Consider the following 71,790-nt stretch of genomic DNA (forward strand, 5'->3'; position numbering starts at 1 on the left):
ACCCCTCCTGATCCCAAAGCCCAGCTCGGGTCCAAATCCCCGACTGTCCAGCGCCTTGGGACGTCCCCCTGACGCAAAAGGCGCTGTGTAAACGTAACTTGTTGCCGTTGTAGTAAAATATGATACCTGGTTTAGTTAGCATTCGTGGTTTCACCTCAAGTCCGTGAGCGAAAGTCTTGAGTCTTCAGTCGAAGCCCTCGCCACATCTGAGAGCGCGAAAGAGAGAGAGAGAGAGAGATTGGGAAATCTTGAATAAACTGGGACCAGATGGCGAATGGTGTGAAAAACATGCGTGACTCTATTGTTAAACTTCTATAACGGGCTCAGGGATCCGTACTGCCGGCTAAGTCTTAAATAACTCTCAGGTTCCGGTCTCTCAACTGTGGAACAAGTACCTGAAATAAACTGCACAGTTGCTGCCTCCTGCAATGTGGATTTCCAACGATATTTACACAACACAATCTCCCTTACTGGAAGCCGACTGCATTCCATTCTCAACGAAAAGTCAAGTCTTTCTTACTTCAACTCACCCATTAAGTGTTCACTTTAGCTTGGCTCCCACCGTCCCAAGTCACAGGAAGTGTGCGTGTGTGCGTGTGTAGGGGGAATAAAGCTTGTGTTACTACGAGGCTAACTTCATAATAAACCTCCTGTCAGATTTTCTGAGCTGAGACCAAAGCTCAAGTGGTTTTATTGTGAGCTTAGCTGGAGGGGTGCGAGCTTCAAACATCCGTGGTATGTGTCTGCTCAGACTCGGACTGTTCCTGGCACCTACTGGCTCTGTGTGTGTGTGTGTGTGAGTGTGTGTCTGCCCAGAGCAGGCAGTCGCTCTCTCTCACGCACACAGACACAGGCACACACAGACACAGAGATAGATGCACACACATATACATACACACATACACACACACAACAACAAATTATATTTGCATAACGTTTTTCACGTCTGGAGGACGTCCCAAGTCACCGAAACACACAGACACACACAGAGATATATACACACACACGCAGACACGCAAACAGACACACAGAGACGGACAGACACACACACACACACAGACGCACAGGCACACACACACACAGACACACACATTCACACACACAGAGAGGCACGGACAACAACAATAACCTGCATTTATATGGCACCCTTCACGCTGGACGGCGTCTCGGAGCGCAGAAAAACAGGCACAGACCATAGCAGGAGCAGTTAGCACAGGTATCTGCTTGGAGTAGCCATGAGGGAATGATGCTGCAGTGTGAGTGTAACCAGGGTGACGCACTGTCCCTCAGCCATGACATAAATCACACCATCCTGTCTTCATCCCTCTCACAGCTACACTCCTACATCTCCTAACAAACACATCCACACTCTGGGTCCCCCCCACCGACCCGCACCTTGGCTGGTCCCCTCTGCGCCTAATACTTCCGGAATTCGGTAAGCAGGTTACAGCCCTCCAGGGAGAGAGAGAGAGAGAGAGAGAGAGGAGACATTCCATTCGAACAACCTAACTTTGGGATTTCCATGTGTGGATGGGATGCAAGGAATTCTTAGTACAGTTTGGATTCTCTTAAGCACCGTGATAGGTTTCCACATGTGTCAGACACCCGGCTGGCCAAATAAAATCATACAATACACAACTGATAGGATGTTTCAAAGTTTTTTTTCCCCCTGTAAGTTCCCCCCTCCGCCGCTCCCCCCATCCCCCAACACTCACCTCAGCGCTCTGAGACATTGCCCTGCGTGAGGGCTGCTTTGTGAATGCAAGCTGATGTTCTTCTTGTCTTGGATTTTGCTTCAAACCCCGTTTGAGTTAATGGAATTGCACATTCCAACAGCCCTCTGTGCAATCTCCCCATGGTTTTACTCTGATGTTAATCGCTGGCTCTCAGCACAAGGGGCAATAAACTGCAGTGCACGAAATGCAACTTTGACTTTTATGACAAAAACTAATTACATTTACACAGTGCCTTCACGTCGTGAGGGACGTCCCAAGGCACTGGACAGTCAGAGGTTTGCAACCGAGCTGGGGATTGTGATCAGGAGGTGTGGAGGATAGGAGAGTGACCGAAGGCACGGTCAAAGAAGGAGGTCTTGAGATGGACCTTGAAGGAGGCAAGGGAGGGAGTGAGGTGAAGGGACTGTGGGGGTAGAGAGGCTGATGGACCGACCACCAGCGGTAGCCAAACGCCCCCAATTTACCCACTAGTTGATCACTCCATGGCTGTTTGCGGGAACGTCACTGTGCATTAATTAACTGTGTGTTCAATTGCTTTACAATATACCTTGTGAAGCGCTTTGAGACGTCCTCCCAATGTGAAAGGTGTTGTGTCAAATGTAACACAATTGTCGAGGAGGGGAGTATGGAGGAGAGAGAGACAGAGGGTCAAAATCACTCCCCCCACACATGAAGAAAAAAAAATTGGTGCAGGGAGAATGAATTCCAAGTGTTTCTAAAATCTCCCCAATTACAGATAGATTCTGCCCAGATCCACGGACGAAAAGTTACGAAAGATAGAATTAAATAATTTTTTTTAATGATGTAAAATAAGTGACTGTGTACAGGCATTGCGATAGAGCACTCGACTCTACTCCACTCCATACTCTGATCAAAACTTTCTCACCTCCTAAGTACAGCGTCTCATCTCAGATCAGCTAAACTGGGACGTGTTCATTTCAGGGTGTCTCGTGGAGATATCTGTTTCCGTGTTCCTGGGTCCAAGACACCACCAAGTGGTTTGGATGTTCAAGGCAGCTTGGAGATCCATCAACCCGGCTCCTAGCAGGAGATCGCATCTCTCTCTCTCTCTCTCTCTCTCTGAGCTCTCTCTGTTCTGTTCCCAGAGTCAAGGAGATATTTATTCAGTGACGCTCATTCACACATCCACTCCTACAGCTCACTCATTTCATGTCTGGTTGCCATCAAGAAGGAGGGAGGGAAAGGGAATAGGAAAGAGAGAGAGAAAAGAGAGAGTTGGGGGTTGGAGGTGATGACTGTAAAACAATTCTTGCATTTAATGCAGAGACACTCTTCCCAAAAGGCTTCATTAATTACTATCCAGTGTAATAATAATCCTTGTATTTGATATAGCATCTTATCACGTCATCCAGACATCTCAAAGCGATTCACAGGACATACTGTAAAGTGAATTGACTGTATTTGGTGGTCAAAACACAGCACCCAGTTGCACACAGCGGAGACTCACAAACAGTCGTAGATTGAGTAAACAGATTTTTTTTGCAGGGATTATCACCTCCGGAAAAGCAACTTGCCATTCGATTAACGACCGGATTTCTACTTACTGCTAGGCAAACAGAGGCTTGCGGAGTAAGGAAACTTGCCTGAGGTTTCGCCCGGCCCGGGAATTAAACCCAGGTCCTCTCGCTAACAAGACAAGCGCGCTAACCACTATGCTATGGGACTCCACCGAAAGTTTAGTGACTTTGAAAAGCAGCCAATTTACACACCCTGCAAAGTCCACAAACACAGCCTCTTATGTGCGTAGAGGATTGTTGCTCAGGACACCAGGAGAGCGCTGAAGATTCCAAAACACTATTGGAAAAAAAGTAGAAAGCTTCCCCTGCTCTCTCCTCATCGTGTCTGTACTGGTGCTCGCTTCCCCCACTGGAGCTCTCTGCTCTCTCTCTATTATTCTAATCTGTTTTGTCATTGCACTGAAATTTCCTATAATTTTATTTTTCCAGGTTTCAGTCCAGCACTCCCTGTCTGTCCCCTGTTACAGGAGGAATCGTCAATGGTGACAAATGATCTCTGAGCTCTACTTTATTTCCTCCTGAATTAAAGAACCGCATAAAACCTCAAAACCCCTATTATTTTAAAAGCAACCCATTATGGTGCCCTCAGCACAGCCCATCCCTTGCCTTTCCCTAGTGCACGTTAAAGTCAACTCTTGTGATGGCTTTTGGTTTGTGGATGAGTTTAGAGAAAAGGGAAGTGAGCTCTGTGTTATGTTGTTTATCTACAGCTGTCGAAAACGGGTGCTGAGTGGCAGAACTGATGGCTTTCCTTCATTAAAGACCCCCAGAGCGAGTTACAGAGGTTTAATGGATCTAAGAAGAGGGCACGATAGCTTTTAACACACACCGAGGCAAAGCTTGTTTCATGTATAAATAATACCCACTAAATTGGAGTGTGGCTGTAATTCAAATTGGATCTTTAATGTCACTTGAACAGTAGAGAGCTCCAAGAGAGCTCAAAACCCCCCAAAAAATAAAAATTGGTCATTTTCAATCCACAACTGTTTGTGGGACATTGCTGTGTGCAATTGGCTGCCGCGTTCGCCCACAAATATACAGTCAATTCACTTTACAGTGTGTTCTGTGAAGCGCTTTGGGACGTCCTCCCGACGTGAAAAGCGCTATATCAAATGTAAGGATTATTATTATTATTATTATAAGTGGGGGAGCGAGCACCAGCACAGACACGATGGGGAGAGGTCAGGGAATGGGATTTGAGGAGAAAGCTCCAGTGGGGGAGCGAGCACCAGCATAGGCAACAACAACAAAATGACATTTGTAAAGCGCCTTTCATGTCGGGAGGACATCCCAAGGGGCTGAACAGTTGAGGATCAGGACCCGAGGGTTGGGAAGGGCTGGGTAGGGATGAGAAAGGGCAGAGAGGTAGCAGGGCAGCTAAAGGCACGGTCAAAAAGTAGGGTCTTGAGTGGTGCCTTGAAGCAGGCAAGAGAGGGAACAAGGCGCAGGGATTGTGGGATGGAGTTCCAAAGAATGGAGACAGAGAGGCTGAAAGCCTGGCCACCGATGGTAGGACGGGTCGGGCGGGAGACCTGGAGCAGGCCGGAGCCTGCTGAGCAGAGGGAGTACAGGTTGATAGGGGATCAGCAAATCAGAGATGTAGGAGGTGGCGAGGCCATGGAGGGCCTTGAAAGTGAGGACGAGGATTCTGAATTCTATCTTCTGAGGGATGGGGAGCCAGTGGAGCCGGGCGAAGGTGAGGGTGATGGGTGTCATCTGCGTACATGTAGAAGCTGACCTCATGGTTGCGGATGATATCATGAAGGGGAGCATGTAGAGGTTGAAGATTTGGGGACTGAGGACAGAGCCCCGAGGAACACCACACAAAACTGTGTGGGGGCTGGAAGAGAAACCATTGGCAGAGATAAATAGGAGATGGTGTGAGAGATAAGACCTGAACCATTCAAGGACAGAACCTTGAAGATTGAGGTGAGACAAGAGGTGATGGAGGAGGACGGAGGTGGTCCACGGTATCGAAAGCAGCAGAGAGGTCGAGGGGGAACGAGGAGACAAAGGGAGCCCTGGTCACAGATGGACAAAATATTGTTTGTCACCTTGACCAGAGCAGATTCGGTGCTGTGAGCAGCATGGAAACCCAATTAGAGGGGCTTGTGTATAGAGCGGTAGGAGATGAATGAGCGAAGCTGGGAAGCAACAACTCTTTCAAGGACCTTCAAAAGAAAAGGGAGGTTGGAGATGGGCTGGTTGATAGGAGGCAGGGATGGATCCAGGGAAGGTTTTTTCATGATGGGGGTGATTGCGGTTGTTTTGGGAGGATGAGAATGGTGCCAAATGAAAGGGAGAGATTGGTGGTGTCGGAGAGTAGAGGGGCAAGGAGGTGGAGCTGGGAGGTAAGGAGAGGGATGGGGAGAGAGCAGGGGTTGGGATTAGAGTAGAGAGCTCCAGTGGGGGGAGACAGCACCAGCACATTCACAATGGGACACAATGAGATCAGGAAATGGGATCAGAGTAGAGATCTCCAGTGGGGGAGCGAGCACCAGCACAGACACGGATGGGGGAAGAGAGCAGTGTGTCAAGCATAAATGGGAAGAGGTTTTGAGTGTAATGGGGTTGGGTGGACAAACAGGTTAAAGTGAATGTGTTCTGACTGATGATATTCATCTTGTGACTCAATCTGATAACCTTCTGGCAGAGAAATCATTCAATAAATATAAGCAACTGAGCTGACGCAATAAAGGCCCAGTTAATGATATAAACACATGGACTAATTAAAATATAGCATCCAATTCTGAGACTGAGGGAGAAGAAACGGAAATCACACACAGAGTGCACAATAATGTGATCAGCGGTGTTCAAAAACCAGCCGTGTCTATATAGGGCTCCAATTTGCTGGTGAATCTCTGAGGAAATCTAATATGGAATATGTGAGAATTTCATTCCTAATTTTGAAATAAAGCCTCCCACTGACTTCACTAACAGGTGAAGTTACTCAGTGAGCGAGTGATCAAGCTCAGATCAACAACAACAAATTACATTTGTTTAGCGCCTATCGCATCAGGAGGACGTCCCAAGGCGCTGGACAGTCAGGAGGGGTGGAGGGCGGATAGGGGTAGAAGGGTGACTGAAGGTACAATCGAAAAGGAGGGTCTTGAGCCCGGGTCTTGAAGGAGGCAAGGGAGGGGATGAGGCGGAGGGATTCTGGGATGGAGTTCCAGAGGGTGGGGGCAGAGAGCCGAATGACCGCCTGCCAGTGATGGTGCATTACTGTAAAGTAACCCGTTCCTGTAAAGCGCTCTGAGACGCCGTCCGGCGTGGAGGGCGCTATATAAATCCAAGTTGTTGTTGTTGTTGTTGTTGGGGCGGGCAAGGCCGGGGAAGTGAAACAAGCCGGAGCCTACTGAGAGGCCAGGGTTGCAGTGTGTCACCGTGAGGTCCCAGCAGCCCACATACTGACCTCAAGCACACTGAGGGGCTAAAACCTCCCCTGGCTCTAGGTTTACCCCCATTAATCCAGCGTTTCAGAGCTCACTCGCCTACACAACACAGTCACTACACTTTACAGTAAATCCTGTGAAGCGCTTTCAGCTGTCCTCCTGAAGTGAAAGGTGCTGGAGCAGATACGGGGAGTCCTGTAGCATAGTGGTCAGGGCGCTCTCCTCGCAAGCGAGAGGACCTGGGTTCAATTCCCGGGCTGGGCGGTAGCTTGGGCAAGTTTCCTTACTCCACGCGCCTTTGTTTACCCAACAGTAAGTAGGAACCCGGTTGTTAGCTGATTGGCGGATCGCTTTCCGGGGAGGAAAAAAATCCCTTCGTAAATTAATAATAATTTGGTCACTCAATCCATGACTGTTTGTGGGATGCTGCTGTGCGCAATTGGCTGCCGTGGTTCACCCACAAAACACAGTCACTGCCCTTCACGGTTTATTCTGTGAAGCGCTTTTAGACATTTCGAAGACGTGATAAGGCGCTATATCAAATGCAAGGATTATTATGATAATTCCGTGTCGAGGGTTACATTTTAAACGGAGGTTTTGAGGAAAAGACCACGTTGTCTGGTTTCTGGGGCACCGATTGTAGCAACGTAGCCAGTCACCAGGACGAGAATAACCAGCTTTTCACTTTACCTCTCACCCCAGACTTTGTGTGTGAAGCCCAGATAACACAATGTCAAAATTCACCATTGCCCAATCGCTGAGGGATTTGGTCAGGCTCTGGTTCGCACGACATTCCTGTAAGAAAGAGCGATGCTTATACGATGGAATACCTGGCTTTACCTAAGGTGTTTAACACACAGGACAGGGATATTTGCATCCTTCCGATTAGTGGAGGTGTGTAGGTGAATCAATACACTACGCTGTGTGCATCGGGTGGTTCTTTTCAACAGGGGAGTGCTATGGAGACCTGTAGCGTAGTGGTAAGAGCACTCACCTCACAACCGAGAGGTCCTGGGTTCGATTCCCGTACGGGGCGAAGCCTTAGGCAAGTTTCCTTATTCCACACGTTTACCTAGCAGCAAGTAAGAACTCGGTTGTTAAGTTGATTGGCGGATTGCTTTCTGGGGGTAATAGTCACTCAATCCACGATGGTTTGTTGGACACTGCTGTGCGCAATTGGCTACCAAGTTTTTCCCACAAAATACACAGTCACTACACTTTACAATATATTCTGTGAAGCGTTTTGACATGTCTCAATGACACAAATGCAATGATTATTAATATTACATCTAATTATTTTATTAATACATTTAATGGAGTTTTTTTTTAAACCAGCCACTCGCTACATTGGTGACGCAGAATTCCACCCGATCTCAGGCTGCGGGTGTAAACCTTTACAACGACATAAGAACTGATAAATTTTCCAGTCCGGTCTCACTTTGGAAGCCGGCTTTCTTTGTTAAGAATTGCACGGAATAAACAGCTTCGAATACAATGGCTGCATTTGAGAATTTTTCAATCTCCTTAAAACCAAAGTCGAAACAGATTTGAAGGCTGAGACTGTTTGGAATCTCGGCTCTCTGGAGAGGAGTAAGCGTTGATTCCTCCTGCCAGTTTTATAACATATCCTTTTTTTTTGTTTGTTTGGTTCATCAACACCTCAGCCCTCCGCGTCACAAATCACTTTTAGCTAAACATCCTTTAGAATCATAGGATTATACAGTACCGAAGGAGGTCATTCGGCCCATCGTGTCTGTGGCCGCTCTTTGAAAAGAGCTACCCAAATCAATCCCATTCCCCCCGCGCTCTCCCTATAGCGCTGCAAACTTGTCCTCCCCCAAATAATTATCTACTTCTCTCTTAAAAGTTATCGAATCGACTTCCACCACCCTTTCAGGCAATGCAATACAGATCCAAACAACTCGCTGTGTGAAAAAAATTTCTCCTCACCTCCCGTTTCTTTTAACAACCATTTTAAATCGGTGTCCTCGGGTTACCGACCCACCTACCGGTGGGAATAGTTTCTCCTTGTTAACCCTATCGAATACCCTCATAATTCTGAAAACTTCTATTAAGTCTCCTCTCAACCTTCTCTGCTCCAAGGAGAATAATTGCAGCTTCTCGAGCCTCTCCTGATAACCGAAGTCCCTCAAACTTGGAAATTGTGCTCCGTATACCCAAGTCAAGGTCATTTATATAGATCGAAAAGATTATATTTATGTAATCAAAAATAAGAATTATTGTACCTTCCCACAGAGTCTTCTTATAGGAACGAACAGCCTCTCAAGCCATTCTATTAGATCACGGCTGATCTGTACCCCAACTCCAATTGCCTGCCCTTGCCACATATGCCTTGATACTCTGACCTAACAAACATTTGTGGAGTCCTGTAGCTCAGTGGTCAGAGCACTCGCTTTGCCAGTGAGAGACCTGAGTTCAATCCCAGGCAGAGGGCGAAACCTTGGGCAAGTTTCCTTACTCCACACAGAGCCTAATAATAATCCCTCCAAAACCAAAAACAATAATAAATTGGTCATTTTTAATCTACGACTGTTTGTGGGACATTGCTGTGCGCAATTGGCTGCCGCATTCTCCCACAAATATACAGTCAATTCACTTTACAGTGTGTTCTGTGAAGCGCTTTGGGACGTCCTCCGACGTGAAAAGCGCTATATCAAATGCAAGGATTATTATCCACCTCAGTCTTCAAAACTTGAAGGAATTCAACATCAACAGTATTTTGAGGAGATAGTTCCAGATTTCCACCACCCTTTGGGTGAAAAACTGGCTCCTAATTTCACTCCTAAATGGCCTCGTTCTTAATTTTAAGATGATGCCCACTTATTCTAGTTTCCCCAACCAAGGGAAATGGTTTCTCTGTATCTACCCTATCGAATTCCTTTATCATTTTAAACATTTCAATCAGATCATCCCTCAACCTGCTAAACTCAAGGGAATACAGACCAACAAGTCTTCTTCAGGGGAATGATGTGTTGTCCTGCTACTCATATGCGAGGAGATGCCTTGGGACCTGTGAAAGTCCTGACAAATATATAGCCATTTTATTACAATCCAGATTGATTTAGGAAGGCAGATAACCTGTTTTGCCATGTAATGTTTTACATCTTCAATCCAATTTTCCCTGCTTTCAAAACACACAGTCACTACACTTTACAGGAGATTCTGAGATGCCCTATTATTATACATTATTATGCACGCAAGGCTATTAGATAAGTATTACAACAACAACATTATATTTATATAGCGCATTTCATGTCATTTGCCCTGGACAGTTAATGGTGTGCACCCGAGCTGGGGTTGGGATAAAGAAGGGGAGGGTTGGAGGTGGGAGGATGGCTGAAGGCATAATGAAAAAGGAAGGTCATGAGATGAGCCTTGAAGGAGGCAATGGCTGAGGTGGAGGAACTTCGGGATGGACTTCCAGCAATTAGTATTAAGATTATTACCTTAGTATCAAATAAAATCTACATTGTCAGAAGCATCAAACTTCGGATGAGAGGACGTTAAACCGAGGCCCAGTCTCTGCCTATTCGGGTGGATATTAAAGAGTGCTAGTACCAAAGTGCTATTTGAAGAGAGAAGGGAGTTTCTACCAGTGCCTTGGCTAATAATACTCATTTAAGTGCTTTGCGACACTACTATGCGTGAGGGGTGCTATAGAAATGCAAGTTGTTGTTGTTGTATTTGAGAAATTAGCCATTCACTTCATTGCTGTGCTCGGGACGGTACTGTGTAAAAATTGTTTGCCACATTTACCCGGAAACACACAGTCAATTGTATTGACTATAAAAAGGAATTCCCTGTGAAGCACTTTGAAATATATTGACGTTAAAGCGGCTGCAAGGGGAGGGAGAAAGGTAGTCGAGGCTGGGGGGAGGGGGATGAAGTTACATCAATAATATATAATCAGATTATTATACACTAAATCAAAACAGTCTTAGGCTAAGGCAGGTAGGATTTCAGGCCTCTGAAGTTCTCAGACTATGCTTTAGTTTGAAAACAACCACAACAAATTACATTCACACAGCGCTATTCATGTCGGGAGGAAGTCCCAAGGGCTGGACAGTCAGACTGGTGGTTGGGATCAGGAGGGGTGAAGGGCGGGGAGGGTAGAGGGAGGAGGGTAACCGAAGGTGTGGTCGAAGAGGAGGGTATTGAGGCTGGACTTGAAGGAGTCAAGGGAGGGAGCGAGGCGAAGAGTCTGTCGGCTGGAGTTGCAAAGGGTGAAGGCTCGACTCCGATGGTGGGACGGGCCGGGTGGAGGCCGTGGAACAGGCCAGCGCTTGCAGAGTGGAGAGGTTGATATGGCGTTAGCAGGTCACAGAAGTAGGAAGGATCAAGGCCGCGGAGGGCTTTTAAAGCAAAAATTGGGAGAAGGATCAATAAACAACTTCCCTTACACATGGAAGGTTGTGGTTTCGCCCCTGAACCGCCTACACAATGTACGTGGGTGTCATAGCTTTGTAACTGCATAGCTGACTGGTCAGCAATTAGCTGTGAAGCTGTGTTACAATTATATCAACACCTCCCGGGGAGTGCAGAACTCAGAGACAACAGCCGCGAAAGAAAGTTCGTCAACACTTCAGGTTCACGGAGAGCAGGCCAAGAGGGGGAGGGAGAGATGGACAGAGAGTCAGTGAAGCAGAGAGCCAGAGAGAGAGAGAGAGAGACCGGGGGGAAAGAGACAGAGAGAAAAGAGATGGGGAGACAGAGACAAAGAGAGACACAGATAGAGAGAGAGAGACACATACGCTCAGAGAATAAGGAGTCAGATAGAGAAAGGGACGGGGAGACAGAGACAAAGAGAGAGAAACACACACAGAATATGAAGGAGGCAGGAAAAGGAGTGAGGAAAGAGTCACAAGATGAGAAAAGAGGACATAAAACAGCAAACATAGTCAGGGAGCAGAGTTAGTCAGACCATTGGAATGTTTTGTGTGTGAGTGCGATGTGGGAATGAAGGTGTGGGATTATACATTGTCAGAGTTACTGAAAGAGAAGAGAATTATGGCAGGCGCTGACTCAGCCAGTGTTCACTCTGCTCTCGAGGTTATAGTCTCTAAATCATTTTGAGTTTCATCTGCCCAGAGGAGTCCTGTCTTCAACGCCTAATACCCAAATACCTCGAGAAACATAAAAACTATCAGCCCTTGGGATGTTCTTCCGACGTGAAAGGCGCTATACAAATGTAATTTTGTCGTTGTTGCTGCTTGTGTCACTGCTCCCCGTAATAATAATAATCCTTGTATTTGATATAGCGCCTTATCACTTCGTTGAGATATCTAAGGTGCTTCACAGGATATAACACACTCAACAGTTTTATATGAAGAGCTTTGAGAAGTTTTGAAGAGGTAATAAGGCGCTACATCAAATACACGCATTATTATTATAATGTAAAGTGAATTGACAGTGTATTTTGTGGGTGGAACGCAGCAGCCAATTTCGCACAGCAGTGCCCCACAAACAGTCGACGATTGAGTAACCAAGTCATTATTATTTCGTTTTTGAAGGATTATTACCCCCGGAAAGCAATCCGTCAATCGGTTCCTACTTACTGCTAGATAACAGAGGCTTATGGAGTAAGGAAACTTACCTAAGGTTTTGTCCCGTCCGGGAATCAGATTTATGTTCTTTTCTTTTCAAATTCCTGGCTCCATTTCCCTCTTCCCATACTGCTTTCCTTTGCAAAGGATTTCCTTTAGAACCTTTGGAAAATGCCAAAATAAATATTGTAAAAACAAGCGTATTGCTTGTAACAAAGCAGATAATTGATTCCGGCTTTTGAAAACAACAAGTGTGGGCAGTGGGTTAAAAATCTGCGCTAACATTCCTCTCATTTCTTTCGGCCACAAAAAAACGTTCAATTCACTTTACAGTATATTCCCGGAAGGGCTTTGAGACGCCTCGAAGACGTGATAAGGCGCTATATCCAATGCAAGGATTATTATTATTATTATTATCCCACCTGTCAGAGACTGAATTAAAATTGAAGAAAATTAAGAGAAAATAAGCAGAGAAATAACTGTGGAAAATTAACAGGTGAGAAATCCTTCTAATTCATTCGTAATCTTTACTTCTGATACAGTATCAAAATGCTTCACACAGCGCTTCGCAAGGATTGCTGTCAAGTGTGGTGACTGTGTATTTGTACAAATTTTTCCATCCTCCCCCTCAACTTTCAAAACTCTTCTAAACACCTACCTCTTCAATCTCACCCTCAGTCAATTCCCTTTCTCCTCCTCCATTGTTTTTTTCCTCCCGACCTCTACTACTTACTAAAAACCTTACCAACCTGTCTGCTCCCTCCACTCGGTGGGCACTGGCCTGTTCCACCATCGGTGTTTGAGCCTTCAGCCTCTCTGCTCCCACCCTCTGGAACTCCATCCCGGAGTCCCTCCGCCTCATCCCTTGCCTCCTTCAAGGCTCGTCTCAAGACCTTCCTCTTTGACCGTGCCTTCGGTCATCCTCCCACCCCCGTCCTCCTGATGCCAATCCTCAGCTTGGTTGAATCAATGGTGGAACAGGTCAGTGCCAACCAATTTGGACCCTATTAGTTTTGCATTTGATATTATATATAATGTAAATTGGATTTATCCCATAGGTGAAAGAGGTAGAAAGTCTGTGAAATCCTGACTGAAATGTACACTGAAATGCACCTGTAAAGTGTGGGGGCTCCAGAGTTCACACGTTTTCTCTCCTGTTCAGAATACAGACCAGACATACCACGTCCGGCAAGCATCTGGAGGAACGAGCACCACTTATAGGCAATGTTTTCTACACTGGTCGCAATCTGGTTTGCATGGCTCGCCTCTAAACCTGTAGGTGATGGATGAACGGACGACTGAAGGTAACACGTTTGCCAGTCGAGTATTCGCTTAAAGCAAACAAAGTGGGGAATGTTTGACTGATCGGCCCCCTGGCCCAGAGAATTGTCAGACGGGAGGAATGTTCTCATGCAAAGCACTGTTTGGGCAAGTGCATTGAGGGCATGGCAATTACCTTTGGGTTAGAGACAGAGAGAGAGAAAGATGCAGTTTCTATGGAACTCAAACACATAATCTGGCCTTGAGTCCATTGTTTTAAGACAATGCTGCTTTACCAGGTGATGGGACAAAGAGTTGACGCCTCAGATCACAGGAGGATGCTACGCTAATGGCACTGAGTCAGTGGGTTCATGAGCACTTTCTGTTAAAAGCTATCTAGTTTCCAGGGTAACCCTTTGCTCCCGAGTGCCAGGACAATGCACTCTATCTGGGTCGCTGTTGGGGGAATGATGGCTGATCATCATTCCCTAGGCGATGTACACTGGGCTAGATCACTGGCCATTAGAAAACAATTGGTATAAAATACCCATTCAAATGATCAGAAGTCACACACACAGGTAATCGGAAATCTGTCATACCAAGTCCGTTTCCGATACAATCTAATAATAATACTAAGAAAATATAGTCAATTCACTTTACAGTATATTCTGTGAAGCTCTTTGAGACGTCTCAACGACGTGATAATGCGCTGTATCAAATGCAACGATTTTTATTAGCATTATTATTAACCCCTCAAGTCAAAACTCAAATGGATCGTAGCTGGATAAGTAGTGGAAAGCTCGGCAAAAAGAACTCTCAATGACAAGCTCTGCGGGTTTCGCTGGTTAAACTTCAGTAGTTACCCCAGTGAACACTCTCACCAACCTACACCTAATACTCCAGGATTAGGTTAGTGGGATGCATCCCTCCTGGGACCCAGAGAGAGAGAGGGTACGCAATTCATTGCACACCCACAGGAACATTTCCATGCCTAGGTCAGTCTGGTTTTGGATGAAGGTGGGTTTCTGCGTGTGTAAGGCACCCAGCTAGCCAAAAGCCAAAATTCCTCGCTTTCACAGACGAATAAAGCGAATGTTTTAAGAACATTCAAGTCCTACTTAAGCAAGGAGTACAGCATAATACGACCTTCGACATCGGTGCTAACTGCTACAACAACAACTTGCGTTTATATAGCACTCCTCACCAACGTTGCTTGGTTTGGGAGAAGTATTTCTGAGCTCTGACACACAAAGCCCAGTGATGTGCTAACACTTGGGGACTACAACTATCAGGAGATTAACCAAGCGGTGCCAATATAGCAGAGAGACGTGAAGGCAGAAAAAGGTTAATGGATATCATATCTATTCAAGAATTAATGCTGTTGTAAATGTCACAATGATTAGACTACAGCCAGGATTAATCCTGAACTTCATTCACACTGTCTTTATAACAAAAGCTAATCCTTGGTCATGCGATGAAACGTCTCAAAAGTGTTTTGTATGTGTACGGAAACGCAGTAAACAATTTGTGGACTCCACGACCCCATACTCACTGCTACGAAGCGAAAATGGACAGACTCTCTTCACTCTTCCCATTGCATCACAGGATTGTCAAAGTGCAGCTGACAGTCACATACTCTAGATATGATAGTAATAATACTCCAGATATTACAGTAATAATACACAGGATATTACAGTAATAACACTCCCGATGCAGGAACATAAGAATTGCTAGAATTGCTGATCGCATGCACACTATATATTGTACTCTTGAGATATTATTTCCTAAAAGAAATCTATCACATTTGATCTTGAAAGAATCAGCACTTTCTGCTTCCACCATCTCCTTAGGGTATTATTACGGTAATAATACCGCCACTGTCAAGTGCTCTGGGACGCTATCCAGTGCGAGGGGTGCCAAATGCAAGTTGTTGTTGTTACGCAGGATTTTCTCTGCCTGTTTAAGTCAGTTTTAAAGAAGTGTTTACATCGCACTCGTGAAAGTGGCGGATACCCAAGAGACAGTAGCTGTGGAAGTGAATCCCCACCCCCTCCACACACACACACACACACACACATACACACTCAGAGCTGACTCATCGCCTTCGCTTTGACCCTGGCACTGTGACTGAGCCTTGGACGAAGCCGAATGGCAGCTCGCAGCTTCAGTAACTCCCCTGCTCCCCAGCCTCAGTGTCACAGCTCAGTGCCCGAGTGCGCTTAAAAGCCCGACAACCAATTAACAAGGGCAGTAACTCAACAATTAGCTCATTTACGAAGAAAAGGATCCAGATGGTGAGATGCTCTTCAAATCATTGCAAAAAAAACAGAGGTGATGACAGCAGCTCAGTGCTGGACTCTGCCATAATAATAACAACTTGCATTTGATACAGCGCCTTACCACGTCTTCGAGACGTCTCAAAGCGCTTCGCAGAATATACTGTGAAGTGTAGTGACTGCGTAGCTGCAAAACACAGCAGCCAATTTGTGGATTGAGGCATCACATTTTAATTTTTTTTTACCTTTTTTTAAGAGATTATTACCCCAGAAAAGCAATCCGCCAATCAATTAATAACCTACTTACTGCTAGGGGGAGTAAGCAAACTTGCCCAACTTTTCACCCCAACCTGGGAATCGAACCCTGATCCTCTCGCTTGCGAGGTGACCGCTCTCACCGCTACGCTACAGGACTCCACAGCCCAGTTTATTTCTTTTCCACACAGGCGCCTTCGCTGACTCCACAAAGTATTAATGGGATTCTCGAAGGGTCCAGCTCGCTGCCGATAAAGCCTCTCAGCTATCCCAACAGCTCAGCTGTTACAGACACCGCCCGCTATTTTCCTTGGCTCGAGGTCAGGTCTTGTTGAACAGTGCACGGTCTGTTCATTAACAGGCAAAAGGTACCCATGTCACACATGTTTTCCAATCCATCAATCATGATGGCTATTTTACCTTCAGAAGAACCTTGTTGAACTGAGCAAAGTTTTTGTGTTCAGAAAACTCGATGTTCCATTTCACCTCCCCAACAGCCAAAATGAGATACTTACCCTCACCTCTGGGTCAGAACATTCATTTTGTGTTTGGGTCTTGAATTCCTTATTCCAAGCTGACACTCCAGGGCAGTAGTAATAATAATCCTTGAATTTGATGTAGTGGAAAGCGATCCACCAATCGACTAACAACCGGGTTCCTACTTACCGCCAGGGAACCAGGCGTGTGCGTGGAGAAAGGAAACTTGCCTAAGGTTTCGCCCTGCCCGGGAATAAAACCGGGTCCTCTCTCTTGCAAGGTGAGCGTGCTAATCACTACACTACAGTTCCTTAGTTCATTCATTATTATTATATATTATTATTCATTCACTGGACCAATTGTGACCATTGGAACCCTCATTGTAATATATGGTACATGTGGCTGCGGAGTGAGTGAGGCGCAGCCAGTAACACATCCCAATGATAACAAGCTCCCGGCCCAAACCTTCCTGGCGGCCCAAGCAGAGCTGCTTCCCGCCTGAGGACAACATCCCACATGGAAAACGCATGTTGAAGTTGTTTGGGCTTCAAGCGGCCTGGAACTTTCCGGAGCCTTTTCAGATGGTTAAGAAGCAGCCGAGCGCAAGTTTCCATGCTGGAACACTAACACATTGACAGTTCACTCTGCTCTCCCATCTCAGCATAGTCTCAGCCATCGCGGGCCTTTACTAAGCCAACGTCAACTTGACTTATTGATCTAATCATTCCACTCAGTTACTAATCCAAGTCTTGATCCTGAGCTTGGAAAGTCAAAAAACTATTTATATAGAGCCTCACACGCAGTGGGGAGGTGACCCTAAGCAGTCGAAGAGGAAAGTCTTCAGCCACGACCTGAAGATGAGGAAGGAAGGCACAAGGCGGAGGGATTTAGGGAGAGTGTAGCAGAGTTTTGGGGTGTAATGACTGTTATTATATTGCCGATGGTGGAACGGAGGCACGTGGGACATGCAGGAGGCCGGAGCCAGGGGTTAGTGGAGTGGGGAGTAAGCAAGTCGGCGAGGTAGGGAGGTGACAGGGCACAAAGGCATTTGAAACTGAGTGTGAGGATCTTGAAATCGATCTGTCTCATAGTGCTTCACGTGAAATCGCTGTCAAGTGTAGTGACTGTAGGCCAAAGCGGCAGCCAGTTTATAGAGCAGATATTTTTGTGCGCCTCCTTATGGCTAACTGAGCAACTGTGTGCGTTGGAAGCGAGCCAGCAAATAGTGAGAGATAATGCAGGAGAGAGAGAGAGAGACATCAATAATATTTATACCTTTTCCTCACAACTCTTCCTTTTATCTGACAGAAAATTACATTTCCCACTAACAATGCCAAGCAAGTCAGACCTGCCAAAGCATAAAGGTTGTGTGTAAATGTCACATTTCAATAGGGCGTTACACAGTACTGACAAGAGTATGAAAACTTGTTGCGTTAGAACAAAAAGGCGCATTGTATTTGTACGTGACTCACAGTGACACTGACAGCAATGGTTGGATAAACAATGGCACAGCAGGAGGGCCTTGATCTTTCTGCTCTCTCACTCATCTCCTTCTTTTACTGAAGTTTCCTTCTGAAGTGGCGCTGGGCGAACAGTTACAGCCAGAACCTCACTCCAAGTGCCACCAGCAAGCTATAAAAACACACGCCTCTCTCGCTTTCTCTCGCTCGCTTTGGGGAAATATTTTTGCTGCCTTGGAATTTCTGCAATTAGTTCTAGGATCAGAAAAACAAGCGTAAAAGATTAGGTCGTTTTTGCACCACACACACACACACACATTCACACATTACCGAGGTTGAGACGCAAATTAAAATGCAGACTGCGTTTGTTTTCCAATGTAATTGAATCCTCACTGACTCAGATGCTGGTTTGCCAACGTTTTGTTTGATTCAGAGTTCCATTTGGCAGGCGCTGGGATTAAAAGTGACCGACTACTTGCAATGCACGTGTCAGGACATTTTCACTTTCTCTCCCTCTCCCAGCCATTGTTGGCCTGCAGCTTAGAGCACTCGCCTCGCAAGCTAGAGGACCTGTGTTTGATTCCCTTACTGCACACACCTCTGTTTACCTAGCAGTAAGTAGGAACCGTGTTGTTTGTCGATTGGCGGATCAATTTTAATCCCTTCCAACAAAAATTACAATGAATTGGTCACGCAATCCACGATTGTTTGTGGGACTCTGCTGTGCGCAATTGGCTCCACACTTAGCCCACAAAATATACAGTCAATTCACTTTACAGTATGTTCTGTGAAGCGCTTTGAGACGTCTAAAGATGTGATAAAGCGCTGTATCAAATGCAAGGATTATTATTATTATCACAGACTGTACATGACCAAACTGCTGTCTGCAGCCCCAGACAGAAGTAAAGTCCCCTCTCCCTCGCACACACAATTCTTGCCCGGATCCACTGACCCCGGGAATCCCTGCGTCATTATCTGCGCATCGCTTCACTGTCTTTCGCCCCCCACTCCCTTGCTCTACAATCTCCCCACCATTCCCACTGCTCCTCACTTCTCGTCTACTGCTCGTTCTTCACTCTCTCTGTTCCACATCGATGTCCGTGCCTTTGGTCGCTCCACCCCACTCTCTGGAACTCTCCCCAAATCAGTTCCGCTTGTTCATTCCCTTCAAGACCCTTTCAGAAACCTCTCTCTTCTCGGCGCCATCATGCCTGTAAAGCACTGTGACACTCATGCCCCGTGTGAATATTCTAATAATCATCCTTGCATTTGATGTAGCGCTTTTCACGTCATCTGAACGTCTCAAAGCGCTTCACAGAATATTATTGTTTTTTTCTTGAGGGATTATAATCAGGCGTGTGGAGTAAGGAAACTTGCCCAAGGTTTTGCCCTGCTGGGAATCGAATCCAGGTCTCTCGCTTGAAAGATGACTGCTCTAACCACTGAGCTACAGGACTCCACAAAGCTGCTGAGTGCAAGTTGCTGCTGAAGTAAGACAGGTGCACAGCATTTGACTAAATAATAATAACCTTGAGATTGAGCATGTTCGCTTGCTTCCTAACAACAACTGCAAACATAAAAACTGCTTTTTTTTTTTAGCCTTGAGCAGCTCGGCAAGAAACTGAAAAGGAGGAAGGTTTATCAGAGGGAATAGGGAAAATGTAGGCACCTGGGATTAGGACTGAACGGCTTCTTCCAGGAGCAAATGAGAAGATGAACTGAAATGGCCTCCTATTGTGTTGTATCTCCTTGTGATTCTGTGCAGAACACATCAACAACAAATTATATTTGTCTTGTGCCTTTCACGTCACGAGGTGTCCCAAGGCGCTGGACACTCAGGGATTTGGACCCGAGCAGGGGGTTGGGATCAGGAGGGGTGTAGGGCAGTGAATGTAGGGGGTAGGAGGGTGGCCAAAGGTGTGGTCGTAGAGGAGGCTGTTGAGGCACTCAGAATATCGGGACCAGAATAACTTCACTGTTCTCGATCTTCCAGCATTCCTCAAACTGAGAATGCAGCAGGAAGAGGCATCATCTGCAATCAGCACAGCGGTACTACTGTTCTCTGTAGACTTAGTGGGAAAGGGGCAAATTGGTCTGTATTCAGAGATGCAACTGGAAATTACTGTACTTACACTGATTACTTCACATAACAGCCATTTTATCTCAGGCTTTTTTTGCAAATGAAGATAATTCACTAAATGCAAAAAATAAATCAGTAATATTCTGCATTGATGAAAGATAGAACAGCAACTACCTACCCCGCACCCCCAAAGCGGGAACGCTACGCATTAGGCTGCTCTACTGGATGGTTCAGGAAAGGTATGGATCTGATTCGATTCCCCGGCAAGGTGAAAATCTTATGCAAGTTTCCTTACACCACACGCCTCTGTTTTCCTAGCAGTAAGTAGGTACCCGGTTGTTAGTCGATTGGCAGATTTCTTTCTGGGGTTAATAATCTCCTCAAAAAAAATTTGGTCACTCAATCCATGACTGTTTGTGGGACATTGCTGTGTGTGTTTCGGCCACAAAATATATACTGTCAACTCGTTTTACTGTATTTCTCTCGTTTTACCAACTTCTCTCACAGTCTCGGCCAACAATCCTCCAGAGATATCAGTCATTCATCGCGTGTCCTTACTGCACACATCCTGTGTAAAATGGATGTCTACAAACATACAGTCATTTCATTAAAGAATAATTTTTAAAGCGATTTGAGACACTGCTGTCATAGCCACTAAAAAAACGTAAGTTCTATACACACGGATTCACACAAATAAATGTAGTGTAACTCTGAGGCACAATGATCTCTGCATACATTTTATTCACATAATGTTTAAGCTCCAACAAACGTGAGATAGGAATCAGCATGGGATATCAATCTAGTTTAGTGTTTTTTTATTAACAAAAAGCGATTTAGTATTGTATTAATTAATACACATTGTGGAAAAAGTACTGAAAATGGTTGGCATTTTTTAACACAATGAAAAGTTGACATATATAAAAGTTTAAAAGTACACTTCAGAAACTTCCAGTGACGGAAACTAATTTATAACAAAGAAAAATCCTCATTTTACCGCCCTTACACCTACTACGTAATTAATAATCAACAGGTCAAGGCCTTTCGTGTATTCTTTATATCGAACGCACTCATTTGTAAAATAATCTGGAATTTCCTTCAGTTTGTTGTAACATTAAAAAGACAAGGCACTCAGAGCTCTGACACCTAACCCGTGCCTAATCCAGGGCTTGGGTCTGTACAAGCAGTGAGAGAAGGCAGGCCACAAATCCGCACACAGTCTCTACAGACTTCAGCACAGACGAGTACTGTGAAACTAGGAGTAAGAATACCAAGAAATCTTTGCTACATTGATGTATCCCAGCCTAAAAAAAAACGACAGGCAGAACCGTGAAACCCGTTGGACATTAAATAAACAAGGATCAGATAGAAAAAAAAAATCGAAAGGCGATTTCCTTCAGAATGTTTTGTCACTGAATCATTTCAGCTGAGGCTTGGCCATCACTGCACTGCCTCTTCTGAAGTAATCATAGATTGCAAAGTGGGTCAGCATTATTCAGGCGGGCTGAGTTAGTGCAACATGATCTAGACTACAGTTAAAAAGCTCTATTGAGAAAGTGTTTTTTTTTATAGTTATTAAAGGATTTGGAGATCCTGATTTAGCAGCAATTTAATGTAGTGAGGAAAAACGGTGCATTGAAAGTGGTCCACTGCTAACTTGGGACTGATAGCATTGCTTACAGTAACGGCTGATCAGAAAGCAGGTGTCTCCAAGCCGAGCTACGCAGTCTGCCTCACTTTCCACAGTTCATGGTGTCTGCATGGCTCGTTCAGTAGCTCTATTAGGTTGTGGGTTCAAGCGCTGCATTCATACTTTGAGCTCACAGTCTAGGCTGACGCTCCAGTGCAGTACTGGAGAAGCGCTGTATTGTCAGAGGCGCCGTCCTTTGAATGTGGGGTTAAAGCGAGATCCAGTCTGTGCCTGTTCAGGTGGATGTTAAAGAACCTACAACGTATGGGATATGAGAAGGGAGTTTCTCTCTCACCGTGTCCTGGCCGACAATCCCTCAAATAAATTGGGTCACTCACTTCATGGTTGTTTGTGGGACACCGCCGGGCTCAAACTGGCTGAAACATTGGTCTATAAAATACTCGGTCACTGCACTTTACAGCAGTTATGTGTGAAGTGCTCCGTGACTCTTGATGTTATATCAAATGCAATCATCGCTATAATGACCCATATTTTGGCGTTAACTAAAGGGTACGATGAAACAGTGCACTGAGCGGGTCAATAAACGGGGGAAAGGAATGATTGACACTCTGTACAGAACTCAGCAACTGGTCACAAGCGAAGTACCACACAACCAATAGGTGGGGCAGAACATTCGGAATCCAATACAGAAAAGTTCTAGATATTTTTAGGGCTTTTAATGCTTAGTTTTTTGAACGAGTGTTTGGTTTTGTTTCCTGCATATAAATGCCTGCATGGCCACTCGACACTGGCTCAGAGATCAGAGAGCATCGTTAGAGAGTGTGGGGTGGGGGTGTGGGTAGGGGGAAAGTGTGCCTTCGCTCTCGAGCCATCTGGATTTGGGACAGGCAGGAATTTGCAGAAGGTTTGCAGAAGGAGTGTCTTGGAAGTCAAGCCTGTGCTAGCAGCAAGGGTCAGGGGCAGTGAATGGACGGTGTGGGCGATTTGTTCCCTTCTGCCCTGTTTGCTGGGCAGTCGCCATGTTGGGACGTCCCATCCTGGGTCCCAAGCCAGGCCCACCCCCCCACTGTACACAGGCACACGCTGGGATAGGCAGCCAGAGCACGGTCACACCGCCAGTTATTTTTCTCGCTCCTCACCCTAGGAGGCTGTAGTCAAAAAGAAACTCACGTTTGGGCGTTAGTTTTGAGTTTACATTGGGAATTGCACCAAATCCAGTGTAGTCCCAGCCACAAGGAAACAGTCTCTCTCTCTCTCTCTCTCTCTCCCAGTGTCTCTCAAATGTTGTCTCTTCTCGATCGGAATGACACAAATAGAGGTGTGAGCGGGCAGGACAAACCACTTTGCACATTCCCCACATTTAATGCTAGGGCGCTGGAGTCTCGGGCTACCGCCATTCGAGATGACCAAGCTCCAGCCGCCAAGCTTTGGGTTACAGACTAAATGTTGATGGTAAATACGTGACGGCTAAAATAAAAAAAAGGGTTGTATATTGCACTTTGCGCTAGAGAGGTTGTTAAAAAAAAGGGCGGGGAAGGGGGGGGAGGGGGTGGGGGGAAGAGACACAAAATTCAACCTTAATACCAGTCAAACAGTCGTGATATTTGAGCTCCGGTAAATCACCACTGCTCCCAACTGAAGTCATCACCTCGGCCAAACACCAGGAAAAAGCCCAATATGGTGAGGAAGATGACTGCATTGCCTGCCAGCACCAGCCCACAGGCTCCCCATCGGATCTGTAACACAACACACCCAAACTGAGCACCAGCCTTCAGCCGCCAATCCGAACATCCTCCCCACCCCACCTCCTCTCCCCCTACCATCTGTCCTTGCACAATAATAATCCCTCCAAAAAACAAAAACAATAATTAAATTGGTCATTTTCAATCTACGACTGTTTGTGGGACATTGCTGTGCGCAATTGGCTGCCGCGTTCGCCCACAAATATACAGTCAATTCACTTTACAGTGTGTTCTGTGAAGCGCTTTGGGACGTCCTCCTGACGTGAAAAGCGCTATATCAAATGCAAGGATTATTATTATTATATTATTATTATTATTGCACAAGGACTGTCTAGTTACTCTGGTCACCGTTACAGTAAAGGCATTGGATATCTTGGCAGCGGAGAGGAGCAGTGAAGGATAATAATAAGAATTCCTGAATCTGGTTGTCTCAAAGCACTTCACAGTATATACTGCAATGTGACTTGACTGTATATTTTTTGTGGGCGAAATGCGGCAGCCAATTGCGCACAGCAGTGTCCCATAAACAGTCGAGGATTGAGTGACCAAATTATTATTATTTTTTGGAGGGATTATTACCTCCGGAAAGCGATCCGCAATTGCTTTGCGACCGGGTTCCAACTTACTGCTAGGTAAACAGAGGAGTGTGGAGTAAGGAAACTTGCCTAAGATTTTGCCATGTGCGGGAATTTAACTCAGGTCCACTGGCTTGCGAGACGAGTGCACTAACCACTACGCTACAGTGCAAAGGCCTCAACCTTTGCGCCCTCCCAACTTTGTAACTTTGGCAAAACAGAAGGAAACGGCAGTGGGCAGTTAAGCGGCTGGAAGTGTAACTCACCACATCCACACGGGCAAGAATGATCGGCAGCCCGAAGGCGGACACTACGATGCCAGTGGTGAAGAAATACGCCAACTCCCGGCAGGCGCTGCTCGCGGCGTCCGTGTCATCCCCCAGTCTCCGCGCGATGAAGCTCGGGATGGGCGACAGGCAGTAAAAGATCAGCACGAAGAGAGGCCAGTAAACCCTGCGGCAAAGGCAGAGGGTTAGACTAGAAACCAGAGACCCACAGGCAGTTCCCACTTTGCTTCCAGCCATTCCCATTGAATTTGACCAATCACCGTTTTATTATTAATTGGGTTCAAAATTGAATACGCATTTTTATAGTGGCTTTTCGTGTCATACTGGTTTGTAGCACTTCTTGGAATAGTGTAAAGCGCTTGGGAAAGCCCCCGGCGTGAAGGGCACTACATAAATCCAAGTTGCTGTTGTTGTAGGGATTGTTTTATTTAGGCAAAAGCACCACGCACCAACTGCTGTGGGGCAAATAACTGGCTAATCAAGAGAATGTTCGCCCATCAAGAGAATGTTCGCTGGGAGAAACTCTCTTCCCTTTTCCAAAAATGTCACTGGATCATTAATAAGTCTGTCTGAGCAGAAACAAGTGAGACCAAGGTTTAAAGTCCCATCCAAAGGATAGGGACTCTGACAATGTGTCTCTCCCTCCAGTAGTGCGCTGGTGTCAGACTAGACTGTCTAGTGTCAGCCTAGACTGTGAGCTCAAAGAGGTACAGTCCACGTTTGGAAACTTACCCGTACTGTTCAAGGGCACATCCCAACATAAGGAATGTCAAGCCAATGGCACCGCTGAATGACAAGCCAACCAGAGCTGTAACACAAAGGGGTGAGGAAGATTACAAAGCAATGAAGAACCAAAGAACGTTAACAGCAGGGGAAGAGGCCACTGAGCTGAGAGTGTGTGTTATATTTTATATACAAAGGGCACTTAGCAATGGAGCTGCAGGAAATTGAACACTGCACCTGTAAAGTCAGGCTGAATGGGTTTTCCAGGACACCACTGTACTCACAGTTGTACAGGGCCTCTCACAAAAGACACATCTTGGGAGCACTTTGACTGGATAAAATGAATTAGAAACAACGTGAATGTTGTCTCGGAGGCAGATGTGGTAGCTCATCCGCTTTAGTGAGGTGCTGCACTGAGATGAGAAGCTGGTTAATAAGAATTTTTTGGAGTACATTTTGGATGAGGAGGGAAAATAATAATAATCTTGAATTTAATATACGCCTTATCACGTCTTTGAGACGTCTTAATGCGCTTCACAGAATATACTGTAAAGTGAATTGACTGTATATTTTGTGGGTGAAACGTGTCAGCCAATTGCGCAGAGCAGCGTCCCACAAACAGTCATGGATTGAAGTGGCCAATTTTTTTTGAAGGAATTATTACGCCCGGAAAAGCGATCCGCCAATCGACTAACAACTGGGTTTTTATTTACTGCTAGGGAAACAGAGGCATGTGGACTAAGGAAATTTGCCCAACATTTCGCCATGCTGGTAATCGAACCCAGGTCTCTCGCTTGCGAGGCGAGTGCTCTAACCACTGAGCTACAGGACTCCACCACTAAGCCAGGAGAACCGGGAGAAAGGGGGCTACAGGGCCCCTTCGTATCCACTTGAATCACCAAGCAGACTAGACCTAAATTAGTAGCATCTGGAGGCTGCAGAAAAACAACCCAGCTGATGCCAAGCTTTTCACTGTTGTTGGCAATTTGCCTCTGTTGAAGATGGCAAAAGGGGTTGACGTAGAACGTGGGTTAAACCCCACATCGGGACTTTACCTCAAAGTCCTGACTGATACAGGGGTGAGGAAGTTGCCGTCCTTCAGTCAGAAATATTAACCCAGTGTTTGCGCTTGAATAGATCTTGTGGTGTTATTGTGACGTTGCACATTGTATCATCGATTAACTTTCAACGGGAGCTATTCCTGATTTTGCGGTAATAAACACATAAAGACAGCATCACTGAGCTGAACCCATGCTGAGAATCCTACTGAAATCCACAGGCTCCTGCAAATGGGTACTGGAGTAATATCAGTAATGGAGTATCATTACTTCATTAACCATCGTGATTGCTGAAAGCAGATTGGGGGGGTGGGGAGGATGGTGGTAACGCACAGATAATGATAATCCTTGCATTTGCTAGAACGCCTTATCACATCTCAAAGCACTTTGCAGAATATATTGTAAAGTAAATTGACTGTAGGCGAAACGCGGGTGCCAATACACAGCAGTGTCCGAAAAACAGTCGTGGATTGACTGACCAAATTATTATATTTTTTTGAAGGAATTATTACCCCCGGAAATGCTATCCACTAATCAACTAACAACTGAGTTCCTCCTAATTATTGCGAGGTAAACAGAGGCGTGGAGTAAGGAACTTGCCTAATGCTTATCTCTGTCGGGGAATCAAACCAGATCCTCTTGCTTACGAGGCAAGTGCGCTACAGAACTCCAGATGGTGACTATCTAGATTGCTGATAAACTAGTCGCTGACCACATGGCTGTTTTGGGATCTTACTCTGCACAATTCAGCTGCCCTGATTCTCAACAAAAGCAGCAACTACACTCAACAGCAATAGCCTGTAAGCTTCAATCAGTACATGAGAATGCAGCAGTTTGCATCCATTCGAGGTTACTGAGATGGGGATTGGGAGATGGGACTACAAACAATACAAATTTACACTTGCAAAGCGCATTTCATGTCGGGAGGATTTCTCAAGGCAATAAACAACACTGGCTTGGCACTAGAGCTGAGGATGACAGCCAAGACGGGTGGATGGTCAAATAAGTAGAAAAGCTTTAAAAAATTCAGGGTCTTTTGACTAGCACAGATATTAAGGGGGAATTTAAGCCTTCAACGTGGAGTCCTGTAGCGTAGTGGTTAGAGCACTTGCCTCGCAAGCGAGAGGACCTGGGTTTGATTCCTGACTGGGCAAAACGTTGGGCAAGTTTCCTTACTCCACACACACGCGCCTCTGTTTACCTAGCATTAAATATAGGAACCCGGTTGTTAGTCAAGTGGTGAATCGCTTTTCCAGGGGTATTAATCCCTTCAAAATAATAATAATAAATTGGTCACTCAGTCCGCGACTGTTTGTGGGACACTGCTGTGCAAAAGACGCAATGAGGCACTATATCAAATCCAACGATTATTATTATTGTCATTGAATACTCTGAAAGGTTGTGAAGGGATGCAACGTGAAATATTCTTCACCCTGGCTGATGAATCAGCAGCAAGGGAGCATAAGCTCAGGATTGTGACTGGGTGGGAGAGTGAAGTGGGAAGTTAGAAGAGACATTTTCACGCTGAGGACTGTTAAGAGTGTAAGTAGCTACTAAAGCTAAAACAATTCCATTTAGAAGAAAATTGGATAAACATTTGAAGAGATATATAAAAAGGCCCAGGGGGGAAAAACAGGGAAATGGAATTATAGTAGTTAGCTGCAATGAAGCTTCTCTTGTGCTGTAGTTTATGTAGTTTGAGTGCCCAGGTTCAGCTTATACTTATAATGAATGGTGAACCACATTTTATGCTACTTCAGTGATATAATAGTAATGCTTTTATTATATTTGATTTATTTTGATTTGATATATTTTTTATATTTGACACACACACACATATATATTTGATATAGCGCCGTATCACATCGTTGATATTTTGTATATTTTGTGGGCGAAACGCGGCAGCCAATTGTGCGCAGCACTGTTCCGCACACAGTATTGGATTGAGTGACCAATTTTTTTTACTACTCCCCCAGAAAACAATCTCCCAATCAACTAACATCTGGCTTCCTACTTACTGCTACCTACTTACTGTAAACAGGGGCATGTTGAGTAAGGAAATTTGCCTAAGAACCCGGCTGCTCTCGCTAGTGAGTGCTCTAACCAATATTCTATAGGACTCCATAAGAGCTAATTAAAACTCACTGCATTGCTTAAGCTCCATCTCCCCACTCCATTGTCACGATATTAGCCAACAAGGCCTTTGAAGTAACCAGTGCAAAGGGTACAAAGGGACCGCGAGGCACTCTGAAAGCCCACGCCGCTGCTTTGCACTTGCAAAGTTCCAACTCGAGTCGATGGGCTTTTAATTGCACATTAAACACAAGCTGCCAGACAGATCATGGCAGGGTAATCTCCAACACGGTACAAACCCCGGCGTCAGTCAACCTGCTTACAATAATATAGCACCTTAGCACGTCCTCTCAAATCATTCCCGCTTCCCTCTCCAATCTCTGGGTTTTGTGAGAGCCTTACCCTTTGCCAAAGGATATGCAGGTTATTTGGAAATGGCATTTCTTTATAAAAAATGAGCTAGTTTAATCTTGTAAAGATTACAGCAGGATATTTTCCCTAGCTAAACCCAAGCAGATTTATGAACTTAATTCCTTTTGAATATCGATTAAATAGTTGTTATGTCAGACAGCGTAGGAACTGTTCTTTGATGAGGATATGGATCCGATTCCCGGATTCAGGGGAAACCTTCGGCACGTTTCTTAGCAAAATTACATTTGTATTGCACCTTTCAGGTCGGGGGGACATTCCAACGCGCTGGACAGTCAGGGATTTGGACCCGAGCTGGGGTTCGGGATCGGGGAAGGTGGAGGGCAGGGAGGGTGGCCAAAGGCTCGGTCGAAGAGGAGGGTTTTGAGCCGCGCCTTGAAGGAGGCAAGTGAGGGAGCGAGGCAAAAGGAACGTGGTTTCATAGGATGGGGGTAGAAAGTAAGTAAGTAGGAACCCAGTTGCTGGTCGATTGGCGGATCCATTTCCGGGGATAATAATTGCCTCGAAAAAATAATAATAATTTGGTCACTCAGTCGACAACTGTTTGGGGGGACACCGCTCTGCGCAACTGGCTCCTGCATTTCTCCCACAAGATACACAATTAATTTTACAGTATATTCTGTTACGCAGTTTTGAGATGTCTCAACAATGGGATGAGGCACTATATCAAATGAAAGGATTATTATATTAAACAAATGAAATTGGAGCAAAATGGTACTGTTATTTGAACACAGTAGTGGGGCGGGGGTGGGGGGGGGGGGGTGGTGGGGGGGAATCCCTTAAAACGTCCATCTGAATCAAAAGGCATCTAAATGAATCCCTTAATTTAAAAAAAGGAAAAAGGCAAGAATTAGGTTATTAAATTTTACTTATTTAGGCAAGACACGTGATAAGCTACCCAGGGAGAGATAACCAGCAAACACACAGAGGTGCATGTGGAAAAGATTTCTGCAAGATAGTGACTTTGGCTGAGGTTAGGGTCTGTCACGCACAGACAAAGCCCACGTCAGCCCATCCTCGGGATTCTTTTAATAGAACTGGTTTCCAAGGAAACAGAGATTTCGAGCTTTTTGACGAGCTGCCCATTCGGGGCGGGGGGGGGGGGGGGGGGGGGGAGAGGCGTAGAGTCCCAACATCTGTCCTGCAATGCCATCTAGTGCAACACTGAATCTGCCACGGAGCCAATGCCTGCCGTGGGTCAACACAGGCCAAAGGCATTGCTCTCTGCAACACTCCCTCTCCTGAAGGAAGGAAAGGATCCAAGGAAAGCAAAGAGAAAAAAATAGAGAGAATAAAGAGAAAGAAAGAGCATCCATTTTCATAGTGACAGCTCAAAGGGCTTCAGCCAAAGTGGAGTCCTGTAATAATAATAATAATGCTTGCATTCGATATAGCACCTTAGCACGTCTTCGCGACATCTCTCACTGCAGCATGTTGATTAGAGGACTCGCCTTGCAAGCGAGAGGACCCGGGTTTGAGTCCCGCCCGGGCGGTGCGAAGCCTTAGGCCAGTTTTTTTACTCCACAAACCCGTGTTTGGCTCCTGTCAACGTCTTCACTCCTGCGAATCTAAACTCCTCAACCTCCCTGGGCTCTCCCTCAGGCTCACCGAGCCAGTCCGCAATCTAGGCGTCCGGTTTGACTCCCTGACCAGGACCATCTTCTTCCATCTCCGCCACATTGCCTGCCTCCGACCATGCCTTACCCCAAATGCAGCCGAAACTCTCGTTCATGTTTGTCACCTCCCGCTTGGATTACTCAAAACGCACTCCTCCTCGATCTCCCCAGCTTCCATTATTCAAAAGATCCAGCTCGTTCAGAGCTCTGACACAAAGTGAATCGGACCAAACTCGGTGCCCACATCTCGCCAATTCTGGCCAGGCTCCATTCGCTCCCCATCACCGAACAGATTGACTTCAAGATCCTCACACTTGTGTTCAAATCCCTTCACTCTCTGGCACCTTCCTAACTGACCTCCCACTCCTCAATCCATCACCCGGCACCTCCACTCAACTGACACCTGCCTCCTGCTCATCCCTTGCACTCTCCGCCCCACCATTGGAGGTCGCGCTTTCACCCACTACACCCCAAAACTGTGGAACACTCTCTCTCAATCCCTCTGACTTGCTCCCTCTCTCCCCTTTTTCAAGTCCTGCCTGAAAACCTTGCACTTCAACTGTGCTTACGACCACCTCTCCCCCACCGGCTCGGAGCCAGGCTCCACCACTGTTAAGCCGCTACCCTGCATGGAGGGCACTATATAAGTACAAGTTGTTGTTGTTGTTGTTTACCTAGCAGGAAGTAGGAAGCCGGTTAATTGGCAGATCACTAACTGGGGGGTGATAATCCCTCAGAAGAACAAATAATTTGGCCACGACTGTTTGTGGGGCACTGCTGTGTGCAAATTGGCTGCTGCGTTTCACCCACAAATTATACAGTCAATTCACTTTACAGTAGATTCTGTGAAGCGCTTTAAGATGTTTCAACAACATGAGGTGCTACATCAAATGCAAGGACTATTATTATTATGCATTTTCATAGTCGTATCTCAAAATGTCCATGTGTAGGTGGGATGCATGGGAATCTCAGCTTGGCTTGGATATTTTTAAACATGGTGATGGGTTTCCGCCTGTGTCAAGACACCTGGTTGAGCAAAACATAACCTCGAAACATCTCAGCTTCACCGGGAACTGCTTTCAAGTGCAGTGAATGTACAAGTAAACATGGAATGAAGGAGTGTCCAGGGCGTAGTCTGTGTCTGTTCCTCAAGAGTATGTGCCTCAGTGTATCTGTGTCTCAGTGTGTCCGTGCCTCAGTGTTCTTGTCTGGGCCTCAATGTGTCTGTGTGTGTGTCTGGGTTTCAGTGTCTGTGTGTGTGTGTCTGAGCCTCACTGTCTGTGTGTGTGTGTGTGTCTGGGCATCAGTGTCTGTGTGCGTGTGTCAGGGCCTCGGTGTCTGTGTGTGTGTCTGGGCGTCAGTGTCTGTGTGTGTGTGTGTCTGGGCCTCAGTGTCTGCGTGTCTGGGCCTCAGTGTGTGTGTGTGTCTGGGCCTCAGTGTGTGTGTGTGTGTGTGTCTGGGCCTCAGTGTCTGTGTGTCTGGGCCTCAGTGTCTGTGTGTCTGGGCCTCAGTCCTGTGGAGTCCTGTAGCTCAGTGGTTAGAGCACTCGCTTTGCAAGCGAGAGACCTGAGTTCAATTCCAGGCAGAGGGCGAAACCTTGGGCAAGTTTCCTTACTCCACACAGAGCCTAATAAATAATCCCTCCAAAACCAAAAACAATAATAAATTGGTCATTTTCAATCTACGACTGTTTGTGGGACATTGCTGTGCGCAATTGGCTGCCGCGTTCGCCCACAAATATACAGTCAATTCACTTTACAGTGTGTTCTGTGAAGCGCTTTGGGACGTCCTCCCGACGTGAAAAGCGCTATATCAAATGCAAGGATTATTATTATTCAGTGTGTGTGTGTGTGTGTGTGTGTGTGTGTCTGGGCCTCAGTGTCTCTGTGTGTGTGTGTGTGTGTCTGGGCCTCAGTGTCTGTGTGTCTGGGCCTCAGTGTGTGTGTGTGTGTGTGTGTGTGTCTGGGCCTCAGTGTGTGTGTGTCTGGGCCTCAGTGTCTCAGTGTGTGTGTGTGTGTCTGGGCCTCAGTGTCTGTGTGTCTGGGCCTCAGTGTCTGTGTGTGTGTGTGTGTCTGGGCCTCAGTGTCTGTGTGTCTGGGCCTTAGTGTCTGTCTGTGTGTGTGTGTCTGGGCCTCAGTGTCTGTGTGTGTGTGTGTCTGGGCCTCAGTGTCTGTGTGTCTGGGCCTTAGTGTCTGTCTGTGTGTGTGTGTGTCTGGGCCTCTGTGTGTGTGTGTGTGTCTGGGCCTCAGTGTCTGTGTGTCTGGGCCTCAGTGTCTGTGTGTGTGTGTCTGGACCTCAGTGTCTGTGTGTGTGTCTGGGCCTCAGTGTCTGTGTCTGTGTGTCTGGGCCTCAGTGTCTGTGTGTCTGGGCCTCAGTGTCTGTGTGTGTGTGTCTGGACCTCAGTGTCTGTGTGTGTGTCTGGGCCTCAGTGTCTGTGTGTGTGTGTCTGGACCTCAGTGTCTGTGTGTCTGGGCCTCAGTGTCTGTGTGTCTGGGCCTCAGTGTCTGTGTGTGTGTGTCTGGACCTCAGTGTCTGTGTGTGTGTCTGGGCCTCAGTGTCTGTGTGTGTGTGTCTGGACCTCAGTGTCTGCGTGTGTGTGTGTGTGTCTGGACCTCAGTGTGTGTGTGTCTGGGGCCGAGGTCTGTGGAGGGTTTTGACGACACACACAGACACTGAGGCGGGGGGGGGGGGGGGGGGAGTGTGTCGCTCCCGGGGGGGGGGGGTGTGAGTGTGTCGGTGGGGGGGGGGGGGGGGTCAGCCGTGATCGAGTCATCGCCCAGGGCCGGGACTGACGCTCGGTGTCGCTCTCTTACCTTTGATCCCCGCCATTTTCCAGCCTCTTCTCCCCCCCCCTCACTCCCTGCCCGCGCAACCAATCAGCGGCCCCGCCCCAGGACGCGGGCCAATGGGAGGCCCAGGATCGCGGCGACCAATCACCGCCGTCACCGCGGGGGGTGGGGGGGCGGGGCTGACAGAGCGAGCCAATGGGAGGGCAGCGTGCGGCGGGACGGCCAATGAGCGCGCGGCAGCTGCCGCAGAGCCGCTGCTGATTGGCTGAAGGGGCGCAGATCAGAGGCGGATAATAAACTGTAATTAAATGTAAATATAGCAATTACATTAGTAATTAAATGTACACGTAATCTCAGAGGTTGAGGGTCAGGGCGGTCTGAAAGGGTTTTGCAGGATGTGCGGTACCTATAAAACAGACGGATTAATAATAATAAATAATAATAATAATAATAAATAATAATAAATAATAATAATAATCCTTGCATTTGATATAGCGCTTTTCACGTCGGGAGGACGTCCCAAAGCGCTTCACAGGACACACTGTAAAGTGAATTGACTGTATATTTGTGGGCGAACGCGGCAGCCAATTGCGCACAGCAATGTCCCACAAACAGTCATGGATTGAAAATGACCAATTTATTATTGTTTTGGGTTTTGGAGGATTATTATTAGGCTCTGTGTGGAGTAAGGAAACTTGCCCAAGGTTTCGCCCTCTGCCTGGAATTGAACTCAGGTCTCTCACTGGCAAAGCGAGTGCTCTAACCACTGAGCTACAGGACTCCATAATAATAATAAATAATAAATAATAATAATAATAATAATCCTTGCGATTTGATACGGCGCCTTATCGCGGCTTCCGAGACGTGTCGCGGGCGCCTCGCAGGTTGCGTGCCGCAAAGTCAATTGTTGGCCGCGTATTTTGCGGGCAAAATAAACGCGCCGGCCGGCTGCGCGAAGCGGCGTCCCCCCGCAAACGAGCCGTGGATCGGAGCGACCAAATTGTTCTTTTATTTTTTTTCCCTCCCCCCCCCCAAAAAAAAAAGGTGAATGTTATAAATATTTTGTTACGTCGATATACGGCGGATGTGGAAATCCACGGCCGTAAAGTGTAATGACTGCGTTTTTTTGCGGGCAAACGCAGGGATGTCCCATGAAGTGAGCCAGCGATTTTATTGTGGGGAGTGGGGGGGGGGGGGGGTGGGGGGAATGTTTTTGACCCAGACATCGGGAGAGAGAGAGAGAAACTCTTGCCGACACCGTCACAAGGATTTTTAACATCCATTTCAATCGCTCTGCGTGAGGGCTTCTAAATAAATACACGTTGTTATCTGAACAAGCACACACTTTTAGACCTTGTTTTTTTCTGTGAAGAGCTCCAAGATCTCCTAAGTATAGGACACTTCTGTATATGAATTCTGTATATGTTGCTGCTGACATCTCATCCAAAGGAAGTCACTTTCATTGGTTCCAGGCTTGACGATGCTAACTCTCTGCTCATCAGACTTCCCAACTCTTCGCTCCACAAGCTGAAGATAATCAGAACTCTGCAGCTCGTGTCCTCTCCCATAAACTGATCACCCCCATCCTCACCCGACTCGACTGCCCCCCCCCATTCCCCTAGAGGATAGCGTTTGAGATCCTTCTCACTTTTAAAGCCCTCCACTCCCTCCTCCTTGACTGCATCTTCGGTCATTTTCCCACCTCCACTCATCTTGACCTAACCCCCAGTTCAGGTGCAAACTCTTCACGGTCTAGCAACTGGGGACATCCTCCCGACATGAAAGGTGCTGTGTAAATGCGATTTGTTGTTATTGAAACCTTTGATCTGGAAAAAGGACACATGCACCACACCAGCAATAATGCTTCAGGTTTATTTTAGTCCATGTTACAGGCAAGAGACAGGATTTATGTACAAGGTGGAATGAGGACAATGACCTCGTTTCTCAGACATCGTTTCTCAATCATCACATTTCAAATAACTTCTTGGTGGTGGTGGTGGGGGGGTTGGGTGGTGGGGGGGGGAAAACGACAGACGAGCAATTACAGATTGCATCAGAAACTCAACACACTCCCTGTGGGGTTATAATAATAACCTTGCATTTGATAAAGAGCCTCATCATGTCTTCAAGACATTTCAAAGAGATTCACAGAATATACTGTAAAGTGAATTCTGTGGGCGAAATGTGGCAGCCAAATGCATACAGCATTTGTCCCACAAACAGTCATGGATTGAGCTACCAAAAAATTTTTTTACCCACCATAAAAGCGATCCGCCAATTGACTAACAACCGGGTTCCTACTTACTGCTAAGTAAACAGAGGCATGTGGAGTAGGGAAACTTGCCTAACGTTTCGCCCTGCCCGGGAATCAAACCCAAATCCTCTCTTGCGAGGCGAACGCTCTAATCACTACGCTACAGGACTCCACAACACCCCCCCACCCCCCCTCACCACTAAAAGAGTTCACCAAGAACAGCCCACCTCAGCATCTCCCGGGCATCGAAAGTGAAATGGTTCATTTTAACGCGTCTGCCCATACAGCCCACCAGGCGAACGGCTGAGTACGTAAATGGGTGCTTGTTTGTGCACGAACCAAAACAGTGGTCGCTTCAACCTCTCTGCAAAACTGAATAAAGTGTCTTCAAAACATGTAAACAAAATGGAAAGATTTGCATAAGAAAAAATGAACTTAGCAGCTCTCTCTGGAGCGGCAAGTTCACTGCATAACCCAAGTGCTGTCTGCACTGTCTGCACTACACTGTCACTCTAGCCCCTGCCCCTCACTTTGCAGGTGTCAGAGTAACTCTGTGCTCTGTAATCACTCCATTATTGTGAGTGCTCCACCACAAAACACAAGACTCTCTCTAGACTTAACAATAATAATAATAATAATAATAATCCTCGCATTTGATATAACAACTTATCATGTCGTCGAGAGGTCTCAAAGTGCTTCACAGGATACACTTTGCAGCGGAGGAGTGACTGTGTATTTTAGTTAGTTCGGAACACAGGAGTGTTTTTAAGGAAACAGGGTGGGGGGAAATCACTGTGTCAGGAGATTCAAAGGGGCCAGTGTCCACCCGGTAAATTTAGCAACCGGCAAACGTAATCTCACACTGCTCACCGAGCGGTTAGCAAACTAACCATTACTAGGTTAGTCTAACAGTCTTCTGTCCGTCTGCTAATGTTACATCGTCCAGCAATTAATAACACTTTACATTGCACGGGGTGGGGGAACAACAACAAAGAGGAGACTTTTCAAAACCACATGCAATGCATTTCAGAGAGAGAGAGAGAGAGAGAGGTGTGGGGGTGGGAGGGCAGTTGAGGCAAGGAGACTATCCAGGCATCTCATCTCACACACACAAACTGGAAAACAAGAGTTCGGAAAATACTCAACAGGAACTGGCTGGGGCTGTAGCTCCCACTTATGCTCCTTCCCTCCCCCCGCAGTTCCTGGACCAGGGCTACTCCAGGGCACTGCTTAATGGCAGCACAGCCCAGCACGTCGGCAGGACTTGGAAGGGCACTGGGGGCAGCTAATCGTCTCACTCAGCTCCTGCTAATCCTGCAAGCCAAAGCCCCTAACGGGTACGGTAATCCTAGGTGGACAAACAGCAGGAAAGCTTGCCAGGCAGTGCTCTCAACGGGCAAGCTATGTTGTTTTAGCTGGTTAGACTCCAAAGCACACTATGGGTCACCAAGCCGTGGCTTTTGCCGACCTGCGCCTAATATTTTCGGGAATTAGGTAAGCAGGATGTGACCTCTAGGTTGGGGGAGGGGGTTGGGGGCGAATGGGTGCAAATTCCATTCCAATCCAATACCTGGGAATTCGGTGGGATTCACGATATTAAGTCTGGTTTAGATACTCTTAAGCACAGTGATGGATTTTGGCATGGGTCAGGCACCCGGCTGACCAAATACAAAATAAGAAAGAATGAGTGAGGCAGAGAGATGGAGAGAGAGAGAGAGAGAGAGAGAGAGAGAGTTACCGAACAGGAACGCTGTACACCGACAAAGCTAAAATAAAAATAGGGAAAAAAGGAAAGAAATCTTACGTTCAGCACACGTTACAGAGAATTAACCGGCAACACAGAAATGCAATTAGGGAACATTAGCAGCAGGATGTTAATACAGAGGTTTCTGACCCTGGTTCTCAAATTCTGACCAGGCGTCATTCAGTTCCATGAAAATCATCTTGGCGTATTGTTCGTATGGCTGACCAGTGGCCTGCAGATGGGAGAGGAGAGAAAGAGAGAGCGAGAGAGAGAGAGACATTAACAACATCTTGGATTTATGTAGTGCAGAGTAACGTCTCAGAGAGTTCAATAAACGCTATTATCAATGATCTCGGGCCTGCAGCAAAATAAGATAATAATCCTTGCATTTGATATAACACCTTATCACGTTTTCGGGAATTCTCAAAGCGCTTCATATAAAATGAATTGACTATTTTGTGGGCGAAATTGCGTACAGCAGTATCCCATAAACAGTCGGAGATTAAGCGACCAAATGATTAAGGGATCGGGGTTTTTTTTTTAATAAATCGACTAACAACCGGTTTCCTACTTACTGCTAGGTAAGCAGAGGCGTGTGGAGTAAAGAAACTTGTACAAGGTTTCGTCCCACCCGGGAATCGGACCCGCTTGCGAGGCGAGGCTCTAATCCCTTACACTAAGGGACATTCCAAAAGTAGAAAGAAAATGAAAAACAAAGCCAGAAAAGCGTTACATAATCAACGCTTCCCATTAAAAAGATCCCAATGGCAAAGGCAAGGGCTTTGCAACAGCTGCAGGAATATGGAATTGGCTTCCGTTGAGTTGACCCCAAACAGATTCTCAGTGCCAGTATTCCGGGAGTCAAAGCACTTACTTTGTCTGGATGCACCACTAACACAGCTTTCCGGTAGACTTTCTTCACCTGATCCGGAGTAACGAGATCTGCCATTCCCACCACCTTCCACTTGGTCTCCCCCTCCCACAGCACAGTGTGCAGCGTGGAGAGCAGAGCCCGGATATTCCTCTCCTTCCCCTCGATCCAGTCCAGCAGCTGAAATTATAATAATAATAATAATAATCCTTGCACTTGATACAGCGTCTCATCACATCCTTGAGACGTCTCAAATCGCTTCTCACATAATATACTGTGATAGATAAATAATTATTATATAATTATTTTGGATGGATTATTACTCCTGGAAAGCGATCAGCCAATCGACTAACAGCTGGGTTCCTAGTTACTGTTAGGCAAACAGAGACCTGTGGAGTAAGGAAACTTGCCTAAGGTTTCGCCCTGTCCGGGAATTGAACCCAGGTCCTCTCGCTTGCGAAGCGAGTGCTGTAGCCACTAAGTTATGGGAATCCACCGGGACCATTGCAGCTCAGACACATAAGTTACACTCATAGCCAGTGGCTATCACACACTGGGGGAATAGTCGCTGAACAGTCGGGGATCAGGACTCGAGTGTCGGGGGGGACAGGGTTGGGATGAAGGAGGGCAGAGAGGAAAGGAGGGCGGCTGAAGGCACGGTCGAAAAGTAGGGTCTTGAGTCGTGCCTTGAAGGAGGCAAGAAAGGGAGCGAGATGAAGGGATGGTGGGATGCAGTTCCAAAGGGTGGGGGCAGAGAGGCTGAAAGCACGGACAAAGAGACAACTATTTTTTTTCCACCTTTAGTTTTTCAGGGTCCATATCTTTCGCCATCTCCTCTTTCCTCATTTCCGAGATGGTCTTGGGGCCTCTGCGGTCTTTCTGCGAGGCAAAGCCCTGGCTGGACAGCAGGTCATCGAAGTTACTGTCAGCCATCTTGGGCCGAGTTCCTGAAATTAACCAAGAGACGGTAGTGAGGGAACACAAGAAAAGGAGTAGGCCATTCAGCTGCTCGAGCCATTCGATAAGTAGCCAAGACTTGGAGTGTGCATCTGGGTATTCTAACCACGTAAAACTGCACAGCTAATCCTTGATATTGCTATATTTTCCCGCTGCTTGTCCAGCGAGGAACATACTACACATCAGGGCTTTGGCTTGGAGGGTTAACAGGAGCTGAGTGGCAGCGAAAACACCGACACAACGGTGGGGTGGGGGAAATAATAATGATCCTTGCATTTGATATCGCGCCTTATCACGTTGTTGAGGCTCATCAAAGCGCTTCCCAGGATATACTGTAAAGTGCAGTGACCGTCTACCTTGTTGGTGAAACGCAGTAGCCAGTTAAAGGCAATTGACAGAGGAACTCTATGGACCGCCAAGGCTGTGGTTTCTTGCTGTGGTCCTGACCACAGTACCATAATAGCCCCTTGTGGTAACTTACCCCCCCGCCCCCCCCACCCCATCCACCAATAAATGCCCAGTTACCGCACACTTACCAAATCCGGGAGGGTGTGGGCGCTGTCCGCGCTCCTCCCGCGCCCCCATCACACCGCTGAAGCTGACGTTATAGTTGGGTCTGTTCTGGGGTGAGGATTGGGGTACCGGCTGGGGCTTGGCTGGAGACTGTTGCCACGACGACGATGCCCCCTGTTGCCACCCGAATCCCGTCCCCTGCTGCCAGGAGCCGCCTCCCATTGGCTGAGGAGACTGCCTCTGCGGAGACCCCATGGGTTGGAAGGAGCCACTCGCCGTGCCTGTGGGGGTGGTGGGCTTGCTGGAAAATGTAGAGCCCCCTACAGGCAAGAGTGAGACATTACATCCCAGCAGGAGCCCATTTACCCATGGTGTCCCTGCTGGTGCTGGCTCCCCCACTGGAGCTCTCCACCATCCCATTCCCTGCTCCATGCACATCCAGCTGGTCCCTCCATTTCACAGAGAACCCGTCAAGAGTTTACCTGTTAAATTGGCACCCAGTCCCCCCAGGTCAGCGAAGGGGTCCAGTGTCTGTGGCTTGGGCTGGTGGGTGGGAGTGCTGTGCACGGAGCTGGTGGGGCTGGTGTTGGCTGAGCGACTGCCACCCCCAATCCCGCCTGGCAGGAGAAGCAAACAGTGCAACTTGGTAATCGACATCAACAACTGGTAATGGTGTTAGAAATGATAAGGGATTTGGATTTTATAAGGGAGTAGAAAGTGAGAAACTGTATCCTGTGGCGAGTAAGTGGGTCGGTAACCAGAGGCCACAGAGTTAAGATAATTGATAATAGAACCAGAGGGGAGACGAGAAGAATTCTTTTACTCAGAGAGTTGTTACGGTCTGGAAAGGCACTGCCTGGTGGAAGCCGATTCGATAATAGCTTTCAAAAGGGAATTGGATACGTACTTAAAAAGGAAAAATTTGCAGGGCTGTGAGGTAAGAGTGTTTTTTTTAAAAAAAAATGTTTTTATTACCTCCTGGAAAGCACTCGGCCAATCTATCAGCAACTGGGTTTCTACTTACTGCTAGGTAAGCAGAAACGTGTGGAGTAAGGAAACTTGCCCAACATTTTGCCCAACATTACCTGTGTGGGCGCTGCGGCTCGGCCAGGGGCCAGACCCCGCGTGGGCACTGGATCCCCCAGGCCCCCAGCCTCCCATCAGATCCTGCTGGATGGAGACGGTGGGAACGCCGGGTAGAACGGGAGACACTCTGCCTGGTTTAGGAGTAAAATCAAGGCGTTACACTCCCCCTTACGAGGACTTTTCTGAAGAAATGTGTCTCACCAGACCCCCGCCCCCCAACTCTGGTCCCGCCACACACGCCAGACTCAGCTGACCAAGCCCCGCACTCCCCAATCGAAAATTTTAAGCCAAGAAGGGAATGAACAATTTAACCTGAGATTGACACCAGGACACCCATCACCGTGCTTAAGATTACCCAAGATTTAACCGAGATTTCCATGCATCCAACCTGCACACGGAAATCCCAGCGATAGATTGTTGGAATGGAATGCGCTCTCTCTCTCTCTCTCCCTGGAGGGACGCTTCCTGCTTACCTAATTCTGAAAAACATTAGGTGCAGGGTAGCAGGAGCCAAGGCTTGGGGACCCCAGAGCGTGTGTTGGTAGGTTACTGCTGGAGTCTAACCAGCTTGCCATTGATACTGCTTGTCCAGTTATGACCACCCTACCCGTTAGGGCTTCGGCTTTCAAGGTTATCAGGAGCTGAGTGGGAAAATTCCTTGCCCCAATGTTAAACAAAGTTTTTAAAGGCAAAGAGAGGAATTTCAGCCCTCAGGAATGCCTGCCGGAGGCAATGGACAACGGTGGGAGGAACACCAACCTGGAATGTTTTATTTGTTGGAAGGGGGAGGTAGGGTATACAATCCTTACCCATGTTAAAGGGATCAGAGCCGGAGGTTGGGGGAGTGGGGGACGGGGTGCGAGCTGGTGGGGGCAGGAAGGGGTCCGGCTGTGTGACGGGCGAGCTTGCTCCGCTCCGGTTCAGGAACACTCCCAGTAAATCCTGCCCACCGGGCCTGGGCTGCGAGTCAAAGGGATCAAATGCGGAGCCTGGGAAACAACAACAACTTGTATTTATACAGCACCCCATGCAGGGTAGGGTCCCAGAGCGCGAAAGGAGAATACCTTCAGCCTCTCTCCACATAACAGCAAGAGCGGAATCATCAGTGAGAAAGGAACCGCGGTCCGATGCTGACAGACACGTGAGCGGGCAGGGCTGTGTGGGGGGGGGGGTTGTGGAATGAAGGGTGGGAGTGGGCAGCGTGAGAGCAGGAGAGGGTGGGGTGCTGCGGGGTGGCGGGGGGTGTGGAAGTGCAGGGAATGGAGGCACCAATAGTTACATCAAGCATAGAGTTTACCAACATCACAGCCATAGTGGCTATACTCCGGTATCTGAGGCACGGATAATAATAATAATAATAATCCTTGCATTTGATGTAGCGTCTTATCACGCAATTGAGATATCTCAAAGTGCTTCACAGCACATGCTTTTTATTTTATTATCAAGGGATTATTATTGCAGAAAGCAATCTGCCAATCGACTAACAACAGGGTTCCTACTTACTGCTATGTAAACAGAGGAAATTTGCCTGAGGTTTTGCTCTGTCCGGGGAATTGAACCCTGGTCCTCTTGCTTGCAAGGCGAGCGCGCTAACCATTAAGCTACAGGACTTATCCCAAGGGCGAGGGCAGACTTTTGGGGTGCGGGCTGTCTCTTTCCCCTTCCCCACCCGGCCGGGTGAGGGGGCACGGAGCAGGGGCTTTGCACTGCGTCACGAACTCTCTCTCTCTCTCCCGGGCGCATTACCTTCGTTGATCCTGGGGGAGGGGGATGGCGAGGGCGAGGCCGAGGCGGCTGACTTGCGAGGGGTGGAGTGAGCCGAGCCTGGAGCCCCCCCACCCCCACCACCGCCCTGTGCTGAGGGGAGGGAGGAGGTGCTGCCGAACAGGTCGCTGAGCAGGTCCGAGTTGGTCTGCGGTGGCCGGCCCTGGGCTGGGGTCCCAGGCCCCTCGGTGACCCCGGGGCCCCCGTTCAGCCCCAGTAGGTCCACGCTCTCCTGGGCCGGGGGGAGCGGGGGCTCTTGCCGACGGCCTCCTTTGGGCGTGCTTTGCAGTCGCTCAGTGCTGGCAGCGCTGTGCTGGCTGGACAGAGACAGCAACTCATCATCAGATGCTTCACTGTCCTGGTTCACCAGAGCTGCCTGGTCATCCTTCCCGGGCACCGCAGTCTTCTCTCCTCTCGATTCTGGGCATCGTGTGGGTGGTGGGGGGGGTGTTGGTTGAGGGGAGAGAAGAGAAAAAAAATCTCAGTCTCATAGACATACAACAACAACTTGTGTTTATACAGCACCCTTCACTCGGGGTAGCCTCCCAGAGGGTTTATCCAGTGTTCACGGAGTATAGTGATAATAATAATAATCCTTGCAATTGATATAGCACCTCATCAGGTCTTCGAGACGTCTCAAAGCGCTTCACGGGATACATTGTAAATACACTGACTATGTTTTGTGTGCGAAACACACATAGGATAGAATCACGGAATCTTACAGCCCAGAAGGAGATCATTCGGCCCATCGTGCCTGTGTCAGCTCTTCGAAAGAGCTACCAGCTAGTCCCACTCTCCCCGCTCTTACCCCATAGCACTGCACATTCTTCCTTCTTAAGTACCTATCCAATTCCCTTGTGAAAGCTACTATCAAATCTGCTTCCACCAACCTTTCAGGCAGTGCATTCCAGACATCACCAGAGATGACAGATGAAACAGTTATTATCCGCCTACAAAACTACACCGTTGAAGAATTCCCCCTGAGGCGCTGTATCAACACAAAGATTATTCTTCTCGTTATAGGATTTATTGTAACTGTATTTGGAAGAACTCAGATATTAAAATTGCTGGATTTTATTTTACTGAAAACTGAGGTGTTTTGTGAGCTTGAAGTCCCGACATGAGGACTCGAATCCACAAACCTTCTGATTTGCGGCAGGAGAGTGCTACCCAGTGAGCCGCAGGCAGAGCCTCAGTATACACGGTGTAACGTAAAGGGGGAGGACAAATTTGCAAGGCTATGGGGAGAGAGCGGGGGAGTTGAGATTAATTTGGATTGCTTTTTCAAAGAGCTGGCACAGGCACAATGAGCTGAATGGCCTCCTTGTGTGCTGTATGATTCTAAGCAGCAGGAGTGAGTGTGGATTACCTTGCCAGCCCAGAGAGGTAAAAAAAGTGCCTTGCCCACTGCCCTTGGCGTTATCTGCTGGCATGTTCACATCAACAGACTCTGCCAACGATTTACCTGCAGCGAAAACAAAAGAGGCGTAATTTCCAGGATATCTCAACGGCATTCCTCAATGGGGGGGGGGGGTGGAATCCCGACCTAGACTATTCCCGGATCTCTCTGATTTTTTGGGGATCTGTTAACAAACACCTGGCGAATGGGACCTTGGTTTGAACGTCACGTTAATCCCAAACACAGTGCCTTCCATAACCCAACGCCTTTCCCCCCAGCACTGTGTGAGTTTTTTTGTCGTGGGGGAAAATTAGTAGGGTATCTGATACGTATGGAAACACATCACCACGCTTAAGAATATCCCAACCAAACTGAGAATTCCATGCATCCCACCTACGCATGGAAATCACAGAATATTATTTTTTTATCATGGAATGTTACAGCACAGAAGGAGGTCACTCGGCCCATTTTCTCAGAGATAGATTGTCGGAACGGAATGCAAACTCTTTCCCTCGCCCTCCCTGGAGTGACGCATCCAGTTTGCCTAATTCCGCAGAATGAATAATAATCCTTGCATTCGATAAGGCGCCTTATCACGTCTTCAAGACGTCTCCAAGAGCTTCACCGAGTATTACTGTAAAAAGTGAATTGATTGTACATTTGGTGGGCAAAACCCAGCAGCCAATTGCGCACAGCAGTGTCCCACAAACAGTCGTGCATTGAGTGACCAATTTATCATTATTTTATTTTTCAAGGGATTATTACCCTCGGAAAAGAGATCCGCCAATTGACTAACAACCGAGTTCCTACTTACTGCTAGTAAACAGAGGCGTGTGGAGTAAGGAAACTTGCCTAAGGTTTCACCCTGGCCAGGAATGGATCCTGGCCTTGCGAGGCGAGTGCTCTAACCACTAAACTACAGGATCCACTTGACTAAGCCCTACCCATGGCCAGTGTGTTCTGATGTTCCTGGTGACTGGAGAAGAGGATGTTGGCGCTGAGATCTTTGCTGTTGAAGTGTTCCCAGGGAGGGGTCAAATCGATCCGTTTTTCCTTGGCCTCCACCTGCACCTCCAGCACCACGTGGAACAGCGATGGGTACTTCTCTGGAGAATCACAGGCGTCCAGCTCTGGCCTGCGGTCACCACAAACACGGAGACGTCAAAGGGCAGCCGCAAGCACAACAATAACAAGTCACACTTGTATAGCGGGTCAGGTCGGAAAGAAGTCCCAGGGCGTTGGATGGTCAGGGTCTTTTGGACAATGAGCTGGGAGTTAGTCAGGAGGGGTGGAAGGCAGTGGGGAGAGGGGGCTCACACACACACAATAATAATTCTTACATCTTCATATGCAACAACAACTTGCATTCATATAGCGCCCCTCAAGCAGGGTAGCGTCCCAGAGCATTTGATACAGTTCCTCATCAAGACGTCTCAAAGCGCTTCGCAGCATATACTGTAAAGTGTATTGACTGTGTATTTTGGGGACGAAACACAGCAGCCAATTGCACACATCAGCGTCCCCGCAAACAGTCGTGGATTGAGTGACCAAATTTCTTTTGGTTTAATGTCTCATCCGAAGGACGGCACCTCTGACAATGCGACGCTTCCCCTCAGCACTGCTCCGGAGCATCAGCCCGGACTACAAGCTCAAAATCTCCGATTTGGGGCTTAGGATCATAGGAAGAAGAGGAGGCCATTCAGCCCCTCAAGCCTGCTCTGCCATTCTATAAGATCATGGCTGACCTGCATCTCAACTTCAATTGCCCGGTCTTGTCCCATATCCCTTGATACCCTGACCTTACAAACATCTATCCACCTCAGCCTTGACAACGTGCATCCACCACCTTTTCGGGGAGAGAGTTCCAGATTCCCACTAACCTTTGGGTGAAAAACTGGCTCCCGATTTCACTCCTAAATGGCCTGGCTCTAATTTTAAGACTATGACCCCTCGTTCTGTCCTGGCTTGAATCTACAAACCTCCTGACGCAGACATAAGACTGAGCGAGACTCGCGCAGACCGCTCGGCTGAGGTCGAGGAAGAAGAAGAATTAATAACTTAATCCGTACAGTAAACATTCCACACACGCTAACAGAATCTCACGACCGACACACAAGAGTCACGGCTGCTTTTGTGTCTACAGAACAGCTTCACTCGAACGCTGGGCAAGTAACTCACTTTGTGAATTTCAGCACGGAAATCCCGGGAGAGATGAATCCGGTGTGGAACTGGATTTGGAATATCTGGGTGTTTGTTAACTGTGGAATAATAATAGTAATAAGAATCCTTGCATTTGATACAGTGCCTTATCGCGTCGCTGAGACGTCTCAAAGCGCTTCACAGGATATTAGTGTGAAGTGAAGTGACTGTTTACTTTTTGGAAACAAAGGAAGTGAATCCTAAAGGAACAAGATATGGACACTTGTCTCCAGAGCATGAAACGTCCCAGTGCGCCCCCCCCCCCACGCACCCACCCCCGCTACACCTCGCATCCCCCCACCCTAGAGCATGAGACTCCCCTCCCCTGCCCAACCACCCGCACTCCCCAGAGCGAGACCCTCACCACCTCCAGAGCCCAAGACCTTCCCCCTCCAGAGCATGTTTCCTCACACCACAAGTGCTTCACAGAGATCCCTTGGCCCTCAACGCTAGACCACAAGACCCTCACCCCCACCCCACCCAGCAGGAGACCCCCACAGCAGTCTTGGGTGCAGTGACCAGAAGCTAACCTTAGCTTGGAGCCTGCCACCCAGCGTTGAGCGCATGTGGAACGCTGCCAAGATCACGTCTCCGTGCACGCTGACTCCCAGCGGGATCACCACCTTCCCCTCCTGGATCCGATGTTCTCTGCGGAGGAGATATGCACACGGGATGTGTGACAGGACGCAATAAGACATCGCTGTAATCTCACCACCAGCCAGAGAGACCGAGGTTTCATTCTCACGTTTGATCCGGCAAAGTCAAAACACCTCAAAGCGCTTCCCAGGAAAACGGCTATCAAGAGTAGTGACTGTTGTAGCCAAACCACATAGTCTCCAAACCATGAATCCCCCCTACACATGGAATCCCGGAGACGGTATCACTGGTGATGGCCAGAATACTGGCAAAAGCTCCCTGCGCTTTTTACAGAATCTTTTACGGTTGGCTAAGGTTTCACCCCACATTTGATACAGGGCCTTATCACATCTTCGAGACGTCTCAAAGCACTTCACAGGATATACGGTAGTTTCGTGACTGTGTATTTTGTGGGCGAGATAAAGCTCTTCACTGCGATTCCCAGGAAAGCACGTACCTCATCCGGTCGTAGTCCTGGACCGTGGTGAAGATCTTGGTCTCGCCTACGAAGACCTCGAGGAAAGGACGGCAGCCGTTGCGTTGCTTGTTGAAGCACGGCACGGGGCTGACGATGATGGTTTTAATGATGATGGGTTTCGTGTGCGGTAGCGTGGGCTTCTCCGACACCATCTGACAGATGTAACCGATGTACCTGAGAGGATCGACCAACATCAGACAGACCTCTGTACTCCATTTCCCCCCCCCATTCAGAATAAATTTCATTAAATACTGCCATGGTGTCCGCGCCTACCCTCCCTTCAACTCTACTGTAATCCCATTCCCTGCTCTCTCCCCATCGTATCTGTACTGGTGCTCATTCCCCCCACTGGTTCTCTCTCCCCAGACTTACCTCCTGTGTGAAGGCCACGGGACAGGTCCTGGCTTCTTGACGTTGAAGAGCTGGAGGGCAGGGACTGGGCAGGAGAAGAGGTGGCAGAAACAGAACATCGCGGAGACTAATATAGCAGAGGCAGCACAGCCATCCTGGAGCCACAAAGATATGGGGAAAAACTCTGTCAAACTCCATCTCTGATTACAGTAAAAATAATCCTTGTAGTATGAACCAGAGCCTTATCACGTCTCAAAGCGCTTCACGGGATTTCACTGTAAAGCGTAGTGACTGTGTGTTTGTAAGCGAACACAGCGGCCCAGTTTGTGCACAGCGACATCCCACAAACATCCGTGAAGCGAGAGACTGATATTATATGTTATACACTACAATGACAATTCAGTGCCAGAAAACACAAGACTGGGTTTAAACCTCTGTAAATTTCAGATATAATGCATTTGATGCAGCGCCTTATCAAACCTTCAAGACGTCTCAAAGCGCTTCAAAGAGTATACTGTAAAGTGAATTGACTGCATATTTTGTGGGCAAATTGCACAACCAATTGCACACAGCAGCATCCCACAAACACTCGTGGTTTGAGTGACCAAATTATTATTATCTTTATTAATTTTTTAAGGAATTATTACCCTGGAAAAGCAATCCGCCAATCGACTAACAACTTGGTTTCTGACTAACAACTTGGTTTCTACTTACTGCTACGTAAATAGAGGTGTCTGGAGCGAGGACATTTGCTTAAGTTTTGCCCTGCCCGGCAATCGAACCCAGGTCCTTACGCTTGTAAGGCAAGTGCTCTAACCACTATGCTACAGGACTCCAAATGTTGCGCTCAAAACATCTCAAAGTGTTTCACAGAGAATTCCTGACATGTGTAGTGACTGTGTATTTACATACAGCAATCCAAATATCCATGAAGTGAACAAGCGATTGATCTGGGAGATTGTCAGGCAGGACACCAGGAGAGAGAGACACTCTCTTCTCTTTTCCAATAGTGCCTCAAGATCACGGGACCTCAGTTCAATGTCTCATCCTTAGTACAATGTCTCTTGCCCTCCCCCCGCCCCAACCCAAGCTGCTCTGGAACATCGGCCTGGACCTGGATCAAAGTTCAAGACATTTCTTTGCAAGAGTACCAGACTGTCCTTGTATAAAGGTGTTGCTCTTCCCTGGATCACTCACCATGCAGTGAATGGCACAAACATTCCTGGGGTTTTGCTGGAGCCAGTGGTGCATGTTCTTACACACTGCGTACAGGTTGTGTAGACTGGGGGCTTGCCTTGCTGGCCAGCTACACTCAGAGATCTGCAGAGAGCGACAGAGAGAGCGCGGAGTCAGTCATTTCAACCAGCATGCCAGGGAAAGTGAGGGAGGGAGGGAGGGAGGGAGGAATCCTAATCCAACATCGATCATCATCAGAATCTTCTCATTTGACATGTCTTAAATCGCTTCACAGAATTTACAGTAAAGTGTGCCAACTGTGCATTTAGTAGGTGAACACATACAATCTTAGCCCCCACCTCCACTGACTGTGCAGCCTCTTCTTCCCCCAACCACCCTCCCCCCCATCCTCCCACACAAACTTACTCGGTTGTGAATCTTGGCACTTCTGTAGGATTTCTGACTCAGATTGAAGATGGTGTAATGGTCCAGATGTCGGGAGTCTAAGAAGGCCCGGACGTCATCAATGTGATTCTTGAAGCTGAGTTCCACTCCGTCAGCAGGATAGGACATCACTAACAGTCACAAACACAGCCAACAGTCACAATCCCTATATAACAATAATCCCTGCATTTGATATAGAGCCTTTTCATATTGTTTCAAAAGCGCTTCACAGAATATACTATAAAGTGTAGTCACTGTATATTTTGTGGGTGATATGCGGCAACCAATTGCGCTCGGCATTGTCTCACAAACAGTGGTGGATTTAAGTAAACAATTTTTTTTTTGGAAGTGATTATTACTCCCAGAAAGTTATCTGCTAATCCACGAAGAACCAGGTTCCTACTTACTGCTGGATAAACAAGAGGCGTGTGGAGTAAGGAAACTGGCTTAAGGTTTTGCTCCGCTCAGGAATCGAACCCAGGGTCTTCTCATTTGCGAGGCGAGCGCACAAACCACTAGCACCCTATCACTTGGTCCCACCAGGACTCGCTGTAAAATGTAGTGACTGAGCACTTTGTGGGCAAACACAGCAGCCAATTTGCACACAGCGAAGCCCCACACAAAAAACATTAAGTGAATGACTGATTTAACTGGGAGATGGTCAGCCAGGATACCACCGGGAAGAGAGTGGGAAACTCACTTCTCTTTTCAAGCAGCACCGAGGGTTCTAAACAAGCACAGATGGGACCGCGGTTTAATATCTCATCCAAAGGACAACACCTCCAACAATGCAGAGCTCCCCCTGGCATTGTAATGGAACGTTAGCCTTAAAGTCCCAACGTCAGCCTGTAGAGTCAGATTACAGAGAGGTACCAACAGCCGTGAACTATTCCCCCTTCAGGCCTGAACCTACCTATTATCCTGGAAGTGATGTATGCAATGTCAAGCTCTCCTTTGGCATAACTGAAACCAAGCAGAAACAAAGCAAGAGATTACTGAACAAGTCTCAGCAGTTGACCCTCTGGAACTCCATCCCAGTCTCTTCGCATCCCACCCTCCCTTGCCTCCTTCAAGGCCCGTCTCAAAACCCTCCCTCTTCGACCACTCCTTCGGTCACCCTCCTACACCCACCCTCCCTGCCCTTCACCCCTCCTACTCCCAACCCCCAGCTCGGGTGCAAATCCTTGACTGTCCAGAGCCTTGGGATGTCTTTCCGACGTGAATGGCGCTGGATAAATGTAATGTGTTGGTGTTGATACTCAGAAAGTCAAAGCCGAGACAGTAAGATCTTAACCAGATGCAACTTCCCTGCTGCTTCCCATCTCTGATAAGACTGGCAGACACACAACAGGCAGTGAGGGTCTTATAATAACAATAATAATACTTGCATTTGATATAACGCCTTATCACATCATTGAGACGTCTCAAAGAACTTCACAGAATATACTGTAAAGTGAATTGACCGTGCATTGTGTGGGTGAAATGCAGCAGCCGATTGTACACAACAGCGTTGCGCACACAGTCATGGTTTGAGTGACAACATTATCACAATTTTTTTGAAAACAATTTTTGAAGGGAATATTACCCCCTGGGAAACAAACCGCCAATCGACAAACAATCTGGTTCCTATTTACTGCTCGGTAAACAGAGAATAGATCAGGGTGTGTTAAAGGGAGATGGAGGGCAATGAAAAGGGATCATCTGCCACGGTCTAACCTGGCGATTAGACACCCCTCTCCTTGTCCTCACTTGTTCCTGTATTTCACTGCCAAGATGGTGTACAGATACCATCCTGCCTCACACAAGCCAATCACTATGTCGGAGTCCAGACAGCAATAGACCCAGAGTACAAGATCTCAAGCCCAAAGCTTCAACCTCCTGAACTAACGGCGAGAGTGTGAGTGACCGAGCCAGGCTGACGGGTGGAAGACTTACAGTGGCCGTATGGCCCAGCGACGTACCTGGCCACGGAGTGGATGACCTTGGAGGAGGTGTCCTTCAGGTTGTCCTTCAGATTGCTGAAGAGACGGCCAGCTCCGCCCTTCACGATGTCCAGCAGCCCGCCCCCGAAGGTGGGCTCCATGTCTGGAGAGGAGGCGTCTGAGAAAGGGAAACAAACACATCTGCAATGTCACAGCACCAGACCCCAGCCACCACAGCAAACCTTCCAGATGGATTTGTTGGGTTTCTTGTTCCAACGCATTATGGGTGGGGAGGGTGTGTGTGTGTGTGTGAGAGAGAGAGACAAGGTTAAAGGGAGGGGGGCGTCCCACAGTTGCTTCCAGAGCAGATTTCCCACGAGTGAATCATAGAATTATACAGCACAGAAGGAGGCCATTCGGTCCATCATGTCTGTGCTACCTCTTTGAAAAGAGCTATCCAAATGAATCCCACTCCCCCGCGCTCTCTCCCCATAGCCCTGCAAACTTGTTCTCACCAGATAATTATCTACTTCTCTCTTAAAAGTTGTTATCGAATCGGCTTCCCCCGGCCTTTCAGACAATGCATTCCAGATCCCAACAACTCACTGTGTGAAAACATTTCTCCTCACCTCCCTTCTGTTTCTTTTAACAACTATTTCAAATTGGTATCCTCTGGTTACCGACCCACCCGCCAGTAGAAATAGCTTCTCCTTGTTCATCCTATCAAATCCCCTGATAATTTTGAAAATTACTATCACGTCTCCTCTTAACCTTCTCTGCTCTAAAGAGAATAATCCTTGCTTCTCTTGATAACTGAAGTCCCTCATGCTTGGTACCATCCTGGTAAATCTCCTTTGCACCCTCTCCAATGCCTTGACATCCTTCCTAAAGTGTGGGGCCCAGAACTGAACACAGTCTCTAACTGAGGCCTAACCAGTGTTTTATAAAGATTCATCATAACTTCCTGACTTTTGTATTCTATGCCCCTATTTATAAAGCCTAATATCCCATATGCTTTTTTAACAGCTTTATCTACCTGTCCTGCCACCTTCAAAGATTTACTTATATGAACCCCCAGATGTCTCTGTTCCTTCACCCCCTTTAAGATTCTACTATCTAGCTCATATTGCCGGGACAGGAATTTTAAGGAAAAGAAACTTTAAAAGAATTTTACTGAAAAGAAACTGAAAAGCAAACTGGCCCCCAGACCTCACCGGGGGCTTCACTTGGCTCAAAAGCTCACAGTCCAGACTGACTGCTTATGCCAATTAGTCAGGGAACCAGGGTAAAGACCCCCCGCCCTTATTATAATAATCCTTGCATGTAATACATAATAATAATATTATGTAATAACCCTTGCATTTGATATAGAGTCTCATCACATCGTTGGGACGTCTCAAAGCGCTTCACAAGATGCAGTGTAAAGTGGAGTGACAGTGTAATTTGTGGACGAAATGCGGCAGCCAATTGCGCTCAGCAGTGTCCCACAGAACAGTCGTGGATTGAGGTGACCAAATAAGTGGACACACAGCACCGCGCTGGAACATCAGCCTGGACCATGAGCTCAAATTTCCGCCATCAAGCCTGAATCCACAACCTTTTGGCCGAGGGGAGCCAGGCTGACAGCTACACCCATAGAAGTCAGACCAGGGCAAGTGCTGGGGAGAGAAGCAATTGTACTACAGGGAAACTCAAACTGCCATTCCATTAAAGGAAATAAGACACCTGAGATGTACTAAATGTAATCTAATGGGGGGGGAGAGACACGGAAGAGGTCAGGTTACATCATCAACTAACAAAGGAAATCTCTAAACAAACAGTCCTAGGAACACTCTCTCTCTTGCTCTCTCGAGACTTTCTTCTGGGTCAGCCAGTGCCTCATGACTTCAAATCCCTTGAACAACTCCAGCCACAGGTCGAAAGCCAAACACAGGAATCACTGGTCTCACCCTTCCAAATTCCCCACCGCTGGCGTTTGATGCAGCGCTTCACAGATATTGTCTAATAGAACAAGCAGCTTCCAATTGTCTGCTGTCAGCGATATATAATCCAGCGCCTGTGATGTTGCAATGCCTCAAAGCATTTCACAGGGAATTCTTATCACGCATAGTGACTGTGTTGTGTTGGCAAATGTCAATTAGTGCACAGCAAAGTTCTGCAAACAGTCATGAAGTGATCGGGCAATTTATACAGGAGTCATTAACACAGACAAAAATAATAATTCTTGCATTTGATGTAGCGCCTTATCACATCTTCGAGACGTCTCAAAGCATTTCACAGGATATACTGTAAAGCGAATTGACTTATGTAGTATAAAGTGATTTACATCTTGTGGGAAAAACGCAGCAGCCAATTGCGCACAGCAGTGTCCCACAAACAGTCGTAGATTGAGTGACCAATTTTTTTTGAAGGAATTATCACCCCTGGAAAACCGATTCATTAATCAACTAACAATCGGGTTCCTATTTACAGCTAGGTAAACTGAGGCGTGTAAAGTTAGGAAACTTCCCCAACATTTTGTTCTGCCAGGACTCAAACCCAGAACACTCGCTTGCGAGGCGAGTACTCTAACCACTGAGCTATAGGACTCCATGATGGGGAGAAAGCAGGGAATGGAATTAGAGTAGAGCGCTCCAGGGGGTGTGGGAAGGTGGGGGAAGAACACAGAAAAAGGTCACAAGTAGACTGGAACTGATAGAATAACGACGCCACCAAATCCCAGGAGGAGTTCTTTTTCCGACGCTGCGATCTTCCCCGCAGACCATTTAGCAAGTCAGATTCCTCCCAGGGAAACAAACACTGAGTTCCCACCAACCAACCGTGCATTTAGGTTCCCCATTTAATAAATTTGTGCGACGTGGAAATCAGGACAAAGGCCACATCTCCCCCACTGGAACTCTCTACTCTAACCCCATTCCCTGCTCTTTCCCCATTGTGTCTGTGCCGGTGCTCGCTCTCCCACCCACAGCTCCTCACACCCACAACACGAAACCACAGCACATTTCCTGTTAAACATATATATTTGTAAAACAATAAAAATATCTGTTACTGTCGAATTGAGGGACTTTATAGGTTTGATCACTTCTAGGTTTGTGAATATAACTGCATTCTATAAATCACAGTTAAACTTGCAGATGTGAAAAAGTGAAAAAATTAAATGTATTTTATCTAAAATACACTATAAATTATATATTGACCCTTACACTGTATATATATATATGGAGCATTCATTATATGATATATAGACACATGCATACACATTGTACTATAATGGTCTATGTATCATATATAAACCATGTGTATAAATGTGTAATAGAAGCCTATATATAAATATATAACACACACATATATATAATAGAGCCACTGTTATATAGTGAACACTTATATCTATTATACATGTAAGCTTGTTAAAGTATAGAACAGCATTTTATACACAAGACCATTATATATACACACACTGTATATATGTATATATACATATGCACACTATATATATACACACACACTATATGACCACTGTATACACATATACACTATATATACACACACACAGTATATATACACACACACTATATATACATATACACACACTATATATACATATACACACACTATATATATATACACACACACTGATACACATATACACTATATATATACACACACACAATATATATACACACACACTATATATAAACACACACACACTATATATATAAACACACACACTATATGACCATTGTATTACATACAGAGAGAGAGAGAGAGAGAGAAGGAATTTGCAGAAGGCACCTGCACCACATGAGCATCCCCCCCCCCCCCCCCCCAGGCCCCTGAGCCGGTGAGAGCAGCCATTTACCTGCGCTGTCCATGGTGCTGAGCCGGGCTGACTGTGGCTGTGTGGAGGCTGAGCCGTTGGGTGGTGTTGGGGTTGGGGTTGGGTTGGGGGCTGAGCTCAGCACCTCTGCCTCCAGCCTCCTGCCCACTGCCCTGTTCCCATCCACCAGCTGTAGTGACTGGTAGCCAACATGGTTGGTCTTTTTCCGATAGCTCCCTAAAAGGCTCATGAGACACTAGACTGCCTGTCCCAACCCAAACCCATCTACAGACAAAGAGGCTGAGACAGGAGAGAGACACACAGACAGACACACAGACACACAGACAGACAGACAGAGAGCAGACACTGTGTGTGTGTGTTGGAATGAATGACCTTGTGTGAGAATAGTAGGCACACAATTGGGATAGAGATGGGGGGGGGGGAAATTGTCGATTTTTGGGGGAGGATTTAGGGGAAAAAAAGGAGGAAAGAGGGGAATACTAATGGGCTGATCTTCCCCTGATTCTTGTGCAGAGAAAGGGAAAGACACAGAAAGGAGAAGGGGAGGGAAAGGGAAAGGGAGAGGGGGAGAGAGATAATGGGAGAGTCCACCTACCCCCAGCATTGGATTTGCTGGAGCTGAGAAGCTGCTCTGGTCTTTTCCTGTGTTGTAATAACCTGATCCTCTCTCTCTCTCTCTTTCTCTCTCTCTCTCGCTCTCTCTCTCGCTCTCTCTCTCTCTCGCGCGCTCTCTCTCAAGACTTTCTCAAGGGTAATCAGTTCGCTCTCTGTCTGCACTCGCCCTCCCGCCTCCCGCGTGCAAGGTGGGGAGAGAGCAAGTGACAGAGCGCACAGTACGACACAGCAAGTGTGACTCAATCCTTCCCTTTATCAAAAAAAATTACATTAAGTACATCACAAAATACACAGCCAAATCAGTTTACAGCATATTTGTGTCAAGCTTTGAGGCGTCTCGAAGGCGTAACAAATGCAAGGATTACTATTATCATACCTAATTTGGGGGGATAAAAAATATTTTTTATTGCCAATTTTCACACCCTTGATGTTATATATCTATATTTTTTCCTTCCATGCTTCGGTTATTTAACTTACAAAAAAAAAATTCTGCAAATGAGTTCATAATCACCTACATTAGGTTAATAATCCTCTCATAATGGTTTAATTACAATTGTAAGTGTTTTGTTTTAATTGGTTTATTTCTTCTTTATAACGTCGCCCAAAGTTAGGCAAACTTTCTACGCTGCGTTTATTTTATATAATTGTACTACAGATTCCCCCCTCATCATGTGGTCTATCAAAAACTTTTTGAAGGTCAGGTTGGCTGATTTGATAGCTCCCTTAAAAATAATATTAATAATAATCCTTGCATTTGATATGATAATCCTTGCATCACGTCTTCGACATGTCTTAGCACATTTTCAAGACGTCTCAAAGTGTTTTGTGCAGAGCAGTGTCCCAAAAACAGTCATGGATTGAGTAATTTTTTTAAGGGATTATTACCCCGAAAAGCAACCAACCAATAGGCTAATAGTTGGGTCTCTACTTACTGCCAGGTAAACAGAGGTGCGTGGAGTAAAGAATCTTGCCTAAAGTTTTGCCCTGCTGGGAATCGAACCAAGGTCCTCTGGCTTGCGAGGTAAGCGTGCTAACCACGACACTATAGGGCTCCAATCTTTCCTCTACGACAGAAGGTTGTAGATTTAATTCCAAACATCAGCACTCTGAGCTCAGTGCTGGGGGAAACATTTCAGTGCCATCCTTTGGAGTAAGACGTTAAAACCGAGGCCCTGTTCAGGTGGATATTAAAGATCCTAGAACTTTATTGGAGAACGGTAACAAGTTTCTTCCCCCTTTAGTCGATTGGCCATCACTATTCCGGGGGATAATAATCCCTATAAAAAAATGTCATTCAATCCACGACTGTTTGCGGGACACCGGTGTGCGCAATTAGCTGCCGTGTTTCACCCACAAAATACACAGTCACTCCACTTTACAGTATATCCTGTGAAGCGCCTTGAGACGTCTCACTGACACGATAAGGTTTTGTATCAACTGCAAGGATGATTATTATTGTTGTGACGTGCTTTGAGACGTTGTATCGGGTGCTATAAAAAACATTTTTTTCCTGAAAAGCAACTAAAGGCTGTTGCCAGCATTCGGTGCATTTCAGATGAGCCTAAACGCTCTGAGATGTCCTACCAATGTGTACATTGACCAGACCAGATCACGCACATGTGTGTTCCCACCCCGTGGGCTTTCTCCTTCGGGAACCGTGAGTACATCAGGCACACCAACTGGCCGGAAATACCTCCGAGAGAAAACCACCGCGTATTCCCCGTGTGTCCTTGTAAAAGGAATCTCGTTAGAGGTTGCTGGCTATCCCTTTTTTTTCAGGATCTCTCAATGGACATCACAAAGAACCACAGGCTCCAAGAATACTGCAGCTCACAAACAGGCCATAGGCCCACCTGCCCTGCCTGGTATATTCTCCCTCTCAATGAAGTCTCAAAAAGACACTACATTAAATGCAATGATTATTATTATTATTATACCCTCCTCTGCCACCATTTATATAATTCCCTTTAGCTTTAAGAAGCAAAAGGGAGAAGATCAGGCTGAAGAGGGACATAGAGAGAGAGAGAGAGAAACAGAAATAATACAAAGCTCCTTTCATAGGAACTGCAAGACAACAGTGAACAGACAATCTGTGATCAGTCACGTGTGAATCTCTCAATATCACTGGGAGGAGGGAAGCCATTGTACAAGGGATCATTTCTAGGAAGGCGGTGGAAGCAGAAAGTGTCAATTCTTTCAAGAACAAATTAGATAGATTTCTGTTAGTATATAATATCTCAGGATGCAGTATATAGTTTGGGACCGACATGTCAAGCGACTGACAGGATGGTGGAAGGCGAACTGGTTGGACCTTGGTCTTCTTTCACTGGGGGGAGTAGGGCAGATAGATGTTCAGTAAGAGAAACATAGGGTAATGTTTCATCTCACTCGCTTCATATTTCACGGAGAGATTCCTTTCTGTTTTATATGCGTTTGTATCTTTGCATCTCGACACCACGTTGTATTCATATGGAATCAAGCCAGGAGGAGGCCATTGGGCCTATCGTGTCTGTGCTGGTGCTCACTCCCGCACTGGAACTCTACTCTAATCCTATTGCTGCTCCTTCCCAATACTATTCTATATCTTTGGTCTTGAAATGTGAATCTAAATCACTTTTAAATGCCATTAATTAAATTGATAAACAGCCATTTCTGGTAATGCATTCTGTGTCCTAATAATTTGCTGATAAATCTACCCTCTGGGGCTTCTAGCAATGCTGATGCCCCTTGTTGCCCATTCAACCGCTAATGGGAATAATCTACCATGATTTATGCTCTTAAACCATTTCCTAATTGTGATTTAATTCTCTCACCTCTGTGAAAAACAACAATTTACAATAATAATAGTCCTTGCATTTGATACAGTGCTTCATCACCTTCTTCAAGATGTCTCAAAGCAATTCGCTATAAAGTGTAGTGACTGTATATTTTGTGGGCGAAAAGCAGTAGTCAATTGCACACAGCAGTATCTCAAAAAAGTTGTGGATTGAGCGACCACATTATTATTATTATTTTTAGTTTTTTTAAGGGATTATTAACCCTGGAACTTATAGAGTGACCCTCAGGTCAGGTAGTGTCCCAGAGTGCTTAAAGCACAATTAGAAGGGATGACTCCCTGCTCTCAGGCCAGTCAGTCTCTCTCTCTCTCTCTCTCCCTCATCAGGGCTCTGATAACCTGACATGGTTTTTTTTTGTAGATTTTCACTGTTCAAGCCTGAGCAATTCTCCTGCTACATCCAGCGCTAACAGGTCGCGCTGACTCAGCAAACTTACCCCATAACAATGAAGCCAGAGGGGACGAGAGAACACACGCTCACTCACACCCCCCATTGACACCCACCCACTGACAGCAGCCAATTGCTCAGAGCAGTGTCCCACAAACAGTCGTGGATTCAGTGATCAAATTATTATTATTATTTTTCTCTTTGAAGGGACTATTACCTCCAGAAAAGCGATCCATCAATCGACTAACAACCAGATTCTTACGTATTGCTAGGTAAGCAGAGGCATGTGGAATAAGGAAACTTGCCTGATGTTTTGCCCTGTCCGGGAATCAAACCCAGGTCCTCTTTGTGAGGCGAGTTTTCTAACCACAATCCTATAGGACTCCACAAAGAGATGGTGCAAAGTCACTGAGACTGAGCAATTACAACTATCTGCTCAATTGTATATACATTAACTAATAAATACTGGACTCCGTATTCAAGTAAATACAGATAGTTTTGCAGAACACCTGGGGGGTGGGAAGGGGGGGGATTTACAGCTAACGCGACCTAAGTCTATAATCACTTTGCCAATCTCAGCCCGTGATGGAACTGATTACCATCCTCCTGATTGGGGTAAACAGATCTCCTTGGAGCTGAACTGGCCCCAAGGTGTCATGTTTGGCAGTGGAATGTCGTAATCGAGCCGGCTCTCTGTGACAGTCTCCAGTCCGGTTCCTAAACCAGGCGGGTCTGCAGTATTTCAGGGCACTGCTGATGACAGCACAGCCAGCCTAGCTCATCAACAGGACTTGGAAGGGCAGACCAGTCATTGGGGGCAGGGAGTCAACCCGCTGAGCTCCCATTAACACTGCAAGCCAAACTCCCTCGTGAGGTAATCATAGCTTGCTAGATAGCGCTCTCAATGGCAAGCTTTGTGGGTTTGAATGGTTAGATTGGTTTGACGCCAGAAGTTACCCCAATACTTGTAAACCTTGACTTTTGCTCTCTGGAATTAGGTAAGAAAGATATGCGTCACAGCTGATCACGGTGATGGGTTTCCATGTGGATTAGACACTCGGCTGATCACAGCGATGTGTCAAATCACCCAGTTGACCAAAATGAGCAGCAGGGTAAGGAAGCTCAAGGCAATCTGGTGTGTCTGACCTTTGAGCCAAACGACATGCGAAGAGTTTATGAGAAATGAAACCGCAGGTTACATTCCTTTAAAGAAAAATAATCAGCGTTTCTGAAAAAAAATCCCATGGCTTTAATTATTTCCCTGTCTTGAGAAACGCCGTAACCTCTACAAATCTGGCAAACCAAGAATCACACTTAAATACTTTGTCTAAATTATTAATATAATGTTCAGTCAAACCTGTTTAAACAACCACCTCCATTCAGCAACCAAGAACAACAATAAATCACATTTACACAGCGCCTTTCACATCGGGGGGGACGTCCCAAGGCGCTGGCCAGTTAAGGGTTTGGACCCCAGTTGGGGCTTGGGATCAGGAGGGATGGAGTTCAAGGAGTATAAGGGTAGGAGTGTGACCGAAGGCCCACTCGAAGAGAAGGGTCTTGAGATAAGCCTTGAGTGAGGCGAAGGGATGGAGTTCCAAAGGATGGAGACAGAGAGGCTGAAGGCCCAATTGCAGATGGACCAGCCCTGTTAACAACCACTCTGGAACGAACGAACCCTTATATGAAGGCCACTTTGGTCCAGTCCCCTGAGTGGCTGATGAAGACCTGTTGGACTTCATAATAATTCTTACACTCGATACGACACCTTTTCAGGTCTTCGGAATGTCTCAAAGTGCTTCACAAGATACACTATAAAGTTTAGCGACTGGATTTTGTTGGTGAGCGTGCAGCCAATTTTTGCGCACAGTGACTTCCCCGCAAACAGCCGTGAAGTGAATGAGCCATTTTATCTGGGGGAATTGTTGGCTGGGACAGCGCAGAGGATTGATGAGAGCAGGTTATTTTGAAACGCCTTGAAATTTGATAAATCCAGTTACAGAAGGGGACTGTGAAAGGAGATATATTTTAGATGTGGTGTAACAAGCAAAAACAACAGATGAAATTTACATGGCGCCTTTCACGTCGGGTTGATGTCCTAAGACGCTGGACCATCGGGGATTCGCACCTGAGCTGGGGGCTGGAATCAGGAGGGATGGAGGGCAGGTGTGGTGGGGTCAGGAGGGTGACCCGAAGGCACGGTCGAAGAGGAAGATCTTGAGACGGGCCTTGAAAGAGGCAAACGGGGGAGCGAGGCTGTGAGATGCACTTATATAGAAAAATAATGTGTATTTAATTGTATGAAATGTTCTCCCCCAAATCACACAGTCACTACGTTTTACAGTAAATAGGTGAAGCGCTTTGAGACGTTGGCGAATGCGGAGGATACAGGATGTGACTGTCTGTAGAACAATTTACATTTACACAGCGCCTCTCAGCTCAGGAGGACGTCTCAGTAAAAATGTGGGGGCTCGAGCTTGAGGCGACGGAGAAAAGAGGGGGTGAATGGAGGGAACGAAGAGAGGGGCAAAAACAACAACAACGACTTGCATTTATATAGCACCCTTCACTCCGGACGATGTCTCCGGCTGCTTCTTGGTAATAATTAATACAGTGTAATGGGATATAATCCGGGTGGGATTCCACCAGCCCCCACCCCCACACACTCCCCTCCCACACACACTCCCCCCCCCCACACACACATTGACCCCACACACATTCCCCTCCACACAGACACACATTCCACCACACACACTCTCCCCACACACACACACTCCCCCCCCCCACACACACACACTCCCCCCCCCACACACACAGATTGACCCCACACACATTCCCCTTCACACACACACATACACACTCCCCCCCCACATACACACTCCCCCCCCACGCACACACTCCCCCCCCACACACACTCCCCCCACACACACTCCCCCCCACACACACACTCCCCCCCACACACACACTCCCCCCCACACACACACTCCCCCCACACACACTCTCACCCCTCCACATGCACGCTCCCCCCACATGCACGATCCCACCACCCACACGAACCCACACAAACAGTCACCCCCCCCACCCAAATCCCCCCCCACACACACTCCCCCCCGCTATACACACACCACCCCACACAAACCCCCCACCACACTCACCCCTCCCACATACGCTCACCCCCACACAGTCACCCACTCCACACACACACCCCCGCACACAAACCCCCGCCCCCTCCCAAGCAACCCCCACACGCACCCCCCCACACGCACACCCCCAAATACACCCCCCCAAATACACCCACCCCCACACGCACTCCCCACATCCACACTCACCTCCCCCACACCATACTCCCCCCACCCACACACACGCACTCCCCACCACACAAACGCTTCCCCCCACCCCCCACACACGCAAAAATATAATGCAGAAATTCACTTACGTTGTAATTTGATTTTCTCCTGGCTTGACATTGCCCTATCGAGTGGGGGAGGAGGGGGGGCGGGGGGGGGGCGGGGGGGCGGTGGGTTGTGGAGGGGAGGGGGTGTGGGGGTCAGTAATAGAGAAGGTTTGGGGAGGGCGGTGGGGGGTGATGCAGATTTGGTTTAAATCTCCATCAGCCGGGGGGAGATACAGAGCAGAGAATAAGCTCCGCACCATTCGAACTGTCAGCATCAGAAAACACTGAGCTTGCAATTAACTGGCAGTGACTCAGGCTCTGAGAGAGAGAGAGAGAGAGAGAGACTGCCAGTGTTCGCTATCTCTCTATTTTCCCCCCTCCCCCCTCCGAGAGAGAGAGAGAGAGGCTGCTAGTATTCGCTATCTCTATTCTACCCTCCCCACCCCCACTCCGAGAGCGAGAGAGCGAGAGACGCTGCCAGTGTTCACTCCATCTCCACAGAGAGAGATCATCATCATAATAATCCTTGCATTTGATATTGCTCCTTATCACGTCTTCGAGACGTGAAGAAGAGAGGCGAGGCTGACAGTACTTGCTATCTCCCCCCCAGGGATGAGAGATGAGAGGCTGCCTATCTCCCTTCACCCCTCCCCAGAGAGGGAGAGATGTGAGGGAGAGATGCGAATGAGAGTGTCTCTGGGCCAAGAGAGAGAGAGAGAGAGAGATGCAATCAGTGCCCACAGTCAGAGGAAACTCACACAATCCCAGGAAAATGGCTCTGTTTAGCAAACACCTCCTCAGAAATCCATCAGTTAAGATTATCCCAACTCTTGCTGATTAAATCGCAGCGGCTTGGTTTGTGCGTGTTTTTCATCTTCTTGTTTTTCTCTCTCTCTTAAAGAGAATGATCATCCAAGCTTTATTATTGCTTTATTTTTAACCTTAAACAAATCTCAACTTTTTAAAGGGTAAACGCTGTGCTTTGGGCGCTGTGACGAGGGCGTACATACCACCTGGGCCTCGGGAGGTTATAGCTGTGTGTATGTTTCTATATCTATACGTCTGTGTGCGTTTGTGTGTTGTTCTATATCCATGTGTGTCTGTGTGCATGTAGGTGTCTGTGTCTTCCTGTGTGTGTATATGTGTGTGATGTATATGTGTGTCTATGTGCGCGTGTATATGATCCGTTGCAAATTCAGTAACACAGCAAAATTGTGCTTTGGCATCCACTGATTTCGGGATTCTGAAAGTTGAAGGTCAGCATTGCGAGAAATCAAAAGATGGTTCATTTCTCTGTGTTGGGGGGGGGGAGGGGCGGCGGTGGTGGTGGGGGGGTGGGGGCGGAGTAGTTTAAGTGTCTGTTTGCCCAGTGCATATTTTTCTGCGTTTAAAACGTAATTTTTTTTTGGCGAGGGGAAGAGTGGGGGGGGTTGGGGGAGGGGGAGAGAATAAAAATCATCTTCCTACCTGCTAGTTACTGTCGTCTCATGTGAAAGGCTGGGATTGAGGCGTCAGAGAGGAGGCAGATTGTGTGTGCGCGTGTATATGTGTGTGTGTGCGTGTGTGTCAGCTTTCTCTGAAGTGCTGACCTTTCAATGGCTCATTCCAACTCAGCCAAAGGTCATTGTTCCCTCTCGATTCGATGGGCTAACGCTGCGTAATGGCATCCTGTGGCTCAGTGGAGTCCTGTAGCTCCTTGCTTAAGAGCGAGAGGATCTGGGTTTGACTCCCAGGCTCGGGGAAACATCGGGGAAGTCTCCTTACTCCACAAAATCCTGTTTAGCTAGTGGTTGTTAGTCAATTGGCGGATTGGTTCTCCAGGGTAATAGACCCTTCACATTTTTTTAGCATGTGAAAAAAAAGTAATAATTTGTTCCCTGAATCCACGGCAGTTTGCGGGGCTCGGCTGTGTTCAATTGGCTGCTGTGTTTCACCCGTAGACAGTCAATTCGCTTCACAGTATATTTATTCGGTAAAGCGCTTCGAGACGACTCAAAGACGTGTAATCGAAAATGACGGGATTATTATTATTTAGTTTGGACGCGGAGTGGCGTGGGGGGAATGGTATACAGGATACACTGTAAGGTGAATTCACTGTATATTTTGCGGGAGAAGTGTAACAACCAATTGCGCACAGCAGCGTCCCACAAACAGTCGTGGATTGAGTGACCAAATCATTATTTTTTTTTTAAATTTAGTTTTTCGGAGGGATTATTAACGACCCCCGGAAAGCGATCCACCAATCGACAAAACAACTGGGTTCCTACCAGATAAACTGAGGCGTGTGGAGTAAAGAAACTTGAGTAAAGTTTCGCCTTGCCCGGGGCCTCTCGCTTGCGAGGCGTTAGTGGGTTAAAGCCCCACGTGTTACATTACAATGGTGGATGTTACAGAATCTATGACACCACTCGCAAAAAAAAAGGGAATTTCTCTCCAAGTGCCCTGTCTGACAATTGGCAAATCCACAACTGTTTGTGGGATAATTGGCTGCCACATTTTCCCCAAAAAATATACGGTCACTCCAATTCACAGCGTATTCCCAACAACGTGATAAGGAGCTATATCAAATGCAAGGATTATTACTATTATTCACTTTGTGGCCGTTCATGACACACGGCAGCCAGTTTACAACCCACAGTCCCGGAGTGAAAAAGTCAATGCTTTTACCTTTTCGGCCATGCCATTGGGAGAGAGAAACTTCTCTTTTCCTTACAGCGCCGCGGGATCTCTAACATCCCTCTGGACATGCACAGATGGAGTGCTATTGGTAAAGAGAAGGGAGTTTCTCTCTCACGATGACCTGGCCAATAGATAAAAGCAATAGATAAAAGGAAAGTTTTTTTTTGAAGATATATATTTATTTGTAAATATAGTATTTGGTAAAACAAACTCAAAAAACAAACAACTCAAACAACAACGTCGTTTGTTGCATTTTTTCCATGTAGTCCGACACAAAACATTCTGTTCTTTACGTTACATTCGCTTTTCTCGGTGCCGCTTGTCTCTACGGTGAGGGTCCCCTGATGTCGTCGGTCTGTGCACAATTGTGGCCCTCGCGGGTTGGGTTTAGTGCTGCTGTCAGCGTGGTCAGTGTAGGAGTGGCTCCGTTGGGGGTCAGGCCCCATCTGTCGCTTGCCGCGGTTCAGCCGAGCTTCAGCGCGTCCCAAAGTACGTAGTCCCCGATGGTGGAGTGCGCGAGCCTGCAGCAGGCCCTCAGTGACGTGGTGCTGTGCTGGGACACCAATTGGGTTTGGGCGGCCACAAGGGCCGCCTTCACCGGCTGATGATCCTCCAGGTGCACTCGATGTCTTGTTTCTCCGGGAAGGGACCATACAGCACCGAGTGCCGTGACACCGGGTCCCCAGAGATGAACCGCGAGAGCAACCAGTCCATCTGTTCCCAGACGGCCTTTGCTTACTTGCACTCTAGGAGGAGGTGTTCCATCTCCGTCTCCTCTCTCACAGCCGCCCTGAGGGCAGCACGTGGTGGTAGAAAGGCTCCGGCAGAGCAAGAAAGACCTGCCGTAGAGCAGCTCCTTTATCATCAGCCAAACCATGTCCTGATGTTTGTTGGACAAAGCCGAAGACAAGGCGTTCCACCAGTCATGTCTGACAGTCTCTCAGGGGTACCCCTCTATCAGGTCCATCCCCTCCCCCCTCTCTGACGGTCCACACCAACTCTTGCACGGACCACTGGATGATTGCCCGTGGATCTGTGATGCCCTCTCCCGCACCAGACCGCACGGTCCTCTCCGTGACCCTCTCATCCCCATCCTCGCCCAACTCCACTGCCTTCACATCACACAGAGGATGCAACAACAACAAGCCTTTCATGTCGGGAGAATGTCCCAGTTCAAGATCCTGGTCCTCACCTTCAAAGCCCTCCATTGTCTTGTTCTTCCCACCTCTGCGACCTCCTAACCCCCAACCAACCTGCACGCTCCCTCCGCTCAGCAGCCTGCTTCACTTCCCCCACCTCGCTCACCCCACTATTGGTGGGCAGGCCTTCTGCCACTCTGCCCACCCTCTGGAACTCCATCCCACAGTCCCTCCACCTCGTCCCCTCCCAACGTGAAAGGCGCTTTACATATGTAATTTTGATGTTGTTGTGAGATGTGAATCTCTCAACTTACGATAGGTGTTTTGGCTCCAGATTTGTGGGGCGTTTTGAGGCAGTTCTGCCAGACCCATCCTGCCCAGCACATAGCGGCATTTGCTGCCGGAGTAGCGTGGCTCCAGGTCCAGCCTCAGGCAGCTACACACAAAGGTGGCCATGAGGATCAGGGGACGCTCTTACCTCCCTTGTCCGGGGTCTTGAGGATTGCAGTCCTGCGGATGCCCTCGTCTGGATCCCCAGATGAAATGGAAGATTTCTCGGGTGACCTTTGCTGTGCTGGACGGTGGTTTGGGCCAGATTTGGGCCAGGTTTTCCGGGGATGGACAGTGAGTGCTGGCGCCACTTCCCAGTTTCTTCCACACCATCTCTAGATACTCCTGCCAGCTTTTGCGCGCACCCCCGAGGGTACTAACCAGATGCCGAGGACTTTGATGTAGGTCACACCAGTTACCAAAATATATACAGTCAATTGACTTCACAGTGTATCCTGTGAAGCGCTTTGAGATGACTCGAAGACGTGAAAAGGCGCTGAATCAAATGCAAGGATTATTACTATTAATGGAGAAAGGAAAGTGGCTCAAAATTTCGGGTCCATGACCATCAGTCAGAACCGGGCGATGTTGGGAAGGAGAGATTTTAAGGACTAAGGAGAGGGGGAGACAGGGCAACAAAGACAAAGGAGAAAAATGGGGTGGAGGACAGAGGATGATGCTAATGAGAGAGGTGTTAATGATGCAAAACAAAGCAAGGCAGCAGAGGCAGACTGGAGAGAAAAAAGGTGTGTCTGGGTCCCAGATGGTCACAGAAGAGGAGAAAGGGAAGGTAAATTGTGTTATGGTAATATGGGAGGTGTTCCTATGGTCTGAAGTGGTTGAACTTAATATTGAGGCCAAAGACCTGCAAGCTTCCAAATATTAATAATAATCCTTGCATCCATCTAATATAGCTCTTTATCGCGTTGTTAAGACGTTTCAAAACGCCATGTTAAGGGGACACTGAAAAGAGGGAGGTTCAGGAGAGCAAAGGAAGGAAATTCCGTCAGCCTCTATTTTGTCAGTGACACTCACAGGGGGAGCTATTGCTCAACGGAACAGCTTGACATTCCAAGGAATGTTTAAAGGGAAATTCCAACCGAGTCTCGATTTATTCCGTTTTCTCAGCATCTCGGAACGCGCAGAGTTTGTTTGCTTGTTGGATCCAGTCTTCCTCGGTAAGCTGGTTTTCCACGCTTCCTAAAGGGAAAACAGGAGAGCAGTCAGTCAGGAGCGAGACCTGCAACCACCCCCCACCCCCACCCCCCCCGCCCCCCAACACAGACAAACATACAACAACAACGACAACTTGGACTTACTTACATCATGCCCTCCACGCAGTGTAGCATCTCAGAGTGCTTAAACAGACTTACAAACTCTCAGAGACCCACACATACACAGCCCACCCCCCCACCCACACACAGCACCCCACCCACACACATAGCCTTACTCCTACATACACACAGCCCCTCCCACATACAACCAATCCCCATCCCACATACACTCAGCCCTCCCCACACAAACAGCACCCCCATACACATATAGCCCCGCCACCTCGACAGCCATTGCCCCACCACCACAGACATGCAGACCCCGCCACACATGCACACACAAAGTGAACCACACACACACATACCCCTCCCCCCCACACATACACACACACACAGCTCTCCGCACACAAAAATACAGCTCCCCTCCCACCCCCCCACACACAGACCCTAGTCAGGGACTGGATGTGGGGGAGGAAGAACAGCTGGGGATCGAACCGGAAGCCTAGATTGCGCACAGATTCGGTGAGTCTGAGGGAGAACCCAGGGAGCTTGAGGAGTTCAGATCCGCAGGAGTGAAGACGTTGAAAGGAGCCAAGGAGTATGGCTTCCGTCTTGTCCATATTCAGCTGCAGGAAGTGTACACCCATCCAGTTCCTGATGTCTGCCAGACAAGCTGATACAGCATCGACAGACCTGGAGTTTTTCCTGGAGGAGGCAAAGTAGATTTATGTGTCGTCCGCATACATCTGGAAGTTTACCGCATGTCTGTGGATGACATCTCCCAGAGGGAGCTGCTCAAGTCGTCGCTCTCCAGGAACAGTGACTGATCCGCTGGGGGAGGGTGGTGGGGGGGAGAGAATTAACATTTATATCTGACATTTACAGCAGTTTAATAAAATATAATAATAATAATCCGTGCATTAGATATAGCGCTCATCATGTCCTCGAGACATCTCAAAGCGCTTCACAAAATATACTGCAAAGTAAATTGACTGTAGTATATTTGTGGGTGAAACGCAGCAGCCACTTGCACATAGCAGCGTCCCACAAACAGTCATGGATTGAATAATGCCAATTTATTATTATCAGGTTTTTTTTCTTGACGGATTATTATCAGACGTTTGGAGCAAGGAAGCTTGCCCAAGGTTTCGCCCTATCGGGAATCGAACCCAGGTCTCTCGCTTGAGAGGCAAGCGCTCTAATCACTAAACTACAGGGCTCTACTTAAGCTTAAACAGTTTAAACCTCGTCTCAAATGTCATGTTTTAATAATAATAATGCTTGTAGTCGATCTTGGGCCTTATCACGTCTTCGAGATGGCTCAAAGCGTTTCACACAGTGAATCGACTGTGTATTTTGTGGCCGAAACATGGCAGACAATTGCGCACGACAGTCATGGATTGAGTGACCAAATTCTTCTTTTTTTTTGAAGAGATTATTACCCCCTCAAAATAAACAGAGGGGAAACAAGGATCATTTTTTTTTACCCAGAGAATTGTTACGGTCTGGAATGCAAATGCCTGTAAGAGTCCTGGAAGGAGATTCGATAATAGCTTTCAAAAGAGAATTAGACAGGTACTTAAAAAACAAAACATTTACATTTTTCTGTGATGGGTGTGTTTATTTATGAGAAAAGTTGAATATATTATTTATTTTTTATATACCAGTAAATATATGCTTGTTTTAAAAGAAATGACAAAATAAAGAAGATACTAACACACCTGTGACTTGGATTGAGTTATATGACATAGTGTCAGAAGTGAATTGACTTTGCATTGAATTGGATTACGAGATTGGAAGCGGAATTAAAGCAACAAAATGCAAATGGGAACAAAAGAACATGACAAGGTTTGTGCACATAGCAAGACCGCTGAAATTAACTGGGAACCTTAGGCATGATTGGAACCGGTTTGAAAGGGATTTCACTGTATTTGCCTTAGCCATCGATAAGCTGCAGCTGCCAAAAAAAAAGTTGCTCTTTTTCTAAACGTTAGCAAGGACAGAAGCCGGAGAATACTTTGAAACCATAGAAAGGGGCATAGACGTGGCCTTGGAGGATATAATGAATATTACGAGAGAAAGATGCTGTGGACACAATAATATAGCCGTGGACAGATACAAGTTTGGCACAACAAAGCAAAGGCCTGCGGAGGCATATGCACAATATTTTTGGTCAGTGTTATGGTCACTAAGCAAAACATGGAGCCTTGAGAGAAGAAATGACAAGAGATCAAATTATGATCGGGATTAAAGACAACAAAATCAGGAGCTAGCTTCTGGAACAGGAAGACTTGAGTTTACAGAAACTGGTACAAATAACACACTGTAAGAAGAAAATAAAAGATTAGAAACTGTGGAAATAATAGGAAAATACAAGCGAGTTTTTGGTAAAAGAAGGTTAATGAAAGGGGAGTATGAGATAAAGGACAATGCAAACAATTTTAAAAATGTTGAAGAAAGCAAAAAATGCAAAAGAAAATGAATTTTAACAATTTTAACATACAGAAACACACCAATACACATAAATGAAAGATCACTGGCACAAATATTAATATCAAGGCGATTAATGGACAGATTAATAGGTGGAGAAAATAAGATTCAAACCGCAAATGCAAAGAAAGAATAGAAATGCAAATCGAAAGGGAGAAGGAAAAGAGAAAAGTTTTGAAATCCAGGATAAGGTATGGTTGGGAAAGAAGAATATCAAAACAGAGGGGTGAACAAAAGGTAATGTAATAAAACTAGATACACAGCCAAGGTGATATTGGATAGAAGACAAGAAAGGAAACCTATACAGAAGAACATCGTGGGAGATGAGAAAAGGAGTTAAGGATGTCACGAAGGATGACCCAACAAAATATGACCAAAGATGGACCAGAGGAAAGCAAGACACAGCGGACAAGATCGGGAAAAGGGATCAGACAATCAGCAAGATTAATAGAAGATTATTATTACAGGTCCTTCTCTGGATGCCTCACTCCACAACACTGAGCTCTCCTCGGGGTGAGTGTGAACAGCAGTCTCCTAACCTCCTGGATTCATAGTCTGCTCACTTATCTCTCTCTCGCTCTCTCTCTGTTTCTCCCATTCCCTCCCTGCTTCAAATCTTACAAATCATCTGATCCCTTTTCTCAAATCATTGCCCAATTAATGGGCTTCCAACTAGACACCGAGCAATAAAAAATGGTGCTGTGAACAGGGAAAGTTCAAGACCATGTCGGGCACTTTGAGCTCACAGTCCAGGCCCACACTCTGTCCTTCAGTTGAGACGTTAAACTCCTCAGGCTCCATCTACATGGCTGGATTAACCTATTGTGGGCCTTCTGCCAAAAATTGTTTGGCCCCATTTTAATATTGGTCTCTATTTAGGGGCCCAATGTGGCTGGGAATTGGGAGGTGAACACATGCACAGCCCCCAAACACACAGCTGCCCCACACTCCACAAACATACTCACGCATACAGCCCACACACACACAGCCCACTCCCACACACACATGCTTTCAGACACACACAGCCCTACCCCACACACATACAGATCTTGTTGGGTGCATCTTGGCTTGCAGCACTTCTCAATCAGCTCATCCACAACAAAACATGGCAGCCAATTGTGCACAGCAGTGTCCCACAAAGAGTTGTGGATTGAGTGGCCAAATTCTTATTTAATTTTTTTATTACCCCCTGAAAAGCGATCTGCTAATCGACTAACAACCGGGTCCCTACTTACCGCTAGGTAAACAGAGGCATGTGTGTAGAGTAAGGAAATTTGCCTAAGGTTTTGCCCTGCCCGGGAATCAAACCTCTTGCTTGCGATGTGAGTGCTCTAACCACTCGACAGGACTCCACAGAGGGTTTGAAGGATATAATTGACTCATTGAACAACCGTTTCTTTGTGCAGCATGCAATTAGGAAGGCGAACGTTATGTTAGCATTCATTATGAAAGGATTAGAGTATAAGAGTAGGGAAGTCTTGCTGCAACTGTATAGGGCCCTGGTGAGACCACACCTGGAATACTGTGTCCAGTTTTGGTCTCCTCATTTAAGGAAGGATGTACTTGCCTTGGAGGGGGTGCAGCGTAGATTTACTTGGTTAGTACCAGGGATGAAGGGGATGAGTTACGAGGATAGGCCGACCAATTTGGGCCTATATTCTCTAGAATATAGAAGAATTAGAGGGGATCTTATAGAAACCTATAAGATCATCAAAGGGCACGATAGAGTAGATAGTGGGAGATTGTGTCCCCCGGTTGGAGAAACTAAAACCAGGGGTCACAACCTTAAAATCAGAGGCCAACCCTTTCGCACTGAGTTGAGGAAGAACTTCTTCACTCAAAGGGCAGTGAATGTATGGAACTCACTACCCCAAAGGGCTGTTGACGCTCAGTCCTTGAACATATTCAAGACTGAGATGGATAGATTTCTTATTGCAAAAGGGATTAAGGGATATGGAGATAAGGCAGCGTCAGGTTATTAGCTGGAGTTAGATTAGAAGATCAGCGATGATTGAATAGCGGAGCAGGCTCGAAG

At 47.0% G+C, this 71,790-nt stretch overlaps 3 protein-coding genes across 3 annotated transcripts in view; all 3 read right to left on the bottom strand.

Annotated features, from left to right (window-relative positions):
• lepr (leptin receptor) overlaps positions 1-741 on the bottom strand; it is a 14,573-nt gene extending 13,832 nt beyond the window's left edge. Inside the window, exons 1-2 of the mRNA XM_042335484.1 lie at positions 531-741; positions 127-206 (exon numbers count right to left, since the gene is read on the bottom strand). The gene's annotated coding sequence lies outside the window, so the exon portion shown is untranslated. The remainder of the gene's footprint in view (positions 1-126; positions 207-530) is intronic.
• A 22,490-nt stretch (positions 742-23,231) lies between these two features.
• LOC103189592 (leptin receptor gene-related protein) lies at positions 23,232-33,060 on the bottom strand. Its single transcript, XM_042335296.1, has 4 exons — positions 33,006-33,060; positions 25,026-25,101; positions 24,273-24,459; positions 23,232-23,425 (listed from the first exon to the last, which is right to left on the bottom strand). Exons 1-4 carry the CDS (start codon positions 33,019-33,021, stop codon positions 23,309-23,311), a joined length of 396 nt encoding a protein of 131 aa, XP_042191230.1. The 5' UTR covers positions 33,022-33,060; the 3' UTR covers positions 23,232-23,308.
• A 3,897-nt stretch (positions 33,061-36,957) lies between these two features.
• Positions 36,958-50,945, bottom strand: dnajc6 (DnaJ (Hsp40) homolog, subfamily C, member 6). Its single transcript, XM_042335297.1, has 18 exons — positions 50,815-50,945; positions 49,767-49,816; positions 48,836-48,984; positions 48,431-48,553; positions 47,255-47,388; positions 46,862-47,056; positions 46,299-46,416; positions 45,748-45,827; positions 44,514-44,704; positions 43,540-43,635; positions 42,153-42,590; positions 41,216-41,395; positions 40,406-40,537; positions 39,803-39,937; positions 39,344-39,640; positions 38,649-38,797; positions 37,854-38,030; positions 36,958-37,211 (listed from the first exon to the last, which is right to left on the bottom strand). Exons 1-18 carry the CDS (start codon positions 50,934-50,936, stop codon positions 37,110-37,112), a joined length of 2,868 nt encoding a protein of 955 aa, XP_042191231.1. The 5' UTR covers positions 50,937-50,945; the 3' UTR covers positions 36,958-37,109.
• Positions 50,946-71,790: the final 20,845 nt, after the last annotated feature.

This window comes from Callorhinchus milii, unplaced genomic scaffold (assembly GCF_018977255.1).
Source record: "Callorhinchus milii isolate IMCB2004 unplaced genomic scaffold, IMCB_Cmil_1.0 Scaffold5, whole genome shotgun sequence".
Taxonomy (NCBI): domain Eukaryota; kingdom Metazoa; phylum Chordata; class Chondrichthyes; order Chimaeriformes; family Callorhinchidae; genus Callorhinchus; species Callorhinchus milii.

What these genes read in the sequence shown, in the direction of transcription:
- dnajc6 (XM_042335297.1), bottom strand. Translation starts at nt 50,936, where the DNA reads ATGGAGCCCACCTTCGGGGGCGGGCTGCTGGACATCGTGAAGGGCGGA. An exon ending in CCGTGGCCTTCACACAGGAG is followed by an intron (nt 47,057 to 47,254) that starts GTAAGTCTGGGG and finishes CGATCCTCTCAG; the next exon opens with GTACATCGGTTACATCTGTC. An exon ending in TCAGAACACACTGGCCATGG is followed by an intron (nt 43,636 to 44,513) that starts GTAGGGCTTAGT and finishes TTTTCGCTGCAG; the next exon opens with GTAAATCGTTGGCAGAGTCT.
- LOC103189592 (XM_042335296.1), bottom strand. An exon ending in TGTGCCCTTGAACAGTACGG is followed by an intron (nt 24,460 to 25,025) that starts GTAAGTTTCCAA and finishes CCTTTGCCGCAG; the next exon opens with GGTTTACTGGCCTCTCTTCG. An exon ending in TTCTTGCCCGTGTGGATGTG is followed by an intron (nt 23,426 to 24,272) that starts GTGAGTTACACT and finishes GTTGTGTTACAG; the next exon opens with ATCCGATGGGGAGCCTGTGG.